We start from the raw sequence: 57,809 nt of genomic DNA, 5'->3' as shown, positions 1-57,809 counted from the left end.
TACTTTTGACATATCTACAGAAATTCCATCTTTTGAAATAACATGGCCTAAATATTTCACTTCCTTGACAGCAAAATTACATTTTGATGGTTTGAGGCGCAAATTTGCCTCTCTGAGTTTTTGAAAAACTTGATCTAAATGAAATAAATGTTCATCAAAATTCTTTGAGAAAATGAGAATGTCGTCCATGTAAACTAGTGAATACTTCCAGTTTACATCACGAAGTACATCTGACATCACAGACATAAATGCGCTGGGACTTCCCTGTAAACCAAAGGGGATGCGCTTGTATTGATACAAACCTTCATGACATACAAAGGCCGTTTTGTGTTTTGTTCTGGGGTCTAGATTGAGTTGCCAATACCCAGAGAACATATCAAGAGAGCTGACAATTTGCGCATTGCTCTCTCCCAGTGTGTCAATGATGTCTTCCATGCGCGGCAACGGAAAATTCATTGGTTTTGTTACCGAATTTAACTTCCGGTAATCTACGGCAAATCTGTAATCGCCGTTTTTCTTCCGAACAAGAACCACGGGACTTGACCATTCGCTCGTTGACGGCTCAATTATGTCGTTGTCCAATTGTTCCTTGACTTGGCGCGAAATTTCCGCGCGTGCTCGCGGGGATGCGCGGTACGGTCTTTGTCTAATCGGATTAGCGTTTCCCGTGTTTATTATATGCGGGTGGCGATTTGATTGACCTAACTCTGATAAATCTTTGGCAAAGACGTCGCGATTTTGACCAAGCATATCTAAAAGTTTTTCTTTTTCACTAATTGACAAATCACACTGAGAACAATCAATACCCAAATCTATTGCTTTTTGAGCGTTTGAAGTTTTGCATTGCTTATCTGAAAGTGACACACACGAAACCTGTTTGTTTTCATTTCCAATTTCTGAAGTAAAATTTTCAATTTCATAGAATTTGCCTACAGATAAATCTTTCGATAAGTTTATTTCTGAATTAGTAGGGTTCATCATTCTTGCTACAGATTTGTTGTCTTTCATTTGAACCAAGCAAGTTGCTCCTACAACCGAATGAGTACCAGTCAGTGCGGAATTCATTTCAATGACACCAAATTTTGACTTTATGAAATCTTTGTGATTTGACTGAACTGGTAAAATAATTTCAGATCTGGGGGGAATTTTCACACTGCTGATCAATGAAATATTGCACACAAAACTTTCATCTTTTCTCAGGAATGGGACAACTGAAATACCTTTCTGCAATATCAAATTTCCTTCTGAAAAATCAATTTTAGCATTTTGTGATTTTAGAAAATCTAGACCTAAAATCAAATCTTGAGAGCACTGATCTGTGACATGAAATGACTGATGAAGCTCAAGGTTGCTGATTTCAACTGGAATTGTAGTTTGACCATTTATTTTGAGATGAGTGCCAGTAACACCTCGTGCAAAAGTAACCGAATTTTGAAGAGGATAATTTTTGTGCAATTTCGCCTTTTTGTATAGCTTTTCAGATATGATAGAAATGTCTGCCCCTGTATCAACTAAAGCGGAAACAACATGACCGGCAACCCTAGCTTTGACCTTGTTTTGATGTTCATAGCTAGAAACAGACCCAACAACTTTTTGTTTTTGACGGGGCTTCGAACGTTTGAATTTGGATGGGCACATTATTGCAATGTGTCCGATTTTCTTGCATAATCTACACATTCTAGTAATACAGCGACATTGTGAAGGAAAATGGTCACACTTACCACAACGAAAGCATGGTGTTCTGTAATGTTTGGGCGGTTTTCTCTGTTGATTTGCACAATGGGACACATTTGTATTAAAAGACACAGATTCGCACTTTTGATATGGGAGCACATTTTGAAAATTTTGATTTACACACACATTTTCGGAATTTTGATAAGGTGGCACTATTTGATTTTCTTGATCACAAACTTGATTCACACACTCTGAATCACGAAGCACTTTATTTGATATTTCGTCGACCCTTTTCTGCAGATTTTCAAACACTGAATTGATCGCTTCCACTTCACTCGCCTCCGCTTTCTTCTTTCTTCTCTCTGCAACCTCAGCAACTCGGAGACGCTTTTCTATATCCTGTGGTGTCTTCCCGTCGTCATGTCCAACGGCGTGCATGATGTACTCTGGACGGGTATGGAACATGAATTTATCCATCAGGAATCGGTCAGGCAATTGGCTTTTCCTTGCTAATTCTGTGACGTCATTTATGTAGTCTGTAACATCTTCGTCTTTGCGTTGGTTGCGTTCAACAGCTTCATCGTATGCTACTAATCTGTCCGCGTTTGTTGTTCCATATTTTTCAAGAAATGAATTTTCTAACATTTCTTTGTTCGTTTTTATTTCTTCAGGTAGATACTGGTACCATAGTAACGCATGTTCATCAAATAGTAGAGGCAGGAACTGTAGTATTTCTTCATCGTTAAGTTGTGTCGCCTTTGCGAACAAGTTAAACTGAAAAATCCATTTTTCGGCATTTTCTTTAAAATTCCCTTTAAACTTGGCTGGCGCGAATTTCGAAATATCCATATTGAACTTCATCTTCACTGCGTTTCAGGCGTTGTCCGTTTAGTTGTCTGTAACTTCTCGTCCTGCCGTTCTTATACGTTTCCTCATGTCTAGGTTGAAATGTCTATTTTTCCTGTGAGAGGTACATCTTTGGGAAATCAGGATACTCCACCAATTATAACCGCCGGGTTTGTACCGTATGGGGTATTTTCTGTACCGGGCGATTACTAGGGAATTAGCTCAACACTCGCTGTATTTTCCACATTTATTCCAGTTAATAACACAATTATACAAACAGTTACTCTCCACTCCGTACACATTAAAAAGGGGGAACTCGCTTATTAATAATTCTAACTTCATTGGCGCATCCAGAGGGGGGGTTCCGGGGGTCGGAACCCCCCCTTTCTCTGAGACATACGAATTTTTTTTAAAACGTTTAGTGCCTATTTAAAGACAATTTTCCCATTTATAATAGAAATACTGTAATTATCTCAAATAAATGTTTTTAAAAATGCTTATTTAAAGAATTTTGTACTGCGTCCCATAATTTTGTTCTTATGACGACAATTGCTTTTACCATTGTATTACACACGTACCATCTATTCAGCACATAAATTATCCCCATTTATTTGTCATATCCTTTCATTTAGATCTTTATTTAAGAAGGCAATCGATAGGACTCAAAATCGATAAATAGTTCAGAATTTAAAAACATCAAAGACATAAAAAAAATTACCTAAATATCCATTTTTATAATAGTTTGTCGTAATTAGTCTGAGTTATTTTTTGCTTCTTAGTGTTTCTTTCCAGTCAAGCATAGACGCACTTTTCTCATTGCTGAAGACTTCGGTTTCTTGTGGCTAGATAGTATGCAAATCTTCCTTACCTAAACCAAAACGGCAAAACGCTCAATAATGCAGTGCACTCTGCTATTGAAATAGATGTGAAATAGATAATGATGAGATAAATGTTTATAAAATACAGTTGTATACGCACGGAAAACGTTCAAAAGGTCCTTGTTTATTGACAAATGATGAATTTTGCACATTTTGGTTTTCATCAAATGGAACCCCCCCTTTTCCAAATTGCTGGATCCGCCTCTGTAACTTAATGTTAACCTACATATGACAGTGAGGGAAAACGTAACGGATTAGACGGACGACTTGTATCTTGACTCTTAACCTCTATCTATCGAACTCTGACTCTATTCAACTAACTTACAATCATCTCTAAAACATATAATATTATATTACTGGCGTGACCCTCTAAATAATTGACATGTATAAATCACCCAATCAGAGAATATATTTCTTGATCTTAAGTGACCATCGTCCAGGTAAACGCCCATTTATTCACCTGCGTTAATCCGCTAATTGTTATGTAATTGCATTAACTCTATTAGTGTCAAACACACATTTCTTAGTTGAAACCATTGTCCTTCAATCCCGCCTTTCTAATAAGTATCTTTCCCAAAGCTACACTTGATTACTTTGATATCCTATTTCTTTGTTACAGTTAAGGCGTTTGATAAACATTAATTTACATTCTATCACATCACAGTCAGGAGGAATTTCACGATAATTAAGAAGAGTAAACAACGTTAATTTACCAACAAGCTAAACTATAGAAAATATTCGGAACATGTAAAATATACATTTTACATGGTGATAATAGACTGCGATCTATTGGACCGGCAACGTATTTCAGAACGCGGGCATGTTAATGTTACATCCTTTCGATAGTTCTCAGGGAATGTATATTCCTTTACATAGACGCTGTTTTTAATACTTAATGAAACCAAATTCAATGTTATCAAAAATGGAGTATCATATAATCTAAAGCTTTATATAAGGTAAAAGACTACTTAAAATCTAATGGGTTGAAGACTCCCCCTTCTTTGTGTTAACTAATATTAAATTGAGATGTTGTAATGCATGCAACAGGTTTTGTGCATGTAAAAGATGAAAAAAAAATCTGAGTATATTGCATAATGGCACGAAAACTATCTGCAATATGCAAATTGTAAACCCCGAAAACTAAAAAAGGAATTAGGTAATAAAACAATTATTTAATGCTTGAACAGTCAATAGACCAGAATTTTTTCCCTTGGTGCAGGGAACAGCTCAGTATGATCTATTGCCCTCGGCCGTTGGCCTCGGGCAATAGATCATACTGAACTGTTCCCTGCACCTCGGAAAAAATATTCTGGTCTATTGACTGCTCAAGCATTAAATAATTGTATACTATTTTATCGTTAGATGTTAATAGAAAAATTTAAATTTATACGAGGGTTTATCCAAAAGTAATGTTACAGGTGCGATAAAATCGTGGAAATTCCGCGTAAAGTGACAAAAACTTGTGCTTTGAGATATCTACCTATTTCAATTTAGATCTGAAAATTTTAATGCGTTATGATAAAAAATATTTTGTAGAGCGTGAGGTGATGATAGTCGCCGCACGCTAGTGATCTAGATCTTTTGCGTTCTGGAAGAAGTTCGAAATTTAGTACTCTATTAAATTGGCCACGATGCTCTATTTTACCTTTTTTTATCATAAAGTAGCTAATTACTCTTTATGTAATCGATGAAGTAGTATACTGAATATCATTTAATGTGCAATCAGTTTGTCGAGGTCATGAACGTAGCGTTATGATACAGCTCATAACGTAAGAACCTAGTTTTAAATTTCTTTCAGTGTATATATCTTCTGTCTATCTAATTTATTTATAAACATGACATTATGCTTTTATTAAATGCTGGAACCATGTTAAGGGTATCCTGTTCACCCGCTCTCAATTTTAGGTTGATATATCAATTCCAGTACATTTTCTAGCAATACCTATCCATCGAAGCAAAAGGTTCATCGTATTACTATTCGCATTCGTCTTTTAATTCCTTGATCTAGAGACAAAAGGCATCGCGTAGATATCGAATTGGACGGTAACATTCCCTAATCTTTTAAAACAGTTAGAAAAAGTTTATGATATATCTGTTTCAAAATATTGTATTGTTTGGGGCGTTTCCAAATTTTGAAGCATCTAATTTATTCATAAATACATACCTTAAATAAGACGTAAATTCATGACGCGGCGATGTTACGTACATACATGAATCATGCTATAAACATCAATATCTTGTTAAGTGTTCAACGAAATATAATCAAAATTTTATTTTAAATTGGAATTTTGATAAGGAAAACTTTGATGTATTATTTTATCCAATACACCCCCAGTGTGAAACGCGGTGCATAGTGTGACATTACTTTTGGATAAACCCTTGTAATATACATCATAGTATTTTTAAATTATCAAATTCTCAAGTATTCTGCAATACCAGTAAACGACTTATTATAACAATATTAAGATTTACCTTGTTCTCTGTATTAAGTAACCATTTTTTCCCTGAAGATCATTTGGCCATTTCTCTCTAATATGTAAAAAGAGAATTCAGTCCCGACAATTTAGCTATTAAAAAGTTCACAGTCATCCCCCTTAACCAATTCACTACCTTCGCCACATGGTCTCTATCGCCCCACTTTCACCCCTCTATCATTCTCTCACCAAACTCTCTCAACCAAATCTCTCACTCCACTCTCTCTCTCTCTCTCTCTCTCTCTCTCTCTCTCTCTCTTGACCACTCTCTCACCCCACTAACACCCTCCCTCTCTCTCTCTCTCTCTCTCTCTCTCTCTCTCTCTCTCCTGCTTCACTCTCTCTCTCACCACTCTCTCACCCTTTTCTCTCTCGCCCCACTCTCTCACTCGCCCAGTTCTCTCTCTCGTCCCTCAATCACTGGCCCCTCTCTCACTGACCCCTCTCTGTCTCACCCATCATCTCTTGCCTCTCCCTCTCAACCCACTCAATCTCGCCCCATCATATCGACCCCTCTCTCCCACCCCACTTTCTCTTGCCCCACTATCACCCCATCTCTCTCTTGCCCCACTCTCACCCCTCGCTCTCTCTCCCCACTCTCACTCCTCGCTCTCTCTCTCTCTTGCCCCTCTCTTCATGTACCTTCTACTCTCTCGTCCCGCTCTCTCTCTCTCTCTCTCTCTCTCTCTCTCTCTCTCTCTCTCTCTCTCTCTCTCTCACCCACCCCTCTCCGTCTTTCTTGCCACTCTCTCACCAAACCACTATCTCTCTTTTGCCTCCTCCTTTCTCTCGCCTCTCTCCTTCTCTCCTGCCGCAACTCTTATCCCTCCCTCTCTCTCACCCCCTATCTGTCTCATTTCTTTCTCGCCACTCACTCTCTCTCTCTCTCTGTTGCCCCCCTCTCTCTCTCGTCCTCTCTCTCCCACCTCACCCTCTCATCTCTTTCTGATGTCCGGATTTTTTTTATAGGTTAAAGATACTTTTTGCATGTGACAATATCATTCTTTTATCTCAAAAGGACACACTTTCAAGAAAACTAATGAGTACGCGACTATAGCTCGACTAAAGCCTTCGATTAATCGACTAGTCTTCTAGTAAAATTGACATCCCCAATGAGAACAATTTTAAAACTTTTTGATCATTTGAAAGAAAAATACGTCAAAACAGCTTGACTAGTGTCATGTATCTCAAAATATTTACATTTTCCAGTGTCTTTGTTTGTGGTAACACTACAAATCAATTTTTGTGAAGAACATTTCATCAGTGGCTATTTTAATATTTAATCGTATAATTGATAAAAATTATATACACGCAAGTATATGTAATGAGGAATCATCATAAGAGTATTATGAGGTGATTAATTATGGTCGGGGGTGATTTTAAAAATCCAGTGAAGCCCGAAGTACTTTATAATACATGTAGATTTAATGAAAAAAACAAAACAATGGGCACGTGGGCCATATCGCTCACCCAAGCAATGCTAGCCATAATAAAATCAGCTGCAGGAAGTTGTATACATAATATCTGGAAATTGTAATAAAACAGATCCTGTATAAAAAGGATTTTCAATTTTTTCTCCATATGTTTTTGTTATTCGCTTTGGTATACACATGCATGTAACTGTACATGTAAAGTTTACAGGATAAAAAAAGTAGATCCAGATAGATGTTGTCAAGGGTGTGTGTCCCAATACAAAGGTATGTTATACAATATAATACATGTCCCTCCATTTGTATCAGCCAATCAAATGAGGCGTTACAACCAAAATTGAATTATTCAATATTAAGCCCCTTTTGTAACAGGAAGATATCACAGGTATATCACACTTTGATCATTAAAGTTCTCAAGATCTTATTAACATAATAAACCTACATCAAACTTTGATGCATTAATTGTCAAGGGGCCACAGTACAAACAGCTAGGAAACACCAACATGTCAATATGATACCATTTATCATAATATTCAAGTTTTTAAAAATGATATAATTGTTTTTTCTATAAACAATTGAACGCTTTGATGTGGCTCCATTCTACCTCGTAGATCATGATATTGACATACTTAAATTTTTTCTATATAAGGTTGCTTTTACTAAACTTACTGCTTTATTGGGAGAAAAGCCATATGTTCTCTTTAAAGTCAAAACCAAGTCAATTGTATCTGAACACAGAAACAATGCTGTCAATTTTTGATACTTATATTGCTAGTATATTCAATTATGGCTGTGAGATATGGGGCATGCATGCTGCAAATGATATAGAAAAAGTGCATTTAGAATATATTGAATTTGTTTTAAGTGTGAAGAAGAATACAAACACTGCAATTGTATATTTTGAAACTGGGAGGCTACCTATGAAAACTATACGAATGTTTAGAATATTCAAAATTTGGTTCAACTTGTTACAAAGTCAGAATTGTATTTTGCAGTCCTGTTACAAAATGCTGTATAATGAATGTGAATCGTCTTTGGCACCTGCTGAAAATTGGGTTAGTGTAATTAAAAATAAACTTTTTGAAATAGGTCTAGGGCATATATGGTATGAGCAGGAATATATACATTGTGCAACCTATTTTCCTTTAATTAAGCAAAGAATCATTGATCACTTTACTCAACAACTTATAGAACAGATTAATTCCTCATCTCGATGTTATTTTTACAAGCATATCAGTTTTTTTTGATCAGTTTTCATTACAATATCATTTAACAAAATCAATGTACATGTACATGTAAGAAACAAATTGCAAGAATTAGATTGTCATCTCATAGACTTGCAATTGAAAGTGGACGACACACTAATGTACCAAAGGAAAGACGCTTATGTAAATTTTGTTCAGACATTGAAGATGAATTCCATTTTGTTTTGAAATGTCGACAGTATAGAGAAATCCGAGTAAAATATACTTTTAAGTTTAAAGTTTAAAATATAACTTTCGTAGTTTTTATGACAATAACATTAAATAGTCTTCATAACAAAAATACGATTTATAACATATTTTGAAGAAATAGCTAATTCAGAGTTATTTTTCATTTTACCTCTCGTATAACAATTAAAAAAGACATATTTATAAAACATAACTTTTTTCATGATATAAAATCAACTTTGTCCCAAAACCAGCTGTTCTTGTGTAATTTGTAATATATCGTGGAAATTCACCTGTTTCTCTATTCATTATAAAGTTCGGAATATTTTAAAGGTTCTCCGATCCTCAGCCTCAAAGTATTTTTTTCATCATAAAAAAGTTATGTATCCTTCAAACTTTATAAATGAAATAAATTAAAAAGAAATGTTTTGATGGTATCCATGCATTTTACGAAGTTATTGCAATTTTGTCCACGATAAATATAATGAAATAAATAACGTATACAAGTTGTAATCAAATTAGAACAAAACAAAACGGTTTCACTGGTGCAACGATGGTAAGCCAAGCAGTGAATTGAATTCTAATGACTTCGCGTAAAATTAACACTTCAAGACAAATAATTTTTTTTTATATATATATAAAAGGCAGATTTATGGTACGAATAAAAAATTCCAGATAATTTAGAGTTATCGAACATTACTGAGGATCGGAGATGGTTAAAAGATATGTTTAGAAAATCTAAAAAAAAAAAAAAATAAATAAGAAAACTAACTGTAGGTATACAATGCTACTACGCTACACCCCCCCCCCCCCCCAACCACACACGCACGGATAAGGATTTTCGTGCTTTTTTGGGATGTTGCCTTTTTTGTCTTTTCTTTTTTTTGGGGATGAGTCTGCCCCCCCCCCCCCCCTCCACTTTCAGAAACGACGCTACGTGCCTGCAATAACAGCAATATTTTCGTTTCCCCAATTTCACATCAATCAACTTTATCAAATAAATCTAACGGAATACATCAAAAGGCAGATTAAAAATCTGTTTTTTTTTATAATACCATTTGTGTTTAACCCCATAAGTTTATGACATCCGACATCATGTATATTAGTGAAGAGTTATTATCACCGAATAACGACACATGTAATTACATAGAACTGATCTTAGATATTATTTGATGTTCATTTTGTAGATGCAATATTTGTTTGTGAGGAAAAAGAAAATCCATGCTGCCTGTCTGATAATTATAACTAAGTGGTCCTTGTTCTTGGTCACGTGAGCATTGGGGTTGACCGTGCCCTGAGCGATCATCACGACCCCCCCTTCCCCCGACCCCCCTCTAGACCCGCGCATTGAACAGGTATAAAAGAAAACCATGCGCGGATCTAGAGGAGGGGGGGGGTCAGGGGCTGTTCATTCAAATTTCTTTTAATTAATAGACATGATAAGTCATAAACTATACATTTGTAAGGTCCGAGTGAGTTTACGTATATGAAAGTTATCTATGACTCTGATGCCGGGGTGAAAGTATTCAAGGTCTTCATTTCACATTGCACTTTTCTATTTGATTAAAAAAAGGGTGGTGTTATCGGTTTCCTAAACAATCGATTGACTTATTTGCATTGCAAATAAATTGGGGGGGGGGGGGGGGGGGGCGTTTCGGAAATATTTTTTCCATCCGTTAAAATTTTCTATATACTTTATCGTGAAGTATTTCCGTTTACTTTATGGCGGCAGTTTTCAACAAGCAAATTGAAATTCAATGTACCAAACATTGATTCACAAATACAGTTCAGAGTAAGTAAAATTATTTCTATATTTCTGGGGTTGTTACGAATCTGAATAGAACTTCAGGGGCGTCTGAACGCGCTGAAGTATTTCATTATTGGGGAGGCGTTTCAGTGCCAGACCAGATGATCTGACAGATCCAGAAGTTATCAAGAAGATTACCCCTTAGACCGAATTCCTGCATAATCCTGTTATTTATTTCGCGAAGTAAATTAGTTTGTCGTTGTTGACGTTAACGTCAAATCTATCTGCATACCAGTGTACTCTGTTTCCTCTTTCACTCCTTCTCTGTCTATAATATCCACTCGACCCAATATGACTTTAATTCCACACATTTCGACTCCTGTCATTTTCTTTCCATACAACTAGTACCCAATTATGCCGTAATAGCAATTAAACTTTTAGCCATTTATTCTGTAAACAGGAGTATATAGGCCTAGATAGTTTCATAAATATTGCTTTTCATTTGAAAGCGAAGTGAGTAACAGGAGTAAATAACGATGCAAACCCTTGGGACTTATTTGCTTCGTGAAGCTACTAACAGGAGTATATATATACAGAGGCAAAGCAAATAACAGGAGTATATATATATATACCGTGACATTTCATTCTAAATAGCTCTCCAAGAGGAAGATTTCTCTGGGAAAAGGGTTTCTTTGGGTGAGAGGTATTTAAAAAAATGGGGCTTGGTATTTTTTGGGGGAAGGGAACATTATAAAACAGTTTCATAAATATAGCTTTTCATTTAAAAGCGAAGCGAATAACAGGAGTAAATATATACAGCGACATTTCATTCTAAGCAATTTTTAGAATATGCTACTGCTTTCAGGTATGATGAGACATGGCGCCAGGAGAAACCAGCACGTCAACAAATAGATGTATGACTACACCTCAGACGTTTAAATCCAGACTTTCACATAGATTTACTCCCAAGAGATTTACTCCATATGGTAGAACACCGCAAAGTAGAAGGATATCCACAGCTGTGCCAACCACAAGAGGTACAGGCTTAGAATATGGGCGTATTATAGCCACGTTTCTTAAAGACAGAGATAGAACCAAGATCATGAAGATAGTTGAAAAACTAGAGACACCCCTATCATTAGGCTTCCCATGAAAGTTATACTGGTAATGGTGACCAACTGTAATCTCTCCAACTCTATGACTTATGATATCTTGGAAACTAAGAATGATCTCAAGTGAAACACAATTTATTCTTTAATACCAGACATTATTATTCTATAGTATATAGCAACATATTGTACTACGGTGGAAGGAAAAAAATCAACAAAATCTCAGCCTCTAACATGAAGTAGTAATAGCAATACTTTCAGATTTTTTGAAACTTTATATAAACACAAATAAACAAAACTGAAAATAGTTTTTGCATTTTATAACATTCAGTATGATAAATATTGCATGCCAGTGAGGGTAACATTTGAAATACCGTAGTCATTCCTCAAAAAATGATTGTTAACCTCTTGATTGAATTAACAATGGTTTTCTATAGTCTGTCCCAAGTTTTGCTTCCATCAATTTTTGATGATTTTTAATAAAAGTACACATACCTGGGAAAGAAATACAATTGAAATCAATGAAAGGGAATATATCCAAAATATCTTCATTGAACATTTATCCCTTTTCACTCATAAAATTTCACAGGAACGAAAACAATTTTCTAACGGATATTTATAATGGGAAATGTTTACATCTTTTCTCCATTCGGAATACACTCGGAATACATCGCGCAATTTTTAACATTATCATCCGGGCTTAATAATGGCTGATGCAATGCAAAATCTCCGTAGACTTTCAATTTTGGGATGTGTATTGAAACCTGAAGCCGTAGAGGGGGCGTTTCAAAACAGATAATCTGGACATTTTTCATATTAGTGGATGAACGTAGTTTGAGCACAATGGTATTTACTATTGTTGAAATATCAAGCAAAAAGTGGTGGAAGCAAAAACTCGGGACAGAGTATAGAGGTGATGATTTCCAATATCACATTTGATATCATGCTATATTTATACTAGTACATGTATTAAACATGCTGCTATACTGGTGCATGTAATAAAAAATGTGGAACTTGTGGCTCGGTATTTACAGGAATTTGGCCTGTAAATGCTTGTTTAAATCCCACAGTGAGCTCTTGATGTAAAATGATTTGCTTTTTGACAAAGCACTTTGTCCAAATTGTTGAAGTTCATCAAGATAAAAATAGTAACTGCAATGGACTGGTGTCCCATTCAGGGAGAGTTACGGTAATGACTTGTCTGTTCATTTGAATCCCAAAAAATGGGTACAAGTTCCGGCGCCTTTGAGTCATCATGACCATAATAAAACCCCATTCAATGGTCTATTTTTATCTAAGTTTTCTTATGGTTTGACTGAAAAGTTTAGTGCTTTATTGTTGATTTCAGGTAGAAGGAAAAACGTTCACACAAGAACAAAATCTCGCACTGACAGCAGTTCTGAAGCTGAAGACTTGAAAGGTTTGAAATTGTAAAAATTAAAATTAAATGAATGGCTATTTTTGATTTTATAAATCTGCTCTTTTGTAAATATGTCTGTCTCTAGAAATTTTGTAGTGTATTTCATTTACGGGTTCTGAAGTTATGTCCCTGAGCTTTTTTCTCACTGTAAACTTTTACCTCTCTTTGATATCAGGATTTACCAATGTAACATGGAAGGTGTTTAAGTTGTCTCCTCTCTACAAGTTTAGCAGTGCCCCAAAGGATCTGAAACGTTATGGCCAACTTTTATCCTCATGTGTGGAGGCGGTAAGAACAAATATCTTTAAAAACTACTAAACTGCCATCAAAGTATTATCATATCTTTTGGTACTTAAACTTACCCTATTTTTTAATTCAAAGGTGTGATTTTTTGGGCTAGAGTTTTTAAACCGTCTCTTCTTTGTATGAGACTGTGTAATAGTCTCAAAAGCTTTGTCAGATACATGTAGCACAATTGGCAGCAGTTTCTGTAAACCAACTTTTATTCACCATAACATTATCTTGCAATTAACTTCCAATAAACTGGTTCTCGACGACTTTATTTTTGCAACCAAACCTTGTGGTGTTATAACAACCATACGACAAGGACTGGTTTGTACATGTACCGAGAAATATTCATGACAACGAGGCTCTTGCTAACCTTGCAAACATTTCCTGCACGCGAACTTGGTTTACAGTATAGGGGAGGACTTGTTTTATCTTCCTAATCCATATCAGTGAATTTGTGTAAAGATTAGTTCAATTGAACTTACATCTTCTGCACTGAGTGATTGAAATTTTGCTTAGAATCAATGAAAATTTCTGCCAAAAATTTTGAAGTAAATGGCAAATACACATTTCCTTCCAGATTTTAGATGATGAACATGAATGTGATTGTTTTGTTGAATTCATTGAAATTTGTAACACATGTGTACCGGTATTTCTATTTCAGGAGTACTGTACAGTTCCTGTATGAAGAACCTCTTTGAATTATAATATTGCTGTACATTTCTTTTTTGATATTGAAGGCTAACCAGAAAGGACTGTTTGTAGAGAACAATGTGTCTAGAAAAGCACTGTTCTGTGTTCAAGAGGGATTGAAAAAGACTGCTGGTAAGAAATATATCAGTACACGTAAAATCTCAAATGTTGACCAACATAGCTATTATAAAAGTAAGCTTGTTTGGATGAAATGCTATAACAGTTATGTTTTAACATGTTTTATTTCTACCGGTAATTACTGTATTTGGTGTATGTTTGAACACAGGACAAGCATATTTTCTGTTAGCACTAGGTAAGGTACACAGGTTAAACCCTGTAACTTTGACACAAGGTGCAATAACAAAAAAACATGGGAAATATGTAATAATTGATACTCCTTTTCTAATTCAAAATTGTGATCAATTTTAGATGACCCTGATGCTATACAAATATTGGTCAAAGGAAAAAAAGGTTTAGGTAGGTATCTATAGTGCGTAATATTGTAAGTTGTAATTAAATTACAAAAGTTGTTACATTTTCATGTGATTTCTTGATTTTTGGAAGATAGCAATTCTGCAGATCCATTAGTTTTTAGCTCACCTGAGCTGAAAGCTCAAGTGAGCTATTCTGATCACATTTTGTCTGTCGTCCGTCTGTCCGTCCGTCTGTCCGTAAACTTTTCACATTTTCAACATCTTCTCAAGAACTACAAGGCCAATTTCAACCAAACTTGGCACAAATCATCCTTAGGCAAAGGGGATTCAAAGTTGTGAAAATTAAGGGCCACACCCGTTTTCAAGGGGAGATAATTAGAAATTAATGAAAAATTTTGAGAAATTTTCAAAAATCTTCTTCTCAAGAACCAGAAAGCCAGGAAAGCTGAAACTTATGTGGAAGCATCCTCAGGTAGTGTAGATTCAATGTTGTGAAATTCATGACCCCTGGGGGTAGGGTGGGGCCACAATGGGGGGTCGAAGTTTTACATAGGAATATATAGAGTACATCTTAAAAAATCTTCTTCTCAGAAACTATAGAAACTAAACAGCCAGGAAAGCTGAAAATTGTGTGGAAGCATCCTCAGGTAGTGTAGATTCAAAGTTGTGAAAATCATGACCCCCCGGGGTAGGGTGGGGCCACAATGGGGGGTCGAAGTTTTACATATGAATATATAGAGTAAATCTTTAAAAATCTTCTTCTCAGAAACTAAACAGCCAGGAAAGCTGAAACTTGTGTGGAAGTATCCTCAGGTAGTGTAGAATCAAAGTTGTGAAAATCATGACCCCCGGGGGTAGGGTGGGGCCAAAATGGGGGGTCGAAGTTTTACATAGGAATATATAGAGTACATCTTTAAAAATCTTTTTCTTAGAAACTAATCAGCCAGGAAAGCTGAAACTCGTGTGGAAGCATCCTCAGGTAGTGTAGATTCAAAGTTGTGAAAATTATGATCCCCGGGGGTAGGGTGAGGCCACATTGGGGGGGGGGGGGGTGTTAAAATTTTACATAGGAATTTATAGAGTAAATCTTAAAAAATTTTCTTCTCAGAAACTAATCAGCCAGGAAAGCTGAAACTCGTGTGGAAGCATCCTCAGGTAGTGTAGATTCAAAGTTGTGAAAATTATGATCCCCGGGGGTAGGGTGAGGCACAATGGGGGAGTCGAAGTTTTGCATAGGAATATATAGAGTAAATATTTAAAAATCTTCTTCTCAGAAACTAATCAGCCAGGAAAGCTGAAACTTGTTGGAAGTATCCTCAGGTAGTGTAGATTCAAAGTTGTGAAAATCATGACCCCTGGGGGTAGGGCGAGGCCACATGGGGGGGGGGGTGTTAAAGTTTTACATAGGAATATATATAGAGTAAATTTTTAAAAATCTTCTTCTCAGAAACTAATCAGCAAGATGATTCTTTATAATTGTTAAGACTTTGGCTCCAGGACAATTCTTCGGCCTCACAAGAAGGTTCAGAGTTTGATGTAGCTAAATATCCCATATATAAACAATTGTAAAAGATCTTATTGAGAACTGCAATACTCAACATGTGATATGACTAAACAATTGAAGCAGGCAGCTATTTTTTCATTAGAATCTTTTTGTATTACTGTTTTGAGTTATTGCCCTTGATTTATTGATTCTTGATTATTTTAATTAATGCATCCACTGTTAACCAATTATTGTGATGATTATTTTTATACAATAATAAATATTCAATGTATATAAGTTGTTCTGCATAAGTAGTTTTGTGTTAGGCCGGATTAGTTTGTGTATTTTTGATTTCCAATTTTTTAGATACTATGAATTATTTTAGGCTGGCACATATATAGGGACAGTGTCTATTGCATTGTGATGAGCGACTGTTTGGGATTAAACTTGAACAGGTATGGAGAGATTGAGGGTGTGGACATCCCTGCTCTATCTAATCTTCGTTATTTGTAACCTACGATACAGAGTGTGCGGTCATTCCTGCCCTGTATCGCATTAATAGAAGTGTGCGGTCATACCTGCTTGTATTGGTGGTGGTTGCGGCGGAGCACTAGTGTATGGTCATCCCTGCTGGTGTTCTGGCCTTTCAAGCGCAAGTGTGCGGCACTCCCTGCGTTAGGTTGAGCTGTTGGCGCAAGTGTGCGGTCATCCCTGCTTGCGTTATCTCTGCTTGCCTTAACATTGGTACCTGTTGAGTTGCGTAGGTGTGCGGTCATCCCTGCCTGCGTAACGTTGAGTCCCTATATATGTGCAGGAGCGGTGATTAAAGTCTGCTCTTGTAAATGTTGGCAGCAATCAGGGCTATCCGAGTTCCAAGGGGGAAAAATGGATTTTATTTATACAGGATCTACATGTATTATTGTACATTGTCCAGATTGTTTGTATTATGACTCCATTAAGCTGACTTTATCATACCTATTGTTCTTCAGGTGAGCGATGTGGCCCATGGGCCTCTTGTCTTGATTAGTTACCAGGTAATCTCTTATGGTAACTACAGGTATTAAGGCTTTGAAATTTTTTCTTGACATTTGTAATTTGAATTACATGAGTTGTATTAATTTACTGTGATTGGGGGAATTCAGTATTCTTAGGAGGAACTTCTAAGAATAGCCCCGTAGAAGTCACTGAACATTCAATTGCGCTCGTTGTTGTTCCAGGAACCGTGGACACTGTCATTCTGACGGCCACGCTGTGCGGAGTGGAGATGGAGGGGGACCTGCTGATCCCCGATGTGAAGGGCCACTTTACCTACTACCCCGTCCTCCTTGTGAAGTCAACCGTAGCAATGACAGATGTCCTCATTACCTGGCTAATGGTATAGTCTGAAAATTTATTTATTCATTCACAAACATACAATTAGATCCTCATCACATGGCTACAGTTACAGTATGGTCCAATTCTTACACTCACAGACAAACAGACAAAGGAATCTTTGGCTGCAGGTACAATCTTGTCCAAGTCATTCATCCATTTCTTCATTTCTTCATCCTCAAATGAAATTAGATTATCTAGATTATAGATATAGATTATCTATAAATTAAGCATTTCATTTGTTTGTATATCCTGCATATTTTAATAAGAAGAACATGTTAATGTTTTATATTACCTGGTACTTCATACTTTTACTGTGGAGTGAAGCACTTAAATTATGCTTAAATATACAGTACATGTAAATATGATTACTGTTTGTATGTTTCAACTTTTTTTATTTCATTTATAAAAAGAAAATATTAGAAATAGCTTATCTAAGTTACTAGGATAAACTTTGCTTTAATCTCTCTGTTGCAGAGGCATTTTGACTGTAAGATATCCCCACTGGTTTTTCCGCCTGTATATATGGCCTGGATGATTGCAATGTGGAGTGGTGCTTTAGCAAATACAAGTAAATATAACTTTTATTTCATCTCTCCCTAACAATATTTTAAGTTTGAACAAGTTGAAGATCATTTTCCTGGGTTGACATCCTGAAAGATCTATATTTTATTTGTTTGCAATGCATGTACAACAACAATGATTGTTTTGCCTCGGACTAGAATGCCTCTACACCATTGGATGAATCGCGTCACGTGATTGCCTTATGAATTTCTTTACACGGCAAGCGTCAAAATGTATACGGCAACATGGCGGACGAAACGTTATTTGAGCTGATTTTTTACACAAACGTTCAACCATACCTTTAATTTTTTTAAGCCCCAAAATATTAAGAGCAAGCACGTAGCATCAGGTAGTTGGGGCCCGGGGGGGGGGTCGCCCCCCCCCCCCCCCCCCACTTTTTCTCGCAGCAACTAATTTTTCAAAATATACATATAAAAAATTGAATTATCATGGAGTGGGCCCCCCCCCCCACTTTTTTTGGAGGATGTAAAAAATTGATATGAAAATAAGGAAATTGGGATTGAAATTGAAGTTATATACAACACCGACACCCCCCCCCCCTCAACCCCCCCCTTGTGACCCCCCTTTGCCTGTGACGTAATAAAATGATCCTATATATACAATGGCATCCAGGTTTGCACAGACGACTGACGAGAAAGGTACAAAATTAGAGAATAAGCCAATGAATTTAATTGTTATATATTATCTTTTGTTGTTTTCATATCAAACTTTAGGTCCTCGACAAAACAAAACACTTATTAGGTTTGTTACTGACTGTTTACAGAAATTTGTGGCTCCGCCTCGCCTTCTATGGACTTTACCGACCCCACAAATTTCTGTAAACAGTCAGTAACAAACCTAATAAGTAATATTACTGGCTCTTCCAGATCGCAAGAACAAGCCTGTGGAATTGGTGTACCAGGTTCCCAGTGAATGCGAGGGAATCAAAAAGATCACATACACGATAGAGGCAGCAGATTGTCTCCGAGTTTGGAATAGGTACGGTCATGTCAAAATCTGAACTTTTCTTCCTGAGGGAGACCAATTTTACCCTGATGTTTAGTAAGAGAACTAGAATCAATGTGTATTTAACACATTTGGTTGTAGAGAATATCCAATGTAAATGTTTTTTTTTTCTGCTGGTGCAAATTTTTATTTTTTTGATTCTTAAACTGGCTCCTTGGTTATTTGATGTTTCATTCTGTTTAGTTTGAATAGATATTATATGTACAAGAACAATATAATTCATATTTTTGTACTTCAGTAATTTGCATAAGCGGTGATACCATAAATTTCAGCAGCAAATTGACCTTTGCATAAAAAAACAATATTATATGTTAGGTTGTAGAATTTTTTTTTTCTCTATAAATGCAACAAACTATTTATAATTTAGTTTAATTACCCATTGAATTTGCATGATCTTTAAATACTTGTAATCATTATTGTATATATTTACTTTTTTAAAAAGATTATATAAACATTATTTCAGCATTCATGACAGCAAATCGGACATGTTCACCGAGGAAGAAATGACAACCTTCATATCTAGTCTAGAGGATCACTTTTATTCCCTTTTTAGAGTCAAACTAAATGTAAGTTTCCATAGATAACTTCACCTTACATAACAAATGAATTTGCAGTAACAATTGTTCCCTTAACTGAACTGATAGGATCCCAATTGCCTCTGAGTAGTAAATACCCCCCATGGTTCTAAAGATCCTATAGTTAGTTTGCTTAAGACAATTTTTTGGGAGGAGTTATTTCTGTTTGCTGTTTTCTTGGAGGTGGAATAAGTTCTTCTAATAAGCAATTAAGAATAAAATAAGGTTTTAACAATTCTACACTTGTCAGAATCAAAGTACTGAAGTACTGACGGGAGTTGATTTCATCGATTATTATTTATCTTAAAATCAACGATATGTTATTTTCCTTGGCAAGTTGTTTATAATCTCTATTTGAATTACACACATTTTTATTATATGGATTTTTCGGACTTTTCCGACAAGAATTTCGAGAAAACCTCTTATGAATCATGTTGTGTAATATTTAAAAATAGAATTTCATCAAACTATGTATCGGTATTCGAAATATTTCAAAAAGTGAATGGATCCAACCAATAATGAACTCTAGTCTTGTTCAACCAGATGCTCAGCTGTCTTTTTCAAGTTAGAGATACCAGGTCACGTGAAGCTCGTGCGACCTCTAGATATAGACTGGATCTCTGCTTGTCAGAGATGTACGGAGACAACCGATGGTTGAACGAGACTATATTGAACTCTGGCGTAGGAATACATACGACTGCAAAAAACTTCTAAATTGTTCATAGTATTTAAAATCTGACTATTTCTTAGGTATTTATAAATAAGTTTCCTTTAAAAAAAAATGCTTCAGCGTACATTACATCGAGTTTATCGATTATTTTCAAGAACTAACTCTTGTCAGCGGTGATGATTTGTGCTTAGGTCCAAACACTGTTTCAGTTTTGGTTTGCCAGAGTAACTGCATAGGAGAGTTGATTAAAATCAACTCCCAAAAATAGTGTTATCTGCACTGCAATCTCCAGTATAAAGAGTTTTAATTGCAAGTTAACTTTTATTGAAATTTCAAAGTTTTCAATTATTTTTATGAAAATAAGACATATTCAAAGTCTAGACATGATGAACTCCAATGTGTCTGCAGATAGGAAAAAAAATCTTCCAAAATTGTCTCCCTTTAAAACTATCTATAGCTTGACATCAGAAAACCGTCTCTCTCTCTCTGAAACGATATATTACAATGATTTGTGAAGAACTTTTGATTTATTTTAGGCTATGCAGCTCTCCTGTGTTGGAACATCGTTATGCTACATTGGTAGAGATGGCATTTTAAAGGTATAAATTTTATGTATTTTTTTTCTCTTTTGTTTTTGTTTCATATTTTCTTTCTGCATTATAATTAGAGGCTTCTTTCAAAAAAAAAAAACCCCAAACAATTATGGTAAATAAAGATGCATACTTGTAAAGAATACAAGTAGTTAAAGGGACTTAGACATGATTTGAGATCATTTTCATGTATAAAATGGTTTACTGGTGCGTTTTAAATGATTGACTAAAATATTGAATGTTAAAGTCAAGTTACAAGCGAGATACAGAGGTAAGAATTGATTGTTATGTAAACAAAGCTCGAGTCTTATAGTTGTTTACCAAAAATGTAATGTAGAGAATTATAATTTTTTAGACAAAATGACATGTAAAAAACAATTTAAACTAATTCAATATCATCATAAATACTATTATCAACTAAAGAAAGATACATTTGATTGAAACTTACACCAATACAACACAAATGTCAAAAATGACAATATTCGAGCTTTGTTTACAAAACAAAGAATTATAAACTCTGTATCTTGCTTCATTATAAATATTGGAAATAGAAAAATAAAATTTGAAAATTTTCAGTGAAATTGTGTCTAAGTCCCTTTAAAATCAATTACTGGATTGAAAAGAAATCCTCCTCTTATATACAGGAATTTTGTTTCCATGAATATTGACAAAAATTTATCAGATTTTAATATTGGCCAATTTTTACATGAATTTGGCAACTTTAGTTTATTCTGCTTTATTTCAGAACACCTTTGCACATTTTCTATATCTTTACAGTATGAAATCTTTGTGGATTATTTATTTTCATTTGGCAATCCATGTATTTATTTAAAATGGGGTTTGTCAATTTCTTCATTCTTGAAAAAGAATAAACTAGTACACTGTAGTTAAATTGGGTTCAGATGTGTAGAAAAAATAGTGTCAAAAGTTAAGCAAAAATTGATAACTTGGACATATGGTATTATTGCATAATGCGCATATCTGTATAATGTATATGTACATGTAGTTCAATTTGAAAATTTAATGTCTGGAGCAACCCTATTCCCAAACAGATGGATCCCAGTATTGTATTTAGAGTACCACTAAATATTTTAATGAGCAAGAAATTATTCCTTCTCATTCAAGCAGAGCCAAGTGAGAGAAAGAATGTGTGTTTATGGTTTGTGACAATGCATTCAATCAGATACAAAGCTTACAATGATTTTGTATCAATATAAGCAACCAAGGAAATTATAAGTTTCTCAATATTTATTTTTCAGATATATTCGGCAGAACATGTCAGTTGTATTCTGCGACATTTAACAGAACTCTCTATGGAACATTTCTCTCTGGTGTGACAATGGTCAAAAGCAGTGGTCAACTGTTCTTTTTCCAGGGGAAAAAAACAACTCTAGGATCATTTTACAGTTTTATCAATGCATGTTCACCAATGATATTTTGTGGGAATTTCGGTTATTTTTTGTTTTTTGTTAAATTTGCATATTTATCAGGCACTTGTCAACTTTAATATTTCTTGGCACAAACATTATTATTGGAACTGTATAATGGAACAATAATCGGCAAACACCCAACTCATTAGATCAGATGTATTGTGTTTTTATAATAGCATATGAACAGTAAAGATATGTTGCATTAAATTTTAAATTCACAAAAACTAATAGATACAGGTGCATACAGGTGCATTAATACAAGGTACATGTAACATATATTTGTTAGCAAAGGACTATATATGATATGGGCCTAAAATGGCCTCCTAAAATGAACATCATCATATTACTGTAATTCTTTGTTTTCTTTATACAGATATATACCGGTATGTGATGTTTTTACATTATGATCATTTTGATTCAAGTGCCCACAATTTAAAAATATGATATCATAAAGACAACCTTTTCCCGCCATTTTTGCAATTTTAGCATAAAACGGCTTGTTTTCAAGCAGTTTTTCTTTCAGAGAACATAGAGCGCATGCTTGAACAAACAAAATATTTTAATCAGAGATGTAACTAGTCAAGACTAATAACCGACACAAAAATTTTCCTTGTTCAAGCATGCGCTCTATACTTCCCATTCATTAAAAGATGGAAAAATGTCAATTTTTGACTATATTTTGATTGAATTATAGAAATAGCGTCACTTCTGACGTCATATACTGCAAGTGAGTGCAAATAAATCAAACAAATAGGTGGAAAATATATTTTATTACAACTCTTCTTAAAATTAACATACCATTTTAGAGTTCCCGAAACACTTAAAAAATGGCAAATTATGGGGGCCAAATTCAACTCATATATAGTTCTTTGTTTTTTTCTATACTTTTGTGGATTAACTATTAAAAAACTTTTTTAGTATTTGAAACTTCTTAAAATTATTCCCACGAAAATATTTATTTCAAAGGTTGCAGTTTGATTATGAATATGTTTTTGGCATTTGAATTAAATCTAGATAAACTTTGTCTTTACGTATAAATCGATCTATATTGTATATAATTTTGCCTGATAGTATGAGATTTAAGTCTTAATAAATGATTTGTGCACACACACACACCCCTTTGAAAAATAAGGTATAAATTAATAGAATGAAGGCTTTTTTTTGCCAAATGTATAGCTTTTACGGTAGATAAATGTATATCATTTTTAATGAAAGGAATATTCTAATGTATATTGTTGTAAGTATATGTGTATTATTGAAAATTGAAATGGGGAAACCTTACTCACAGGTGCCTGTAACCTTACTTCACCAGTGGTAACCAAATATATCCTATTTTAAATGTTCAATCGGTTAATTTTGGTTCAGAAGTAGTGTGTGGGGGGGGGGGGGGGGGGGGTTACCTTTAAAAAAAATACTTTTCTCTTTGCTTTTAAAGCTACAAGTACATGTTATCCATAATATTAATATTTATGTATTTTGTTTGTAGGTGTGTATATATACATTCATCATTTTATGTAAGACAATTGCATTGTTGAGATCTGGTTGTAATTTTCAGTACTTTTTATAATTGAATAATGCAGTTGAATATGTTTAATTTTCATTTTAACAGGAATTTAATTCTGAAAAATTGTTATTTGAATTGTTTTACAGGTTTTAACAAATGATAACATCTGCAGATTTGTTGTTGTTTTAATCTGTTGTTATTACCGGTCTTACTGGAACTCTTACAGTATTGTATTTAAATTGCTTGTATAAAATTAATAAACAATGTATTGAATGAATGTGTCTCCTTTGATTTCTAATTCTAATAATGATTACAGTAAACTGGATGACTCAATTTCTGGACAGTTTTTGGGGTTTTTTTTATGCATAGCCAATGTCAAACCTTAAGTCTTAGGGGTTGTGTATGACATGCGAAATTCACAAAATTGGCTAATCATAGTCTCACAGTTGAAAAACTATGTTTAAGGGTTGTAAACTATATAATAGTTAACAACGATAATCTATATTTTACATTATGTAAACCACAGTTAACGAGATCATCTATGTTTCAGAAGTGTAAAACTATAATTAACACGGAAAACAACCATTTGCGTTTGCAATTATACTCCAATCTTACCCCAAAATCTTGCCCAATTTTTTTTCTTCAAATCATGAAATTTCTAATCCGTTTTTTTTATTATGGGGAGGGGGGGGGGGGGGGGGCTACGGTCCCGACGCCTAAAGGCCAGTATTATATATATGTGTGACCAAAGACATAAATAACATTTATGTCTGTGGTACGTATGACAATTTATTTTAGCTTTTTTTTAATTCAGTATTCTATTTTTCTTGATTATTTATTTTTTTAAATTTTAATTTGAGGCACTGTCAGCTAGCAGAAAAAAAAGCGCCATGTCAGATACTCCTTCTCCTATAGAGAGTTATGAGTACTCTTGTAGGCCTACGACCCCTCTTCATATAATGTTGTTTATTCATGAGTAAAAAGAAATAGCCGCTTCCTGATTGGTTAATTTTTGTTAATATTCATGAGATGATCAGCAAAGCGTAAAGACACGCGGTAGGAAAAGTACTGTGACAGACCCTGTTGTTGGTACTAAAGGACGCGAAGTCTGTGTATTATATGATTCAAAGTTGGAATGGACATAACCTGTCTCTTATTTTAGGTAAGTAACTTTGGTAACGAGGATAAGAAAGGAAGATATAAAAATGTCTGATGGAAGGGAGGAGTACGGGCCGGGGCTAATGAATTGCTTCAGTGTTTGCATGCATTGACATTCACTCATAGACAACATATGACCACTAAAGTCCAACTCTCTGTCACCTAAATAAGGAAGGTTTCAAGGCGACATACACCCATACACGTCCTTCAAAGACATGTAATTTAATAAGGCCTTTGTAAAATAACAAATCAACCGGCTTTCATAAATTAGTGGTCTGTAACCATGGATGTGGCAATGCCCATCACGATGCTATAAACCATAATGTCTATAAATATGAAAACAATGTGTGCTGGAAATTGATGGTACTGTAGCGTATGCCAGTCCCACCGTGGGATATTCATTTGTTCATTGCATGGTCAAGTCCTTGGTCATATTCCGTGCTTATCCTTGGACGTTATCTATAATATGTGGTCAAACTCATGACGGTGTTGTGTCTAGACATATTGGTATGGCCAAAGTATGCAAAGTTTTTGAGATGTTGGCACAGCCTGTGTTTAATGGGTTTGGGGGATGGCAAATTTTATGCTTCAACTCCTCTTGTTTTTAACAGGTACATAGTGATGGAAATATAAACACCAGTCCTTGGTATCAGGAAAGAAAATGCTGTGTCGACTAATAACCCGAACCTCCCAGATACAGCGATGCATACACCCAAGATCTGTGTGTTCCGCTGTGACAGGAAAAAACAACTCCAGAAAAACAAGTAAGCTTTAACTACAGGCCCTTTTCTTATATTCTGTTTTCAAATAATCATCACTTTTTTGGAATTTTAAATTGTTAGGATTCCAGACTTGACAAGAGAATATATGAATGTCAGTCTAAATACATTATTATAAATATCAGTTACCTCACTGTGGTAAGGGTACTAGCATGATATTCCAGAGGCCCTGGGTTTGACTTGGGTTTTCAACCTTTAGAAGTCATGCTTCACAGCTTTTCCAGAACTACCAGCAGTAGTCTAGAGTAGATAAAGTTTATTGTTTATGTATATCAGTACGTTAGATAAAAAAAAATTAGCTAAGTCATCATATATGATATTTAAGTCTGACATCTTCATGATTATTTCTCGCAGTCCTTGATTTTTTTAGGTTACTGAAGATTTCTATTGATCAATAAACTAGTTAGGACTGGATTGTGTAGATTTCAACCCTGTCAGTATCTATATAGTTATAAATCGTAGTCTTCAGTAGGAATTTCTTTATTGACAAATCCATCTCTAATTACCAGTATTTGCACTTTCGTAATTTTGCATTTTTATTGGAACAATTCGTTGTTACTTGGGTACATTTGATAGTACCGGTACATGTGCATAAGTTTTTGAAAAAATAAACATTGATTCATTTTTGGAAACTGACCTACAAATTTATTTTGACAGGGAGACACTCGAAGTCTTTGGAATCCAGTAGAAGTGTGTCATGGTCTGCTCCCAGCCTAAGGCCTGAGAATGTGACCGTCAACAATGTCACTCTCCGCACAGACAAAACCAAGAAAGCATCTCTCGTCATATTTGACAAGGATGGAACCCTCATCTGTTTTCATGCCATGTGGACACCCTGGGCCAAAAAAATTGTGGCCAAGTATGTACTTATTTATTTCACTGCCATTTTACAGCGATCTTAGTCTTGAAAATTCAGATGTCACTTTCAGTATCAACTATACACCAATAAAAACTTAGAGGTTATTAATCAAAACAAGCACTGTATGTAAGAAACAGGATAGAAGATTTGAAAAAAAAGAACAATGAAAATTATACATTGTTTCTCAAATTTTTGCTTTAGAATTGAAGAAGCAACAGGGCGAGTAGGAATTCAGGACAAGATATATGATGTCTTGGGCTTTTGTACCAAAAAACAAAAGGTGATGCCAGGGCTACTGGCTGAGGCCACATCAGGTGAAATTAAGGTAAACCATATTTTTCTCACAAAAGTTTTTTCTTTGAATCTGTTGGAGGTTATTTGAAGCAAAATATACAGGTGTCATTAATTGATCTTCATGGGCAATTAGGCATCAATTTTTGTAGGTTTACTGAAAGTCAGTCTTTCAAGGATACTTCAATTTGTGGCCAATGATCTTATCAATACAATATATTGTTAGATACTGCACTCCAATGAACATTTAATCCAGTAGAGCAAGTCAACAATGAAATCTGTGAAAATTGTTATTCAATGAATATTGAGAAAATTACAGTAATTTACTACACAGTAGCGCTTTGTCATTTTATTTTGAAATGTAAAACAGCCACCAATATATATTCTGTCAGCGTTTTTACTTCAAACTATCATTTACTCATTTACTTGATTTACTGAAACAAAAATCTTTGAAAAAAGTCATAAAATAACCATCTAGTGTTTCACTACAATTTCAGGATGAAATGACAAAGATGTTAGTTGCTGAAGGAATGGAAGAGTCTGAAGTTCGGCAAATTTTGGATTCAGTGTGGATGGAGGGAAATGCCAGAAATCCAGAGGAAATGAAGAAGCTAGGAGATCTAGAGACCCTCTTCAAGATCTTAAAGATGAACAATGTGAAAATCGCTCTCATCACATCTGACAATCGTAAAGGCACCGATGCCTTGCTGGAGGAACTAGGTCTTACAAAGTATTTTGAGCATGTGATTTGTGGAGACGATCCAGACACAGAACCTAAGCCAGCTCCATATAATGCTTTGAAAATCTGTGAAAAACTTGGGATCGATCCATCAGACGCTGTGATGGTGGGAGATACCAAGACAGACATGCTGCTCGGAAAGTCAGCCAAGTTAGGTTGGAGTGTGGGGGTTCTGAGCGGGGTCGGACAGACTGGGGATTTGTTGCCCCACGCTGACCATGTGGTCAATGATATCGAGGACATTCTGCCTCTTATTTTACCTTATGAGGAATGGAAGAGCTGCTATGCATATTCTCCATATGAGAGGTTTCTTGTGGAGCCAAATGAGAACGAAAAGATGAAGGCCAGCAGTAAGAAATCAATGGCAGATTTAGTCGTGTTTGATCTCCATGGAACTCTGATCTGTTTACATAGACGATATCCAAAGTTTGTGGAGTTTTTCTGCTCAAGGTGAATATAACTGCCATTTGAAATGATTTTATTGTGATTGATTGATTTGTGCCAAAATTTTATTTTAACATTTTTCGTTGTACTAGATAATAATTGTTACAGAATATTTCGTTTCGATTAAAATTTACTATTATATTTTTAGATTGAAGCAAATGACTGGTTTGGATCTGTCAGAAAAAGTCAACAGACTGTTGGGATTGAATAAAGATGCAACTCGAGTGATGCATGGTATCCTATCGGAGGGCACATCATCCGAGGCCAAAGGAGTTTTAGTGGAAGCCTTGAGACGAGAAGGAATATTCTACCAAGAAGCCATCATGATTGTCAATCAAATATGGAAGGAAGCCGACTTTATTTTAAAATCTCAGCCCTCCCCAATTTGTCCGAATATTGAGGAGATGTTTCAAAAGCTTAAGAATAATGGGATCAAAATTGCCATCAATACTGGAGAGCCAAGAGAATTTGTTATTTCTGATCTGATACGTTTGGGATTGTCGCAATACGTGGACATGTTGATATGTGGGGATGATCCCATCTCCCAGCCTCGTCCCTCTGGACACAACACCCTGCTGATCTGTGACGAGCTGAAAGTGAGTCCATCAAGGACTGTAGTAGTGGGCGACTCCATAGGAGACCTTCAAATGGGTCAGTCCGCTTTTGTTCAGAAAAAAATTGGAGTTTTATCAGGTGTGAGCTCTGAAGAACAGTTAAAAAATTATGCGGACCATATCATTCCTAGCATATCAAATATTTGTGATCTTATCCTCGAAAAAGGAAAAACAACTGACTCTAAACCACAATCTCAAAAAGAAGGTATGAAAATGTTTGCAAGAGGCTTTTCTTCTTTATCTCAAGGTTCATTTATGCACCAACCTAGTAGGAGCTTTAGCACATCCAGTCATCGCTTAGTACATGTAGCCTCTAACAAGACTAAATATGATTATATCATTGTTGGGGCAGGCTCTGCAGGCTGCACATTAGCAAACCGCCTTAGTGCTGATCCAGCGAAAAGCGTCTTGCTTCTAGAAGCAGGTCCGAGAGATTTGTGGCACTGGGACTCCTGGAAGATTTACATGCCGGCTGCCTTGATGTATAATCTGTGTGATGACAAGTACAACTGGTACTACCATACAGAACCAGAGAAAGGCATGAACAACAGAGTCATGTATTGGCCCAGGGGACGGGTCTGGGGAGGTTCCTCGGCCCTCAATGCCATGGTGTACATCAGAGGTCATGCCTTAGACTATGATAGATGGGAGAAGGAAGGTGCCAAGGGCTGGTCCTATGCAGATTGCTTGCCATATTTCCGCAAAGCCCAGTGTCATGAGCTAGGAGCTAACGATTACAGAGGTGGTGATGGCCCACTCCAGGTGTCCAGAGGAAAGACCAACAATCCACTGTTCCATGCCTTTATTGAAGCAGGAGTGCAGGCAGGGTATCCCTTTACAGATGACATGAATGGCTACCAACAAGAGGGCTTTGGATGGATGGACATGACCATTGGAAAAGGCAAGAGATGCAGTGCTGCAGCAGCTTACTTACACCCTATTGTTAATCAAAGAGCTAATCTAACAACTGAGGATAGGTCTTTATCAAGGCGCATTCTATTTGATGGCAAGAGGGCAGTGGGTATCGAGTATGAAAGATTTTCTGATATCAAAACAGAATATGCAGAAGAAATTATACTTTGTGGTGGTGCTATCAATTCCCCACAGCTTCTGATGCTCTCTGGAATTGGGAATGCAGATGATCTTCGTAAACTTGATATTCCTATTGTCCAGCATTTGCCAGGAGTTGGTGAAAACCTACAGGATCATCTTGAGGTGTATGTTCAACAAGAATGTAAAAAGCCCATAACACTGTACAAAGCTCAATGGAAATTTCCTCATGTGATGATCAAAATAGGTCTGCAGTGGTTTATTAATCAGACAGGGGATGGAGCAACAGCTCATCTGGAAGCAGGAGGATTTATCCGGAGTGAACCTGGAGTAGAACACCCCAACATCCAGTACCATTTCCTTCCCTCAACAGTCAATGATCATGGACGAAAAGCAGGAGACAGACATGCTTTCCAGGCTCATGTTGGTCCTATGCGCCCCACCAGCAGGGGATTTCTCAAGCTGAAGTCTCCAGATCCCAAGGAGCATCCTCGCATTGTTGCTAATTATCTCTCAACCGAACAGGACATACGGGAGATGAGAGACAGCATCAAACTAACCAGAGAAATCTTCCAGCAGAAGGCATTTGATTCGTACAGAGGTCCTGAGTTAGCCCCAGGGGTTCATGTCCAAAGTGACAAAGACATTGATAATTACAATAGAAACATGGCTGACAGTGCCTATCATCCATCTTGCACCTGTAAGATGGGACCAGATTCAGATAAGATGGCAGTAGTTGATCCCAGTACAAGAGTGTATGGCATTGAAGGGCTTAGAGTTGTCGATGCCTCCATTATGCCAAGTGTTGTTAGTGGAAACCTGAATGGCCCAACAATTATGGTTGCTGAAAAAGCAGCAGATATTATCTTAGGAAATCCTCCCCTCCCCAGATCCAAAGCTCCTGTCTATAAACCCATCACTCTTAAAACACAGAGATGAGTTATTTTCAGTTATTGCTTGAACATCTATGTTGGTGCAAAGCATAATCAACATTTTTCTGTTTGATATATTGCATGTATAGTTTATGCAATATGCATTCATTTTCACTCAGCTTGATTAAGTTTTTGCTTATATTAACTTAATGCTTGCAGAGATATATTTTTTACATTCAATTTTTTTTTTGGGTAGACATGCACATTGCTCTTATTAACTTAAATGCTTGCAGATATATATTTTTTACCTCCATTTCTTGAGGGTAGACATACACAATGTAATGCATCAATCTCTTTATGTTTCAGATTGAGAAACTGGTATCTAAAACTTGAAAATTATAAAGGTGCCAATATGCCAGGTACTAGCAATTCACTGCATAATTTTGAGTTTACAAGGATTATTAAAGCATGATTTTGAATTTTAAAAACTTTCATTGTTTTGATTTTTTTTTTTTATTCTTTATCATTTATTGACCAATGTAGTGGGTAAAAACATGGTGTATTAGTTGTATTGAGATGGTTGGTGGAGCATGTAGTGTTTTTTTTCCCCTCTCTTTATATCAAAATTTATTTTTACGTTCATAGCAGAATATTTTTTTTTTATTTATTGACTGATGTAATAGATAAAAACATGGCCTACATGTATGAGTTGTAATGAGACAGTTTGTAGAGCATATAGTGTTGGGTTTTTTTTTCTCACTTTTATGTCAAAATTTATTTTTATGTTCATAACTAAAATTTTGTTCATTTAAAATAGTACTAGAATTTTATTTATTGCACATCAAATAACAATTGTATGAAGATTTTTTTCATTATGAATGTTTCAAGAATTTTATTTATTGCGCATGTTAAATTTCAATTGCATGTGCCTATATAGATATAACCTACAATGGATTTCCCTAATTTAAACATTTTATATAATTTCTTTCATTTGAAAGAATATTTTGATGGGAATCAAAGTTGGTTGAAATGAAATAAATTAACAACGTAAACCATCATAATTAATACCATGTATTAGTGATGAATGAGTATATAGAAATACTTAGTTTGTACGTGCTTAATCATGAGTGCTTGATAAATGTTATTTACTCAAGTGGACTTATGATAATTTTTTTTCTTTAAAGTTTCAAGTGATATTTTTGTGGTTGACCAATTGTTGTTATATTTATGTTTAAATACCAGTATAAAGCAATTAAAATTTACAAAATGTATGTATGCAGTCTTTCTTGTGAATCATTCTTGCAATCAAAACTACAACATATACTTTATCAGGGTTGCGTTCAAGATCGTAGCTGCTACGTAGTTGAACAGTAAGCTAGCCTAGCCGCTAGGTAGATATTCGTAGCCTGAATATTTTATGCTACGTATCAAATTCAAGATGGCCACCTTAGTTACCACTTTGTAACAAACATGGAATCTATTTACTGATATTTTATTCATCCTTTAAGTTATAATGAATCTTGACATGTATATTTCCGCTTGAAATTAACAAATTATGTCGATGAAATTAGCTTATAGTCTTTAGTTGAACATTTCCAACTTCAAATCTGAGACCTAGCGGTCCGTTCAATAGACCTAGATATCTATGACCTAGCGGCTAGGCTAGCTGCTACGATCTTGAACGCAGCCCTGTACTTATTTTACCTGAAAGGTAAGGTTTTATCCCAAGTCACAAAGAACTGTTATATCATGAAAATGCTGTTCATACATTAATTGAATTAAAAACATTTGTTTAGGCCATATAGAATTAACATTTAGATTCTCATCCTGATTTGCAAAAAATATTGGGCGCTGGGCAGATTTCATTTATCATTTTTAAAAAAATACCCTTTTCACTGTTCATGTTCTAGAAATAACAACTGCGCTATTCTTTTTTAAAGTTGTTAATGCTAATGTGAGTACACAAACCCACTTGCAATCTTTTAAGTTTTTTTTTCACTTCTATGTCAAAATTTATTTTTACGTTCATAGCTAAAATTTTGTTCATTAAAACCAAAAAAAAATTTCCCAATTTTTTTTTTAAAATAAAATAAAATGCATCGGGGCGGCCCATTTTCAGAGAGGCGGGCGGGGATGAGAATCTAAAAATTAATTTTATGGGGCCTTGGCCAGGATACATTATATGGGAAAATAATGAACAGTGGATATGCGTGTAAAATGGGGGCTAGAAACAGTCATCTTTTAATTATTCTCTACTGTTATCAGTCGATACTGTTCCACTGATCTGTAGCGATTGTAGTATATGAAATAAACGCACATTAATTCAAACTTTTTATATTAACCTGCAAGATATGATGCTATTACAAATAATTTCATTACACACTGCTGAGGATTTTCAATTTGACCATTTTGGCAAGGTCTCCTATTCAACTTCCTGTCTTCCTATTTCTTAGTACATTTGCTCTTTCTTTGCCACTGAATTCAACGTGTTTAACCAAAAATCAATAAAGAGTACAGGTTTATTTTTTTTTCTTTATTATACAGTATGTATTTCAAACAAATCAATTTTTCATATTGAAGTAAATATTAAACAAATTATATATCAATCGAACACTCTTTAATTTTTTAAAATGCTGGAATCGCACAACAGTGATATAATAGATACTTTTCTTGGAGGAACAAAATCTGATATGAATGATTCTTTGTAACTGAAACAGCTGCTCCAATTACTCAGTGTATAGGGTTGATGTATATTTTGATGTTACTGGCAAGTCAAAGTATTTCTGATATCATCATGGTAATTTAAGATGATGAGGTACATGTACATGTAATTACAAGAATTTGGCAAAAAATAATGTATCAGTGAAAACATGCATATGGTACACCAAATTTACCAAAAAATTGTAAACAGTTAATAACCCAGAAACTGAGTTTACAGGTTGCAAAACTATAGTTTACAACTTGTCATAGTAAAGGATATTGACTATTTCAATATTGTAAACCATACAATGTTAATTATCAGAGAACAAATATTTCATTTTGCCATTGCAAAACTTTGTTTATCTTTCAAAGAAAGTAATAATCAGAAATTGTAAGGTACATTTTACAAAATAAATGTAGATTAAGGTTAACAGGTTGCAAAGTAAGGTTTATAGACATTTAAGATATTCGTAGAAATCTGATTTTACAATGGTGAAACATAGTTCATGTATTTGATTTTGTATCGTACTTATTCATGAATATAATATATGAATATAACACCTTTAAACTATTATTCAAATTAAAACTGTAGTTACACATAAGTTTTTAGTTATAAACTATGATAAACAAATGCTAATCTTAGTATATCTCTCAAAACTATACTTAATGACCATTTATTATATAAATTAATTTTGTTTGTTAAATATAGTTCATTAGTAAAATGACAGCTATATTTAACAACCAAAATAAATAATAAAATAAATGTAAAAATAGTTTTACATATGTATATGATGAATATAGTTTCTTGATTTGTGATGAATAGTAATTCTTTAGTTAATGAATGTAAATTTTAGATTACAGAAGTGATTTTCATAAGGAATCGTTATCTATAGCTTAATTACAGTCTTTAAACTATAATTTACAGGCAATTACTTCATCAAGTGTAAAACTGTTATATTTTAACAGTGCTTTTTTTAACCATGCTTATCACATTTTTGTGAATTTGGTGTACCATACATACATGCAACACTATACAATTTACAGAGTCTCAATTTACTAGACATCTGCTAATGAGCACGAAATAAAATTGCATTTTACTTTCTGTATTCAAAAGTTTCTAAACTGAAAAAATTGCATTCATAAGATAATTTGACAGTTTCTCCACATCTGTTTCACTGGGATGATTCTGTAGAATTTCACTGATTTTTCCTCCATTTTCTGGAAAGATGCCTTTGAGCTTGTCTTCAATTTCTCTTGTTTTGGCTGGACTCCTGGCCGGTCCTGCTTTCAAAGATTTAACAGGACTTTTGCCTCCCCATGCCCCTTTTCCTTGCGCTGTCTGCTGCTGTGGAGCCCCCTGATTATTATTGTTATAAAGTCTTTGGGGGGCTAACTGTGGTCTGGACCACCCATAGGGATTAGGGTTCCTCTGGTATGGTCGGACCATTCCCTGCTGCTGTGGCCCTTGATATCTCCAGTTGACATTATCTTGCTGCCTTTTTCCTGCATTCCACGCATTATATTGGGGGTCTCTTTTTTGATAAAATTGTGAGTTGTTTCTGTAAAATACATTGATATATTTATTTAACTGATAACTTATCTCTCTTTACATATGTAAACTTGATAAAATGTCAAAATATTAAAATTTTTATTAATATTTTTACAATCAAATTTTAGCCTATACATAAGCTAGTATGCAAGATGTAAACTTGCTGCCATATCAAATGCCAAGAAAAACTTTATGACTATGAAATAATTATTGAAATAAGTAAAATCCCAAAGAAAAAATATTTACATGTATTTAATAATGAGGAGAGAAGGGAAGACTCCATGGATAAACAAGAGGCCCAGGGGCCACATCGCTCACCTGAGCAACAATTGCCTTAATTCTGATCAAATTAGCATTACAGTATCAAAATATCTTGACAACTAAGTACAGTAGATCTTGCTAAAAAAAAAAAATGAAAATCTGCCAATTTTTATCCACCTCTCTTTTGGTAAATACCAAGCCCCTTTTGTTGTTGTACCTGTAAGATGATTTTTCTCTTTTCCTATATACCCCCCCCCCCCCCATTTTGTCGCCCCACTTTTCTCTAGGGTATCATGGTTTCATCAAACTTATATCTGCATAACCTGTGCTTTCACACTAAGTACTAAGTTGTGGACCGAAAAACTTTCCCAGAATATTTTTAAAGAATTTCTCCATATATGTAAAAATTCAAACCGCCATCACGGCCCCGCCCTACCACTAGGGACTGTGATTTTGAATTTACACACTACCCGAGGATGCCTCTAAGTTAAAGCTTTTCTGGCCAAATGGTCTTAAAAAAGAAGATTTTTAAAGATTTTCTCTATATATTCCTATGTAAAACTTGATCCCCCAATTGTGGCCCCACCCTACCCCCAGGGATCATGATTTGAACAAACTTGAATCTACACTACCTGAGGATGCTTCCATTCAAATTTGAGCTTTCTGGCCTAATAGTTTTTTAGAAGATTTTCTCTATATATTCCTATGTAAAACTTGATCTCCCCATTGTGGCCCCGCCCTACCCCCAGGGACTATGATTTGAACAAACTTGAATCTACACTACCTGAGGATGCTTCCATTCAAATTTGAGCTTTCTGGCCTAATTGTTTTTGAGAAGATTTTTATAGATTTTCTCTATATATTCCTATGTAAAACTTGATCCCCCCATTTTGGCCCCACCCTACCCCCGGGGACCATGATTTGAATGAGCTTGAATCTACACTACCTGAAGATGATTCCATTATAATTTGAGCTTTTCTGGCCTAATAGTTTTTTAGAAGATTTTTAAGATTTTCTATATATATTCTTATCTAAAAATTCATGCCCCTATTGTGGCCCCACCCTACCCCCGGGGACCATGATTTGAACGAACTTGAATCTACACTATCTGAGGATCCTTCCACTCAAATTTGAGCTTTCCTGGCCTAATAGATTTTGAAAAGAAGATTTTTAAAGATTTTCTCTATATATTCCTATGTCAAACTTCATCCCCCAATTGTGGCCCCACCCTACCCCCAGGGACCATGATTTAAACAAATTTTAATCTACACTACCTGTGGATGCTTCCATTTTAATTTGAGCTTTCCTGGCCCAATACTTTTTGAGAAGAAGATTTTTAAAGATTTTCTCTATATATTCCTATGTAAAACTTGATCCCCTTCTTGTGGCCCCTCCCTACCCCCGGGGACCATGATTTGAACAAACTTGAATCTACACTACCTGAGGATGCCTCCACACATGTTTTAGCTTTTCAGGCCAATTAGTTTTTGAGAAGAAGATTTTTGAAAAATACCAACAAATTTTCAATAATTCTCAATTATCTCCCCTTTAAAGAGGGCGTGGCCCTTCAATTGAACAAATTTGAATCCCCTTCACCTAGTGGTGCTGTGTGCCAAATTTGGTTGAAATCTGCCCAGTGGTTCTTGAGAAGAAGATGAAAATGTGAAAAGTTAACAACAACGACGACAACGACAATGACAGACAACGGACAAATTGTGATCAGAAAAGCTCACTTGAGCCTTTGGCTCAGGTGAGCTAAAAAAGCATATACCAGTAATCACGTAATTTAACATGAGATTGGGGTTTTTTTCTTGATACAATTTCATTTTATGATCAGCATTTCATTCGTTGCAAGAATGCATGATTAAATAGTAGCATCTGCCTCATAACATCACTGTACATTGCAATTTCACACACCTTCATTACCTCTGTTCTATAAACTACCATACATATATTCTTTGCAAATAATCTCCTCTGGACAGTCAATTTTACCAGTCAGATATGCCAATACCGTAATTCATAAGCTCATCAGGGACTTGCCCACAAACTCCATGATGGAGCTTTGTTCTGGTCCCATCAGAGGCCTCATGGGCAGCCTCAAGCACACTGCTTTCATAGGCTTCCACATCAAAACCCATTAATAGCTATGCCCCTGGTCTCATCGAATCTTAATTTCATTCAAATCTCCTTGATAAAGCTTTTAAAAATCCAGTGCAGTTTTTTTTATTTCTGTAACACACTTAACCTATTTGATTCAAACAGGAAAGACATTAGGAACATGCTACGTACAAGTAATTGTTACATGTACGAGTAACCAAAAAATAATGCAATGTAGAACTTGGGCATTCCTGAAACATTTCTAATAGTTTTAAGGAAATATATCCACATGGAAATACCCTTCTACTTACTGGTTCATCCCCCTCTTCCTGATCTGTGGCTTGCACAAAAACTCATCTAAATTTGGACCATGCCTTCCCAAAGGGTCAAAGGGAGGCATAAAATTATCCCCAACAAAGGAAAACAACAGAAGTCTGCAAAAAAAAAAAAAAAAAATAAGTAAATGACAATTACGGTAGATGATTATAGCCTCCTTCTTTTTTGTAAATAAGTTAGAAGCAAAACTTTCGTTAAATTCACATGAATATACCGTTAACCAACTTAAATTTGCGACAACTTTATTTCGCGACTTCCAGAAGAAATACTGGTTTGCAGCACCTAATATTTGCAACCAAGATAGAGATTATTTGGAAAAGAAATTACCAGAGACAATTGAGTACTGATTCACGGCAAGAAATATTTGCGACCACAAGTCTCTCTTAGACATCTCGAAAATTTCTCACACAAGAATAAAATTTGGTTTACATTAGAACTATCTATCTCCCTCTATGTATACGTAGCAATATTTAAAAGGATTATCTTTTTAAAAAGGTACTAAGCAGACAAGCAAACAGTTTTCAGGAATTTGATAGACAATACAGGTATCTTTACATGTGTTAAGTACCAGTAGTTTGAGTAAGGACCTTACAATTACCTAAAAATCAACCGGGATCCACTACTCAGAGGAGATGCTAGATTTGGACAGAATGAGCTTAAAATACAACCAGTGGAGTCATTCTTTATACTGTACCGGTAAACCAACTTTTATTCGCAACAACTTTATTTCGCAAATTTACAGAGATAAAGTGGTTCCACCAGTTATTTTTAGCAATCAAGCCTTATTCACACTTTAAATATCATTACCGGTACATCCATACAGCAAAGCCTGATTCCCGGTGAGAAATATTTGCGATGAAGAGGCTCTCGTGAACCTCGCGAATATTTCTCGCACATGAATAAAAGTTGGTTTACAGTAATCTCTGTTGACCACTGGTCGTCTTCGTACCTTTCTTCAATGATCTTCCTCCAGCTGTATTTCTCCTGCATGAGGTCCCTGTACTGGTCATTGGAAACAATAATGCCCTCCTCTCTCTCCGCCAACTCCAGCACAAATCTGTAAAATAGAAAACATTGCTCTCAACATCCACTTCATGTGATGCACCTTTTCAACCAAAAGCTACCAATTATACCTTTTTGTCACTAAGAAATATAATACCGTAATGGTTCATAAGACTCAAATATGTCAACATCTCAAAAAACATTCATCATGAAACTTTTAATCATTGTAGTGCTAAATGATATCATGCTGCTTTTTGAGTACACAATATGAAAAAAGATCACATATTTTTTTACCTATCATCATAGGATGCAATTAAGCGATTATTTATTCTTCTTGATGGTGTGAAAACTAAATGCCCATTCTCCATCAATTCATTAAGAAGTGGTTGATCTATAATGGGATTCTCTGGACGAGGTCTGTATCGTCGCCATTCCGGAACGAAAGCTGTGATTTGCGTGTGGCCTCTTTGTAAGAAATAGTCTATCACAATTTTAATGCCTCGACAGGAAAATTTCTTATTACACCCATGGCTGAAAAAAATATCATATTTTACCAGTGGAGTAATCTCATTTATCCAATTAATTTTTTTAAGCAAAGATTTTATGATTTATAAATTTCACAATGACTTTTGTTCTAGAACATTAAAATGTATCGTAACATTAATATGTACCGTATATCATAATTAACGTATAAGTGCACATTAAAAAATGTCATTAGAAATTGTTATAAATGCATCCCTAATTAACATAACTGACCTAAAAATAAAGCCTATTGCCACGATTTCAAATACTTAAGGAATCATTCTTTAAGTATTATGAAGTGATAATTCTGGTCGCGGTGTGATCAATTTGATCATGCCCTGACCAAAATTATCACGTACCTCCTAATATTCAAAGATTCTTTATTACATGTACTTATATAATTTTAAGCCATTGTACGATTAAATATTTAAATATAAATAAGCAAATCCCTCTGGCGCCCCAATTAAACGTCATTTGAAGTTATGAGTTATAGTACAAAAATGATACGTAGTGTTATCACAGGCAAAAACACTGGAAAATGCAAATATTTATAGATAATACCAATATATTGAAGATACAATTTCGTTATCTAATTTAAGGAGACAGGATGCTCAATAAATAAATCTACCTAAATTTTGTAGATATGGTAATTTTAGCCATAAACGTGTCATTTAGTGAAAAACTAATCCAAAATTTAGCCTTAAAAATTTGATATCGGTTTATCTTTATAAAGAACTCTTCGTCTAAAGAGGTAAATATAGACTAAAAATGAACATGATCATCCAGTCCTCTTAAGATGCACCACAATACCAGTTTATGACATCTTACCACATAGCCACATTGCTGCCATCTATCACAACATAACGCAGGTTTTTTGGCTGGATGCCAGGGGCTGGTCCAAGAGAAGGAATTGGTGGAGGAATCTGGTTTGCTGAATCAAGTCCCAAGAGTGGAGGAGGAACGTTAAAAGGAGGAAGCCCTCCTTCTGTCTGTAGGTACGGAGTCTGAAGAGTGCCAGGGGGTTGGTTGTACTGAATGTTTTGAAGTTGCTGCTGTTTTTGATTTTGCACCACTGTCCACTGTTCACCTGGGGGCTTGTTATTGTCAATATTAGGAGGTTGGTCAAATCTACCAGCTCTTTTCCTAGCAGTTTTTTGCTCAGTATTTGACTGATTTGAGCTTATATTACTATCTGACACAATCTTTCCTTTTTTCAAGGAAGCTTTTGGGAATGTCTCATCAACAATCATACAATCATCGCTGTCTGAAGCATCACTGTCATCTTCATTCCAAATAGTCATGACTTTTGTTTGTTCTTTGTCATCATCTGAGCTACAAAGAATGGCTGGATTTTCCTGGGATCCATCGCCAATGAATTTCTTCGTGTCAGCACTTTTCTTGCGTTTCTTCTTCCTTCTCTTCTTTTTCACTGGTGATTTGGATTCAGGCACATTGCTGGTGCCGTTATCAAAAGCAGACTTTAGTAGTCGCTGTCGCTCTGCATTTCTTTTCTTTAGCTCGTCAACAGACAAATCTGCTGTTTCTTCTGCAAAGTCTTCCACCAATTTTTTTTTATATTCCTGAGGAAGACTCCTTCTTCCATTCACAGAGGTTGAAGATGAAGATGGCACAATGGGGGGTGGAGGAAAATTCGTTCCAGGGAGACCATCTGTTGAAATTTTATCAGAGGAATTTTTCTTCTTTAATTCTGATTTCTTCTCCTTTAAATCATTTAGTATTTGTAGAAAATCAGCTGGGGTTGTTTTATCTTTGCAAAAAAGTAATCCTTCCTCTATTTCTTTTTCCGTGTATCCAACACTGTTTCCAAATGTCCTGAAATACATTTTGTCAGCTTCATTTGCGGTTTGTACATTATCCTTTCCTGGTTTATGGGAAGTATCTCGCTCTGGTGATGGAGAAATTTGAGCTGTGGTTAATCTATCTGTCAACTGTTTCACAGATTTCCCATCAACACAGTCACTGTCCATTTTTTCCTCATCACTGTCGCCACAAATAACTAATTTATGCGACGGCGCGTTAGGCGGGGCTTCCTCTCTGCTGCTTGGAAATAAATCACTGTCGCTGATATCGTCAAGATCTGCCATACATTTCAAAATTGTCATTTTAATTGAAGGAGAGGATTTTGTGTAGTCCATGATAGATATGCTCTCGTTATTATTGCCAGGCTTGCACAGAAGTTTTTCCAGCTGAGAGTCCATTTTGGTGGTCCATCTATTTTTAGCAACAGGTGCCTGAGATTTCTTGGTCTGTTCGTCGTTCTCACCGTCTGGTTCTGTGTCGTCTACGCTTACTGCCCCTTTACTTTCCAGAGTGGTCATTGCCAAGATGACTGCCAGTTCTGAGCCGCTGATCTCCAACATTAGGTCCTGGAGTGTTATTTGAGCACATGTCTTTGCTTCGATATCCTCTAGGGTTTCTTCATCAAAGGCATCCTTATCAGAGTCTTTAATCTGAAGCTTTTGCGTGGACTCTGGGTGGCAGACTGCCAAAATATATTCCTGATAAAGATAATTAAAGCAATTCAAGAAGAGTCTACCAATATTTTTATTATATAATTATATATTTATTTATTTCCAAGCAATTGTAAAAGCTCTTTGAGAAATGCATCAGCAATTTAAAAGTGCTATATAAAAACTTGCAATTATTATAATTATTATATAATTTTTAAGCTTGATTTTTATTTATAAAACATACATATTGGTAGTTGTTTCAAAGTGTTTATCTTTTTGTTCCCTCAAATGTTAACAACAATAGTACTACCAGTATTAACATGGGATGTAAAGCTTTCATAAGTAGGCAGGGTCACCATATGAGCATATGATTTTCAAATTTCATTATTTCAATGTTTACATTTATAATGCTTTATAAGGCATTTCCAGTGGACAACCATAAACTATCAAGGTGTTAGTTGTCAGATTATAATCACGATACAAAAGCTCACAATTCTCTGTTATATAAACAAAGCTTAGGCCATGTTTTTGTTTACATATTGTCTAAAAGAGAATACCAGGTAAAAAAAAAAATTGTGGTAAACACTAGAAATTGTTTTTTTTTGTGTTCATTGCATACAAGAAAATAAATGGTATATAAATTCTTATTAAAAAGATCTTAATGTATATTAAGTTGTACTGGTATTAGACCAATTCTCAACAAAAACCATATCTCACCAGTGCATTATTACAATATATGTTTGTTCGCCCTAAAACGCGTTCTCCCTCGACTCCGTTCACCCTAGTTTTTGTTAGCCCTGGGTCCATTCGCCCAAGGTCTGTTCGCCTTATTTCAATACAGAATTAATATAGTTGTAACTTTTTGTATTCTGATCATTTTAGAATTATGAAGAGAAATAAAATTATATAAAACAACAATATTATAGCACCTTTACATAATTATAACAACCAAATGACTGACCTGATAACGTTACGGTGACCTTATTATTGTAAAATTATGATTAGCCTATATATTCATTGTTCACAGTACTTTGAAAGTTTCATGTTCCATCTACAGATAAATCTCATTTAGCAATCAAAAGATTGTGCTTGGGTGCATAATAAATTATTCATAGATAGAATAGGTGCTTATTCGCAGATCACCTTCTAACGGGACCAATTAATGTCTAAATTTCTTCAATTGTTCAAAACATCGAGCAAATCATTCATTAAACAGCAAGACAGTTATCAAAAATAAACGGCATTTAAATCTAACATCTAGACCAATTACATCTTTTTGAAGAAATAAAATCATAAAATGACAGAAAAAGTCATTGGAAGTATAGCAAGTTTATATTAAAGTAAAATATAATTGATTATTTAAAAAGTAGAAAATGTATGAATGAACTATTTTTATCTTAAAGCGATGAGGTTTATGAAGGTGGAGTGAACAAGGTTTAGGGCAACAATAATTAGAGCGAACAATAACTAGAGCGAATGGATATCGATCTGGGCGAACGGACTCGTGCAAAAATGAAGATAGGGCGAACGAACCCGATTCCCATTATTACATCATTTATCATCACATTAAATCATATACGAAAAACAATGTAACCAGGCACTAGGAAGAAATGGTACTTGGCGAGGATTAGTCTTTGGCCAGTAATTGTGAAGACGGGTAACTCTTGAGAACTGGTCCTAGGCCAGTATAATTCCAGCATATGTATTACGTGTACAGGAAACATATTTTTCAAAAATAGCCTTTTAAATGTCACAGCACATTTTAATAATTGGCTAAAAACAATTCTATTTTGAAAAATTGAACTGTACTCGAGATGGCTCTAGCATACTGTACAAGCACTACAAACACTGATAAAAGACCCTTTAAAAACATTACCCTGGCATCTTTTCTGTCACATTTTTGTCCATCAACTCTCAACCAGCTCTTTTCACCTTTGTTATCAGTTGATTCATCAACATAAATGTTAATACTAAACATTCGTTCAACTTTGTTTTGGATATTGTTAACCAGAGTCAATTTACACGAATCAACGATAAATTCATCGAAATCATTGTTAGTTTCGGTTCCTGCCATTTCTCCTGCATATGTCTCAACCGTATACAATAATAATCTTTAGTAAGCGAGAGTAAATAATACAATACACTGGCTACGTAAAGTGAAATATGGGGAAAACCCTATTTTGACTCTTTAGGAAAGTGTGGGAACCAGTTCAAAACTGAATAATTTTAGAGCCGATATGGTAAGCTGATAAAGTTCCGGAATGAATAAATTTTGCAATGATAAAATGCAAATGTACATGTATATTGTCAGATGACAAAGTAACAAAATTAAAACTAGATAATTTGAAAAATTGTTAATGGGAAAATGTGGATTCAACAATAATTACACCAACTTATCTTTCAGTGAGATTTTCCTTTTAAACTTGTTTCAGAAAACCAGTAAGCGGTAATGGTCTATGATTCTGTTACGTCAAACAGCAAAATTGTTTACTTTTGTAGTTTTTTCGGGTAATGATCGAAAGTTGTGGGCATTGCAACAACAAAAATGTATTCGTTTACAAACTAATTTTAGTATATATGTATAATATAGTAACAAATAACACGACCAGTAAGTACAGGCGCATCCCCAAATTATTCGAATACTCTCTTCCCGGCTTTTCAAGACTTATTGACAGGGAAAGCAGTTGCCTGAATTCTGGACATGATTTTAATATAATTAATACATCATTTCATAACTTTAAATTAATGACACACATGGTATACACATTCAAGCATATTAGGACGTCGGATCAGATGTATATATATAAGGAATCATTCTTTGAGTATTATGAGGTGATAAGTTTAGTCGGGGCGTGATCAAATCCAATAAAGCCCTTCGGGCTTTATGATAGATTTGATCACGCCCCGACCGAAATTATCACCTCATAATATTCAAAGAATGATTCCTTATTACTTATATTTATATAATTTTAGGCCATCGTACGATTAAATATTTAAATATAAATAAACAAACCCCACTGGCGCCTCAATTTGGCGTCATTTGTATTATGGGTTATATAGTACAAAATCGATACGTAGTGTTATCACAGGCAAAGACACTGCATGGATAATGTAAATATAAGTTACTATTTTATGCATGCATTACTGACAGAAAACTTCGAAGTTCAAACCAACCAACCCGTTAGAAAATTGAGACACTTTTATAAGTGGGCATGGAAAGCATTCACAACATCGAAAACCGACGTTTGGACATCATTGGAATTCCCATCTGTATTGAAAGCATGAACTCCATGAACTTACATGGGGCCAGCCTGGCCTGACCAGGGCACAGGCTGACCCCAGACTTCCAAGTACATGTAGTTGTAGATATCTTGGTCAATGGTAACCTTCGATCACAACTTTGGAAGAATTCGTTGTTCCGTCTGTGCATGCGCGAAAAACCACTTTGGCCAATTTTTAAAACCGCGGTTTAGCTTTTTTGCATCTCTCTGAAAACAAAATAAATAAAATAGAAAAACATATGAATCAAGAATATATGATAAGGCAAGTTCCCAACAGCAATAAAACTATGAGGAAATTAACGTGAGATTCGTAGCTTTAGAAGCGATGAAGGTTTACATTCTTCCATTGATGGCTCCTGTTTTCTTTCATTCTTTTTCATTCTCAATTCTGAATCTTGTCTAAAGCTGGGTAAAAAAAAATTTTTTTCATCTGTTCCGACTCACAAAGGGCTAGGGAAATTGAATGCGGGAATTTTCTCGAAAATATTATAAATCTACTAAAACATTCTAATTCAGTGATTTTATGTTTGTTTTGGTACATGTATTTGGTCTTCTCTCTTTAAGACATCCAAAGGTGCCCACTCCATCTGGGAACAAAACGTATTTTTCCAAATTGATAGTTCAAAGTAAAACATTACATGCAAGATGGGCAAATTATCACAGAATGTAAACTTTGAGATGTTTAAGAATGACGTTTTTAGCTCACCTGAACCAAAAGTGAGCTTTTCTGATCATTTTTTGTCCATCGTCCGTCCATCTGTAAACTTTTCACAGTTTTGACTTCTTCTCTAGAACCACTTGGCCAAATTTTACCAAACTTAATACAAAGCATCCTTATAGGTAGGAGATTCTAAATTATTACAAAACAGTGAAAATAGAGTGTTTGTCTTTAAAAAAAAATCTTCTTCCCGGGAACCCCTGCATCAGAAAGCCAATATTTACACCAAAGCCTGTACATAAAACATATAGTGAAGATTCCAAATTGTTAAAACCGTGACCTCCGGGCAAATACTGGCGCCCAAACTGAGATTCAAAGTTCAAGATAAAAATATATAGGGAAAATGTTTTGAAATATTTTTCTTCTCAAGAAGTACAATGCTACAATTCGTAAAATTACAATTGCAATCATCCTCAGATAGTGAAGATTCTAAATTATTATAACCGTGACCCACGGACTATACTCTGTCCCGAGTTTTTGCGTCCACTACTTTTTGCTTGATATTTCGATGGTCATAAATACCTTTGTGCTCAAACTACGTTCATCCATTAATATAAAAAATGTCCAGATTATCTGTCACAGTCAGATTTCAACTGTACTTCTTTCACAGGTATGAGTATCTTTATTAAAAATCATCAAAAAGTGATGGAAGCAATAACTTGGGACAGACTATAATACTATGGCCCCATGAAAGGTTGAAAGTTTAACACAGAAATGTGTGATGAAAATTTAAAAAAAAATCATTCTCTCAATAACTACAATGCTATAATTTGTGAGGTTACTCTGCAAGCATCTTCAGATTGTGAAAATTCTAATTTGTTCACAAACTGTGACCCCCTGACGGTTGAAGCCAAAACTGGGACCCAAGGAGGGGTTCAAGGTTTAGCAATCACATTTATTATACTTTCATGTTAAATACTGAAATCTGATTGGTTTATACGCAGTTGATAGTTCGTTCTCTTACCCTTAACGTTAGCAACACACTTGGCAACAGGAAACATGCGCGTAAATTATGTGCGTACGGATCGCAGTAGAATTCACGTCAGTTCTATATAAAAGCAGTAATAATTTCTCTAAAATTTAGACATTTAGTATAATAAAATAAATAGTGTCTGTTTGGGAGGATAACAGCTGAAATTGACACCCCTCACAGTGACCTTCTTGCACTTTAACGATTATTTATAAAATTCAATTCAATTTATTGACATCACCATGTTGGCGTACAGTCAAATGAAATCAAATGACAGACAAAAGAATACTTATAACATAAAGGCTATAGCAATGATACATGTAACAATTTTATGCGTGCAGTTTATTTTCCAAATTTGGTTATCTTTGATTTGTTAATGCCAAGGATAATAATACTGGTCATTTGATGTATCTTAAATTAAAACCTTAGGAAATGATGCCCAAAAAGTAGGCTTCTTTTCATATTTATATATCGTTTTTATGTAGGAATATAATAACTGAGACTTTATGTGAGTTTTGGTTTGATAATTTCAATTTGTTATACTTTCATGTTAATCTATACTTTCATGTTAATCTAACATAATACTGAAATCTGATTGGTTAAGACGCAGTTCATAATCCGTTCTATTACCCTCAGCGTTAGCAACACACTTTATAAAATAGCAACGGGTAACATTAAAAATTGTTACATGCGCGAAAATTATGCGCGTACGGTTCGCTGTAGAATTCACGTTATTCCTATATAAAAGCAGTAAAAGTTTCTTAAAAATTAAGACATTCAGTATAACAAAATAAATAGTGCCTGTTTGAGAGGATAACAGTTGAAATCGACACCCCTCGAAAACCATTGTCAACCTCCGCTTCGCGTCGGTTGACAGTGGTTTTCTCGGGGTGTCTATTTCAACTGTTACCCTCCCAAACAGGCACTATTTATATATTACCATTAAAACCATATGAATCCTCTTCTTTCTTTCTTTGATTTATTTTATCTTTTAATTTTATCTAAAGATAAGTGGAAATTGCTTTTTCAAACAAAAAGCAATTAAAGTCTGTCCCAAGATATTTATGCAGCACATTTGGACGATTTTTGATAAAAATACACAAACCTGTGAAAGAAGTGCAATTGAAATAGTTGAAAGGGATATTTTCCAAGATAATTTCATTGACACATTATCATCTTTCACTCGGAAAAATTCACAGGATCAAAAACAGATTCCTTACGGAGATTTATAATGGGGAATGTTTACGTCTTTTCTCCATTCGGAATACACTCGGAATGCATCGCGCAATTTTTTAACGTTATCATCCGGGCTTGCTGCAATACAAAATCTCCGTAGACATCACATTTTTTAGCATTGTATTGAAACCTGATAAGCTAACAGGGGCGTTTCGAGTAAGAAATCTTGGAAATTTTTCATACTTTTGAATGAACATCGTTTGAACCCTGGGATATTTATGAATATCAAACAATTAAGCTAAATGTAAATCCAAAATATCTTGGGACAGAGTATAACATCTTATTGGTATCAATTTTGATCAACAGTGCCTATGTTTACATTTGCTTTAGTCACATAGAGAGCTAGCACGACATCCGCGGACTGCACGAAGATGATGTCAGACTTCTAAGTAGTTGTAGTCAAATTTCACATCATCTTACCCGTTCCCTCTGTGAAATGTGACGATCAACAGTGATAGCAATCTATGTTCTTCTACGTGAATAATTGAAGAAAGGATTCATAGAGGGGTGTACATATGAACAGTAAACAGCTTTTTTGCGGTGTTTCATTATCATCGATCATTCAATGCAGACAAATTCAATTATAATTAAGGAATAGGGAATTAATTAAGCATTTTGTGATATTATGAGGTGATAATTTCGGTCGTGGCGTCATCAAGGCCCTTTGGGCTTTATTGGATCTGACCACTTATATTTATATTATTTTCAGCAATTGTACCATGCATTAAATAATAGAATATTGACATATTTATGTAATTATTATTCCTTTTAATTATGCAGACCCCGCTTGCGCCCCCCAAAAATCCGTCGTTTGTTAAACCATGGCTGTACATTACAAAATCGATTCGTTGTAGTATCACAAAGACACTAGCTGACAAAATGTAAACATTTTAAAAAGTGTAAACATGTATTTAGTACCTGGTATATCAAAAATAGCATAATGCTTTTGAAATACAAATACATACCATGATATTTCATTTGTAGTATTTTTGTAATCATAGCAAGAAATTATGCATTATATTTTTTCGCAAGAAAAGCAATTCCTTTCTGTTCTAAACGAACGGATGGACGAGAATTGATGCCATGTAACACGCCCTTCATCTATACTCTGCCCCGGGTTTTTGCTTCCACCACTTTTCGCTTGATATTTCGATAATCATAAATACCTTTGTGCTCAAACTACGTTCATCCACTAATATGAAAAATGTTCAGATTAATTGTTTTGAAACGCCCCCTCTACCGGTTCAGGTATCAATACACATCCCAAAATAGAAAGTCTACGCAAATTTTACATTGCATCAGCCATTATGAAGCCCGGATGATAATGTTGAAAAATTGTGCGAGGTGTCCCGAGTACTTCCGAATGGAGAAAAGATGTAAACATTCCCCATTATAAATCTCCGTAAGAAAGAAAGTGAGCGCACAAGATTGTAAGTTTGCAGGAATCCTCGACACAAATCAATTGGGATTTAAATGTCTATAACCTCGAAAGGCTATGTACAGGTTTCAACAAAAATATATTATGTTTAGAGTCGAAGTACATGTCTATTCCGTTTATTAAAAAATTCACAAGCTTTCAAAAAATGGCAATGAGAGTTAAACCGATAACTAGTTGGAAATGTTAATGCAAACATATTTTAATGAAGTTATATTGTGTATATCCTAAAAAAGCTAGTAAAAAGAAAAGAAAATAGTGTTCATTCAGCAGATCAAGAAATCAATAACAACAAATTAAAATATACCGGCATATTATAATTCAACATCATGTTATAATAACAAACATTTAAAAGAAAAAAGTTTAAATTTTTTAAAAAAGATCACCAGTCGGATTTGAACCCAAAACACTGAATGTTTGAATTCACTAATCCAGGACGAAACCACTGAGCCATGCGAGACTTTTCAATATGCTCTATAAAGTACTGTTTGAAACAACATTGTCATATCAATGGACTTCGTTTTTTATCCTTCAAAAAATAATTTGAAAAAGTACATAATTAGTCATCTCTGGGTCATCTCTCCATCTTTTTTTAAAAAGCGACATTTTTAATGTTGAAATATGTTATCTTTACACGTTTCAAATTTGTGGAGAGAAGACCCAGATACAACAAAACCATTTAAAAACAGTTGTAAATAAGTAAGATTTTGCATGAATTGCATCGTGTTGCTATATTTAGACCCATATTATGATAAAACCTTTTGCATTTCAAATATTCTTTCACTCATTCCACATCCAACAGAAACCAAATAACGGTTATAATTCGAAAAATATTCAAAATTAATTGATGAAATTTTCACTCTCCTTGTGCGCCCAGATTCCTGCCGAATGCACATTTTAAGCGCCCACTTTCTTTGTTTTCGTTCCTGTGAAATTTTATGAGTGAAAAATGATAATTTGTCAATGAAGATATCTTGAATATTTTCCCTTTTATCAATTTCAACTGTATTTTTTTCAGAGGTATGTGTATTTTTATGAAAATTCATCAAAAAGTGATGGAAGCAATAACTTGGGACAGACTCTAGGACAGTATATATATGGATGAGCCGACTTGTATGGCCTAGTGGAGAGAACATATGCTCCAAACAAGAATTCACGCCAATAGGTTACTAAGTATTCGACCTTCATCACCCCTGCGAATGTTATTGTCATTCAAATTTTAGACCACGTGGTTTTATTTGACCCTTTCGGTTTCGCAGTAAAAATCGTACCTCGTGTATAAAGTCTATTTCACAGTATCTAGGTTCTTATAGTCAAATATAAAATCTAGAGGTTTATTGATTTTAAACTTTATCTTCATTAATTGGTGAATAAAATGTGTTCTAGAAATAAATGTGACTATACAAAAATTAGTTTTTGTCTGCTGTTGCAACAACTAACATGCTTAAAAGAGATCCCTCCTGAGGATTAATTTTCGATCCGCGCCTGACCTAGTAATAACAGACTATACCATTTTATGCAGAATGTTCCTTGAAAATGGCTCGATATACTAAGTTTTAATGCAAAACAGACACCCATTATTTTTTTTAAACATGGTATTGCACACCACAAGCATCAAACATGGCTATGATTTTATTAAGCAACCCAATGTTTATATTTTCAACCACTCTACACGTGTTTGAACACGAACGATAACTCTGTTCTGAATATTATCGTTTAATATAAATAACTGCTAGATGGTAAAATAAGACATACATCTTGAAAGCTTTTCCCGTTTTAACATAAATCAAAGTAGGATATGATATGAAAAACGACCAGTACTTACGTATTTGAGAATATTATCCGAACACTCATACTTCCGCTCGAAATTTCACAGGAACTGAACAAATATCGGTGAAGTCTCGTGAACTTTCATTCGAGCACCTCTGGATTTATTATTTACTTAGCAACGATAAAGAAAACATTCCGAACACATTCGCAGGGGTGTTCATATTTGACCTAAGAATGTGTTCAACAGTGACACTGAAACATTTACGCAAGGACACTCTATGGATGAATAATTATTGAACCCGATTTATCATGACGAAGGAGAGAATATAATGTTTAACGTCGGGTACTATATTTGTGAAGTTTAATCAAACTTGGTATAAAAGAAAGAAAAAATGCACGAAACCAAAAAAATCCTAATAAAATTATGTTCTACAGGCATGCGCGGATCTAGGGGGGGGGGGGGTCGGGGGGGTCCCGACCCCCCCTGGAAAATGAAAATTTATTTAATTTACATAGCGCGGATCTAGAGGGGGGGTCGGGGGGGTCCCGACCCCCCCTGGAAAATGAAAATTTATTAAATTTACATAGTAAAATTATCGCGAAAATATGCCTCGGACCCCCCCTGGCAAACACAATTATCCTTCGGACCTGGAAAAAATTTCTGGATCCGCGCATGTACAGGTATTGTAGCACACGTTTACATTGAATTAATTTTGGTTAAAGTACATCTTCACTAGCCAAGGTTTTCTGATCTGCACCGCTTCTCATTTTGTGAAACCGGCTTGGCTAGCGAAGATGCACGTTATCATGGTCTTCGTATTGAAAATTAGACAAATATCCAATTAGTGTCTTTTCTAATACAATCATGTAATATATAACCACATACTTGTATATTGAAAATACATCATCAAAAAGTGTTAGATGCGTGGCCCAGTGGTAACGCGTAGATCTTTTTTTTAATTTTGTGGTCACTGGATCGAATCCACCAAGCAGTAAATATTTTTTTCACTTTATTGAAACATGAAAAGAATAGAGAGATTAAGTAACATGTATTTAATCTTCTGGGTTATTTTTTTTCAAATTTTTGTTTCATTCAGTCTGAGTATGAGCAGACCAAATATAAACAGATCTTTTCATTAGCACTATACATGTACTTTATTTACATTTACTTTAGATCACAGGGTTGTCTCTATGAACAGGGAGGCAGGGAATTCCCCCGCCTATAGTGCTTTAATTACACGGTTATTATTGCATTTCAACACAATGTAGCTATAAGCAAGACCCCCAGACCCCCTTCTACTTTTTTATTTCTTCCTTCTTCTTCAATTTTTAGAGACAACCCTGAATAATGTCCATTGCAATTTGCTTAACTTATCACTGTTCAGAATATTGACATTTTACAGAGAGTTTTCCGAATTTATGACAAATCAGCTGCTACATACACCATTATAAAATCAGTATCTAGGTTTCGAAAATAAGGTACCTGAAACTATTTTTAGTAACAGGTACTTTCCGTCCAAACACAGGTTTAGGTGAAACAATGGGAAAAGGCGCTATACATGTACCTCTTTCTTGCTTTATAAAGGAAATATCCTCAATGTTGAAAAAAGCTGCCTCCTTAAAACAAAATTTGTTCTACGTGAATATCAAGAGCCAGACATTTTCTTGAAAACTTCCTTTTCCGATTTTTGTTCCAAAAAGACACATTTTAAAAAATCTATATAACGTTTGAGAAAAGAAAACATGAATACCTCTTGAGCAAACAGTGTGTTAAATTTTCACATATCACAACATGTCTTGTTTAGTCGTGTTGTATCGCATGTTGGCCGAGTGCTGACCGATACTGACTTTCTTTTTAGTAAAGGTTCGAGTCTCGGATTGGTTGGCATTTTTTATAAGCCTTTATTTCAGGAAAACTTTAATTTAAAAAAACTTCCTTTTGGTATTTCAGCAATGCTCATTAAATAACTTGTTTTTATCATTATCTTTTTTCAATATTCTCTTGTACTAATAATAAGAACAAAACAAATCTTTCTGTAGTACAATCATGTTTATTTTTTCTACATCTTATCAAAATGTAGTTACCTATTTTTTGGATTTAAACCTATACCTGTTTTTCCCCTTCAACTTATCAAGGTACTCTGAAGCTGCTACTTCAGAAAAAAACTGATTTTGAGAGGTGATATCTCGAAAATTTCTTTCATAAATATAAAATGTTTCTTCTGTTCCAAGATTTATTCCTTTTTTCTGAAAGAATTTTTCCAAAAGAACTGGTTTCCTTGAGATATCCCTTTGGCTAAATTTAAGCTTTTTCTTTTGTCCATATTGATAAACAATTCCAATATATTGGTCCTTTCTGGAACTGTAATATATCCTACAAATATTGTTCTTATTGATAAAATAGTGCATACAAGTAGCACACACAATGATGAAACATTGAGCAAATATCCATTCGGAAGATGGAGGCAAATTCATGTATATTTCCTTGACATTTTCTAACATTTCTGAGAGGCTCTGGGTTGTATATTCCAATTCTTTATATGTCATATAATAATAGCTGATCATCACAAGGGCAAAAGCTGTAGGGGCTGTAATACAGAGTCCTAAAGTCAAATGATACCATATATCAGAGCCTCCAAATGCATAGACCAGTTGAAATTCCTTGTCAATGCAATCGTTATATGTTTGCTCAAAAGGGTCCTCTTCATCAATTTCGTCATAAGGCTTCGGAATTAGGGTTCTTGTCCACACTAACTGTACCTGCAATACAATTACAAAACAGACTTACATTGTAATGAAATCAGTTACATATACTATGTATAATAACATGATGTATTTCTTCTACCTTTCTAGCTGATTGTACACGTTTCTGTCCGCCATTATGACAAATTGCTGCTTGTCTTGAAAGTGTATGGAAATGTGTTATCCTAAAAACGCCGGATTGTACAGCCAACTTTGCATCTGAAAAGATTGTTTGTGTAGTCCATAGTTTGTGGAACAGACAGCTTCGAGACATGCTTGTCTACTTTCGTTTGGCAAGGTCATTCTGCATGTCGAACCCGAGTCTTTTGGTAAAAGTTAAGAACGACCCTCACTGAAGGAAGCTATTCTCATCTTATCAAAAATAAATTGGCCTAACACCAGGATACAAACCATATGTCATAATCGTTTCTTAATTTAGAGATAATATATCAATAATAATATGTTTTACGGTGCTACCGTTCTGGCGAGCGCAGCAAGAATTGCACATACCTTGCATCATTGTCAACTTCTAGTTTTATTTACATAGGCGTCGGAACCGGGGGGGCTAGGGGGGGGGGGCTTAGCCCCCCCCCCCCCCCCCACTTTTTTTTTGCAAAGTTATACCTAACCATTACAAACATAGCATGATAGAGGGTTCAGCCCCCCAACTTTTTGTCGTAGGAAATATTATTGTTCCTAAATTTACTGGCCTTGAAAGATTGAGAAGTTAGATTCAGAAGCATACTAGCAGGTATACTTCCCCCCCCCCCCCCACGGATTAGGATTTCCATGATTTTTGGAATTACTTTTTTCTCAATATTTCTGAGGATTAGTCTAGCCCCCCCCCACTTTCAATTTGCTTCCGACGCCTATGATTTAGGTATCAACGAACGTCAAAGAATTTTTGAGAGAGTATTGCTCTACAATAAGTATGCCAAAGGTACTAATTTTAATGGTTATGATACATACAGCGCAACCCCCTGCCCAGAGAGAGAGAGAGAGAGAGAGAGAGAGAGAGAGAGAGAGAGAGAGAGAGAGAGAGAGAGAGAGAGAGAGAGAGAGAGAGAGAGAGAGAGACCGGTCCCTGTTTGTAGGTGTGTAATTCCCCACTTTTTAATTCAATAGTCTGACTATATGCAATATCTACATAATTTTTTTCACCTGTTTATTTTTTCATTTTATTCCTTTCATTCAGTTCAAAATTTTCTATTGTTTATTTCCTCCCTTCTCATATACTTACCTGCCTACTGTACATGCATGCACAGTTAGCTTAAAAATGGATTGATATGACAGTAAAGTATGGCTCTTGCTAGTATATATATATATATAAAATCTCTATATTAAAAAAGATTTAATCATATGTCAAGGAGGCAGGTATCGCAGACTATACTGAAATAGCCAGTACTCTCATTACAGATGTTTGATCCACCTCTAAATTTATCGCGGGAAATATAGCGCGAGTGCATTGTGACGTCATCCATGACTTTGTTCGTCTTTGTTTACGTTTCTCGACTCAATAAGAAGGTATGGAAGCATGTAACAAATCTTTTGAGTCTCGCCAAAGCATATGCGGTACTCAAAACGTGTTTTCAAACTTTAAGTCACCGTAAATTACGAGTTAAAAGTCAGCCATTTTTGGCATAGCACCACGGGTGAAAACATTAGAGAGCATTATGGGACGTAGACAAAAAATTTTGTTTGATGAACTGTAAGTTTTGCTCGTTCTTTTTCCCGCGCACACTTGTTCTTAGAGCTCGCTTCGCTCGCCTGCGCTGCGCGCCGGCGAACTGCGCTCGCTATAATAATGTATACGTTCTCTTGAAAACTTGGGGTTTTTTTGTGTTTTGTTTTGTATTTTTTTTCAGTGAAACGGAAAAATTGTTTTGACTGCGAACAGTGCCATACGGAAAGGGTATTTTAGAGCTTAAAATTAGGTCTCAATTGATTTGTTATAGCGAGCGCAGCGAGGCGGCGCGAAGCGCCGCTCGCGTAGCGAGCTCCATAGACAACATGTACGAACGGAGGAAATTCGAGTTGAAATCTGCACATTGTTCAAATTTATGAGGCCACGTGAAAACGTTCTACTATCCCAGTGATCCTTTGCGGTGCATAGCAACATGGTGGAACAGAAAGTGTTTCTACGGAAAATTCTTCAATGACCTCTACATCGCATACATCATTTTCATTTAACAATAAAAAAAATCCTTCTGAAAACAATACAGTAAACAACACATAAGCTTACGTAAAAAACTGAACTTTTGCTGACATATGACGTCATTTCCTTCTCCGAATTTGTCCGACAATTTACGAAAACTGTCGAGTGCAAAAGAATGTTAACTATGACGTCACAAAGATCTCGCGTTTTAATTTCCCGCGATACATTTAGAGGTGGATCAAGCATATGTACTGGATCATGTAGGAAGTACTCAGTATCAGTGTTAACGGTGACTCTTTGGCTGATTAGTTTTGTTTTGATGATTTTTTTTTTTGCTTAGTAAATACACATGCAAGTTCCATGCTAAATTTATTGTCATATTGATCCAATCATATATATGCATACGTTAGGTAGGTGACAAAAAATTATTAAGAAAGAAAAGTCTAATCATTATTAGATCTACGTGCAGCCACGTCATTTTGTAATGAATAGATAAATGAAAAGAATTAAACTGTTAGAATATCTACCGGTACATGTATTTGTTATATAGTTGCATATGTGGTCAAATAATATTGGATATCACACACTAAGAAAGGGGTGAGGGCACATGTCTACAACGCTTATATAGCGTACAAAAATTAAAAAGAAATAACAAACAAAATTTATTTTTACTGATTTTAATGATCATTATTAAAAGGTAAAGAAAAGATAAAACATAATTGTATCTACATTAAAAAAAAACGGCGTTGTGTTTATCAAAATATTTTAATACAATGTAAGTCTGTTTAACATTTTATTAATTCTCAGTGGTAGTTTGTTTAAGTGTATAAGAATAGGAAGGGGCCATTGGAATAAAAGTTTGATAATTTCGGGTTCCTTGCGGTGGTAAAAGTTTTCGAGCCAAAGCCAAAGTTTTTTGGTTAGGGCAAGTCCACGGGTTGCATTTAACAATGATGACAGATGTGTGGTTCCTTCTGCGCTCGCCCAAACGGTCACACCGTAAAACATATTAAAATTATAAACAAATTCACCCCAAAGATGGTTTGGTCAAGTTTTCAATTTTTTAATTAAACAAAATTGATTTTCAAAATATTAATGATTTGAACATATTTTATTGTGCAAATAACACAAACGGATTGGAAACAAGTTCTTGCAACTTACAAGTTCCTCTCCTAAAATATTAATGAAAATCAAAATCGTTATTAAATTATTTCATGAATATCTTTTATAAAATATATGAATAAAATCCACCCAAAGAATATAACAAATACTGTCACATATATATTAATTAAAATATATAAACACCTGATATATATTAGATTGTCATGAAGTTTCTACTCTTTACAAAGTAATTATTAACTGTACATATTATATTTTTGGTTCACCGTTCCGTTTTCCGCTCCGCGTATGTCCGGGGTGTTAAAAACATAATACGAGCATAGTCTATAAATAAATCTTCGTTTGGAAAAAATAGCATGAACTAAATCTTTCATCATAATATAGAAACAGCCAGATTGAAATCTACACGCCCCGTTTATTGATTGGTCGAAATATACAGCGGCTGAAACTGACAAGAAAGTGACAGGACCAAACTTGACACGCCCAGGTCGCTGTATGTTTCGACTAATGCATAAAAAGGGCGTGTCAATTTCAGTCCTGTCAGTTTCAGCCGCTGTAGATTTCGACCAATCAATAAACGGGGCGTGTAGATTTCAGTCTGGCTGTTTCTATAGAGCTATGAATTAACTATAATTTTCTGTAAAAGCCTTGGTAGATGTAAATATAGAGCTATGAATTAACTATAAGTTTCTGTAAGAATTAGAGGGAATAAATGGTAGTTGTAAATATGATGGATTTGACCACATATCGACTGTAATGATCACACTTCAAATACTAGAATGATTCATTACTTATATTTACATAATCTTTAATCAATGTTCCTAAAGTGAAAATTACTGATAATTTATTATTTTTATGATCCCACTTGTGTCCTAATAGTGCACGTCAGTTGACGTAAATCGATGCAGTCAAACACACTCATTTTAGGAAATAAGCCATTATCATTAACGAAATTTGATTCAGTTTTATCACAGACACTGAAAAATGTAGATCTAAATTAATA

The 57,809-nt window shown here is 35.0% G+C and overlaps 4 protein-coding genes across 5 annotated transcripts; 2 read left to right on the top strand and 2 right to left on the bottom strand.

Moving 5' to 3' along the window:
* The first annotated feature begins 10,439 nt into the window (after positions 1–10,439).
* LOC128190347 (centromere protein L-like) lies at positions 10,440–23,934 on the top strand. The gene is made up of 12 exons (XM_052862367.1): positions 10,440–10,524; positions 11,345–11,516; positions 12,937–13,008; positions 13,184–13,296; positions 14,037–14,121; positions 14,419–14,466; positions 17,124–17,281; positions 17,755–17,848; positions 18,729–18,840; positions 19,331–19,433; positions 20,649–20,711; positions 21,962–23,934. The coding sequence occupies exons 2-12, from the start codon at positions 11,357–11,359 to the stop codon at positions 22,037–22,039; spliced, it is 1,086 nt and encodes a 361-aa protein (XP_052718327.1). The 5' UTR covers positions 10,440–10,524; positions 11,345–11,356; the 3' UTR covers positions 22,040–23,934.
* Positions 23,935–24,670: 736 nt separating this feature from the next.
* Positions 24,671–31,713, top strand: LOC128189160 (uncharacterized). The gene is made up of 6 exons (XM_052860653.1): positions 24,671–24,798; positions 25,406–25,558; positions 26,231–26,432; positions 26,634–26,757; positions 27,221–27,912; positions 28,055–31,713. Exons 2-6 carry the CDS (start codon positions 25,456–25,458, stop codon positions 30,507–30,509), a joined length of 3,576 nt encoding a protein of 1,191 aa, XP_052716613.1. The 5' UTR covers positions 24,671–24,798; positions 25,406–25,455; the 3' UTR covers positions 30,510–31,713.
* Positions 31,714–32,960: 1,247 nt separating this feature from the next.
* Positions 32,961–43,583, bottom strand: LOC128189419 (NEDD4-binding protein 1-like). The gene is made up of 6 exons (XM_052861023.1): positions 43,257–43,583; positions 39,738–41,428; positions 38,682–38,918; positions 38,335–38,442; positions 37,361–37,483; positions 32,961–34,701 (listed from the first exon to the last, which is right to left on the bottom strand). Exons 1-6 carry the CDS (start codon positions 43,452–43,454, stop codon positions 34,260–34,262), a joined length of 2,799 nt encoding a protein of 932 aa, XP_052716983.1. The 5' UTR covers positions 43,455–43,583; the 3' UTR covers positions 32,961–34,259.
* A 9,223-nt stretch (positions 43,584–52,806) lies between these two features.
* LOC128189061 (uncharacterized) lies at positions 52,807–53,856 on the bottom strand. 2 transcript variants are annotated; one of them, XM_052860490.1, is made up of 3 exons: positions 53,636–53,856; positions 53,411–53,550; positions 52,807–53,164 (listed from the first exon to the last, which is right to left on the bottom strand). In XM_052860490.1, exons 1-3 carry the CDS (start codon positions 53,804–53,806, stop codon positions 52,876–52,878), a joined length of 600 nt encoding a protein of 199 aa, XP_052716450.1. In that variant the 5' UTR covers positions 53,807–53,856; the 3' UTR covers positions 52,807–52,875. The 2 variants fall into 2 exon arrangements, with proteins under 2 accessions (XP_052716450.1, XP_052716449.1); XM_052860489.1 differs by having other exon boundaries at positions 52,807–53,550; positions 53,636–53,855.
* Between the last annotated feature and the right edge of the window lie 3,953 nt (positions 53,857–57,809).

The sequence above is a fragment of the Crassostrea angulata genome, chromosome 6, assembly GCF_025612915.1.
Source record: "Crassostrea angulata isolate pt1a10 chromosome 6, ASM2561291v2, whole genome shotgun sequence".
Lineage (NCBI taxonomy): Eukaryota > Metazoa > Mollusca > Bivalvia > Ostreida > Ostreidae > Magallana > Magallana angulata.
This window is presented reverse-complemented; position numbering and strand designations above follow the sequence as displayed.

Coding starts and splice junctions, on each gene's coding strand:
- LOC128189419 (XM_052861023.1), bottom strand. CDS start 43,454: ATGGCAGGAACCGAAACTAACAATGATTTCGATGAATTTATCGTTGAT. Junction 41,429..43,256: donor GTGACAGAAAAGATGCCAGG/GTAATGTTTTTA, acceptor TATCTTTATCAG/GAATATATTTTGGCAGTCTG. Junction 34,702..37,360: donor AGGAAGAGGGGGATGAACCA/GTAAGTAGAAGG, acceptor TGTATTTTACAG/AAACAACTCACAATTTTATC.
- LOC128190347 (XM_052862367.1), top strand. CDS start 11,357: ATGGCGCCAGGAGAAACCAGCACGTCAACAAATAGATGTATGACTACA. Junction 17,282..17,754: donor TCCTCATTACCTGGCTAATG/GTATAGTCTGAA, acceptor TCTCTGTTGCAG/AGGCATTTTGACTGTAAGAT. Junction 17,849..18,728: donor TGGTGCTTTAGCAAATACAA/GTAAATATAACT, acceptor TGGCTCTTCCAG/ATCGCAAGAACAAGCCTGTG.
- LOC128189160 (XM_052860653.1), top strand. CDS start 25,456: ATGCTGTGTCGACTAATAACCCGAACCTCCCAGATACAGCGATGCATA. Junction 26,758..27,220: donor CCACATCAGGTGAAATTAAG/GTAAACCATATT, acceptor CTACAATTTCAG/GATGAAATGACAAAGATGTT. Junction 27,913..28,054: donor GTGGAGTTTTTCTGCTCAAG/GTGAATATAACT, acceptor TTATATTTTTAG/ATTGAAGCAAATGACTGGTT.
- LOC128189061 (XM_052860489.1), bottom strand. CDS start 53,806: ATGTCTCGAAGCTGTCTGTTCCACAAACTATGGACTACACAAACAATC. Junction 53,551..53,635: donor GTGTACAATCAGCTAGAAAG/GTAGAAGAAATA, acceptor ATTGTATTGCAG/GTACAGTTAGTGTGGACAAG.